The sequence below is a fragment of the Oncorhynchus mykiss genome, chromosome 7 (genome assembly GCF_013265735.2).
Source record: "Oncorhynchus mykiss isolate Arlee chromosome 7, USDA_OmykA_1.1, whole genome shotgun sequence".
Lineage (NCBI taxonomy): Eukaryota > Metazoa > Chordata > Actinopteri > Salmoniformes > Salmonidae > Oncorhynchus > Oncorhynchus mykiss.
This window is the reverse complement of record NC_048571.1, coordinates 40751061-40823149: the sequence shown is the minus strand read 5'-3', so window position 1 is coordinate 40823149 and position 72089 is coordinate 40751061. Positions and strand designations below refer to the sequence as shown.

Sequence of the window (72089 nt, the reverse complement as noted above, 5' to 3'; positions counted from 1 at the left end):
CCAGCCAGTGCCTCCATCATGATCTTCACCATGAGAAGCTCACGATTCCCCACATTGTAGTTCCTTTCCGTGGCATTGAGGCAATGGGAGAAGAAGGCTCAGGGATGTAGCTTGAGGTCGAAGGCAGAACGCTGGGACAGGACAGCCCCCACTCCAACAGCCGAAACATCAGCCTCCACCTCGAACTGACGAGATAGGTCAGGATGAACCAGGATGGGAGCTGTAGTGAAGCATTATTAGGTCCCGGGAACACCCGGTCAGCAGCTGGGGACCACGTGAACGGAACCTTGGGCGAGGTGAGTGCTGACAGTGGGGAAGCCAGGGCACTGTAACCCCGGATAAAGCGGCGATAGAAGTTGGCGAACCCCAGGAAACGTGGCAGCTGTACCCTGGACGTAGGCTGAGGCTAATCCATCACTGCTCTCACCTTCCCGGGTGACACTCCCACAGAGAAGATGTAACCCAGAAAGACGATGGTGGAGCGATGGAACTCACATTTCTCTACCTTTACAAACAGCTGATTCTCCAGATGGCGTTGAAGGACCTGTCGGACATGGAGCACGTGTTCTTGAGGGGAGCGGGAGAAGACGAGGATGTCATCAATATAGACGAAGACAAAGATGATCCAGTTCAACATGTCACGGAGGACATCAAAAGAGAGGCTGGGAAAAACCCAGAGCTGACAGGACAAACGCTGGTAAGCTTGACAAACAAGACAAACTGGCAACAGACAAACAGAAAACACGGGTCTAAGTCCCCAGGGGATAATGGGGAAGATGGGCGACACCTGGATGGGGGTAGAGACAAGCACAAGGACAGGTGAAACAGATCAGGGCGTGACAGGATGAATTTGAACGCCGACTGCGAGCCAGGCTTAATAGCCCAATATCAGTTCCCGACCTCACTAATGCTTGTTGCTGAACGGAAGCAAGTCCTCTAACAATGTTCCAAGATCCAACACCAACTGGAGAGTGGAGGCTGTTATAGCAGCAAAGGGTGGACCAACTCCATATTAATGCCCATGATTTGGTAATGAGATGTTCGACAAGCAGTAACTGTATATAGTATACAAGTCCCGCTTGTTGCATGGTTATTCATGAAATATCATTAAGTGTTATCATCTTTGCTCGGTAGCTGCACTACGGGTGGTCATGCTCCTGTCCAGGGACTGGAATGTTTAGCGAGAACTGTCACCGTGGTACAGACAGAGGCTTTTTAATCAACACTCTCTTTTATTCATTTCGTGCAGCAGCAGGATGGTGGAGTAAGTCAACTACCATGGTAATAACCCCAGAGCCTATTATCATGAAGCTTATCATTCTATAGGGAAACTTAGCAAATCCAGACCTGGGAAGTCAATGGCTAATTTTCACATAGCTGTGTTAATCAGATGTAATCCTACAGATAAAACCATGTGCACTATTGTTAGTGTTTGGTAGAGTGTCCTAATTCCTTCTCTCACACACATCAATTAGAGAGCCAGGTCTGGGCTAGGATGAATAGTCTGCATTTCAGGATGTCAAGTACTGACATTATGGAAAATAGGAATATTTAATAACACCCCTCTAAAGGTAGTGCACTTTAGAACATAAGAAGCATCCCTCTAAAATGTACAGTAAGCCCACTTAAATAATTATGGGGCCAATTAAAATGTAAAGTATTGTGGAAGATCGTGGATTGCGATCGAAAGTTGAAAAGTAATGCACTTCGTAAGTTAAGGAACACCCCTCTAAAGGTAATGAACTTCGCAACAAACACTCTAGAATCAAGTGGAAGGAACACCATTTAGTAAGGAACACCCCTAACAGTGTTTCCCAACCCTGGTCCTCCGGTACCTCCAACAGAACACATTTTCGTTGAAGCCCTGGACCAACACACCTCATTCAACTCATTGAGGGCTTGATGATCAGTTGACAAGTTGAATCAGGTGTTCTTGTCCAGTGCTACAATGAACACATGTACTGTTGGGGGTACTCGAGGACCAGGCTTGGGAAACACTGCCCTAGTAGACTAATGCACTTTTTAACATAAGGAACACCCCACTAAATGTGATCCGGAGGCTATATACATTCAATATATTCTCCAGTTTTACGGTGGAATTGGAAAGATACCCCTCATATAGGAACCTCCCAGTATATGTTTGTATATTTTGTATGAGTACTGCTTCTTTGTCATTAAGGGTTGTCTGTAAACCATTCCCCTTTATTGCTTCTTTGTCATTATGGGTTGTCTGTATACAAATCCCCTTTGCCAGATACTATTAGATACTGCCTGTTGTTGGAGATTAAAAAAAATACAGCCTTGATTACCGCAGCCAGGTGAAATTTAGTAGTCAACTTCTTTATTCGTATTAACTAATAATCACTCGGTGGGCTCCCGAGTATCGCAGCGGACTACGGCACTGTATCTCAGTGCTAGAGACGTCACTACAGACCTTGGTTCGATTCCAGGCTGTATCACAACTGGTCGTGAATGGGAGTCCCATAGGGCGGCGAGCAACTGGCCCAGGGTTATCCGTGTTAGGGTTTGGCTGGGGTAGGCCATCATTATAAATAAGAATTTGTTCTTAACTGACTTGCCTAGTTAAATAAAGATAAAATAAAAAAAATGATGAACTGCTTTGTCCAGGAAAAACACTACATAGCCAACAGACATCCAGTTACTGCATCTTGAACTGGGAAGGGATGATGTCATTGTCTCTGAGTGTAGATCCACCTTTGATTGGACAGTCAATGATTATAATGATTAGATTGGAGAGTTTTACACTCACATGTACTCTTTTAATCTCCACCCAGGCACGACCAGAAGAGGACTGGCCACCCCTCAGAGCCTGGTTCCTCTCTCGATTTCATCCTAGGTTCATGTCCTTCTAGGGAGTTTTTCCGAGCCACCGTGCTTCTACAGTACATTTGCATTGCTTGCTGCTTGGGGTTTTAGGATGGGTTTCTGTATGACCACTTTGTAACATCTGCTGATGTAAAAAGGGCTTAATAAATTCATGTGATTTGATGTGGTCAGTGGGAGCCGGTAGCTGACTACATCAAATCAAATCCAACTTTACTTGTCACATGCGCCGAATACAACAAGTGTAGACCTTACCATGAAATGCTTACTTTACAAGTCTTTAACCAACAGTGCAGTTCAAGAAGAGTTAAGAAAATATTGACCAAATAGACTAAAGTAAAATATAAGAATAACAAGTAACATAATAAGAATAACAGTAACGAGGCTATACACAGGGGGCACCGGTACCAAGTCAGTGTGCAGGGGTACAGGTTAGTGGTGGCTATTGTGAGTGTATGATTGGACTGATAAGCAGGGCCAACAAGGCATGGCTCATTGTGATCCACACTGCATGTACAACAGGTGCTGCATGCATGATAACAGCCTGAAACAATGTATCTTCTCAGAGAGCGAGCAAGAGGAGAGCACCCTGTGATGTTGTGGTGGTTTAATCTATTATACCACATTGGCAATGGTAAAATATTTATTTTCAAAAAGAGAGCAGAGCAGATAGGAAGAAATGGCCCTGACTGGAAGTGAAGAAAAAGATTATGGGAAGGATTAATTATGCAATCCGGTATTACCTGAATTACTTAGTAGAAAGAATTGCCCCAAAGCCATGATATGCAAAACTGTTCACTGAAATGTATAGGAGGACATCTTTTTTTGTGAACATGTCATATAGCTGATAACCTGGCTGGTAGTTGTGCAACTGTTGTGTAGTGGGTGGAGCAGACAGTCACATCCTCCATCCTCCCTATGAAATGCCTCAGAAGTCCTCATTAGATTCTAATGAGGGGAGGGACAACGAAATTAACCTAGGACTAAAGGTTGCTGTTCAATAGCAGTCAGTGCTATGATGTCACTTGGTGGTTTCCTACAAGCAATCAGTGCTGATTACAATACAGTAGTGCTCTGTGTTTGTTTAACCTCCTGCAGTGCTCGGAGATGTTTCCTTTCCCAGGCCCTGAGCATAGAAAACAAAATAACACCTGAGGGAGTTGGACTAAGGCCTCGCCTACAGCTAATCTCTGAAGTGATCAGAAGGATTTCTGACATTATTTTCTGAGGCCAGAAGTGAGCAAAACAAGTTGCTTGTGAGGGAGAAAGTTGTCTGACTGCTCTGACTCTCGATATCCTATATATTAATTTTTATTTAACCTTCAATTTAACAGGGAAGACGTATATAGGCCTAGGTTTCTTTTCCAAATATGCCCTGTATAATACAATATAAGTTATATATATAAACTTAGCATAAAAAGAAACGGCCCTTTTTCAGGACCCTGTCTTCCAAAGGTAATTCGTAAAAATCCAAATAACTTCACAGATCTTCATTGTAAAGTGTTTAAACACTGTTTCCCATGCTTCAATGAACCATAAACAATTAATGAACATGCTCCTGTTGAACGGTCATTAAGACACTAACAGCTTACAGGCGGTAGGCAATTAAGGTCGCAGTTATGAAAACTTAGGACACTAAAGAGACCCCCCCATTTGTTCAGGGACACATTATTCAATTTCTGTTAGTCAAATGTCTGTGGAATTTGTTTATGTCTCTTGTTATGTCCGTTTATGTCTCAGTTGTTGAATCTTTCTATGTTCATACAAATATATACACAGGTTAAGTTTGCTGAATATAAATGCAGTTGACAGTGAGAGGATTATTCTTTTTTTGCTGAGTTTTATATATATATATATATATATATATATATAGATATATATAGATATATATAGATATATATTTATATATATTTATATTTATATATATATATAAACCGCCATAAAAAAAGTCAGACTACGGTTTGCAACTGCACATGGGGACAAAGATCGTAACTTTTGGAGAAATGTCCTCTGGTCCGATGAAACAAAAATACAAATGTTTGGCCATAATGACCATCATTATGTTTGGAGGACAAAGGGGGAGCTTGCAAGCAGAAGAACGCCATCCCAACCATGAAGCACAAGGGTGGCAGCATCATGTTGTGGGGGTGCTTTGCTGCAGGAGGGACTGGTGCACTTCACAAAATAGATGGCATCATGATGGAGAAAAATGATGTGGATATATTGAGCTTTAGAAGCTTCTGATAGGCTAAGTGACATCATTTGAGTCAATTAGATGTGTACCTGCGGATGTATTTCAAGGCCTACCTTCAAACTCAGTGCCTCTTTGCTTAACATCATGAGAAATTTAAAATAAATCAGCCAGGACCTTGTGAAGATGCTGGAGGAAACAGGCACCAAAGTATCTGTAGCCACAGAAAAACTAGTCCTATGTCGACATAACCTGAAAGGCCGCTCAGCAAGGAAGAAGCCACTGCTCCGAAACCACAATAAAAAGCCAGACTATGGTTTCCAACTGCACATGGGGACAAAGATCGTACTTTTTGGAGAAATGTCCTCTTGTCTGATGAAACAAAAATAGAACTGTTTGGCCATAATGACCATCGTTATGTTTGGTGGAAAAAGGGGGAGGCTTGCAAGCTGAAGAACACCATCCCAACCATGAAGCACATGTTGTGGGGGTGCTTTGCTGAAGGAGGGACAGGTGCACTTCACAAACTATATGGCATCATGAGGGAGGAAATTTACGTGGATATATTGAAGCAACATCTCAAGACATCAGTCAGGAAGTTAGAGCTTGGGTCTTTCAAATGGACAATGACCCCAAGCATACTTCCAAAGTTGTGGCAAAATGGCTTAAGAAAAACAAAGTTAAGGTAGTGGAGTGGTCATCACAAAGCCCTGACCTCAATCATATAGAAGATTTGTGGGCAGAACTGAAAAAGTGTGTGTGAGCAAGGAGGCCTACAAACCTGACTCAGTTTTTTTTACCTTTATTTAACTAGGCAAGTCAGTTAAGAACAAATTCTTATTTTCAATGATGGCCTAGGAACAGTGGGTTAACTGCCTGTTCAGGGTCAGAATGACAGATTTGTACCTTGTCAGCTCAGGGGTTTGAACTTATAACCTTCTGGTTGCTAGGCCAACGCGCTAACCACTAGGCTACATACACCAGCTCAACCATGAGGAATAGGCCAACATTCACCCAACTTGTTGTGGGAAGCTTGTGGAAGGCTACCCAAAACGTTTGACCCAAGTTAAATAATTTAAAGCAACGCTACCAAATACGAATTGAGTGTATGTAAACTTCTGACCCACTGGGAACGTGATGAAAGAAATAAAAGCTGAAATTAATCATTCTCTCAATTATTATTCTGACATTTCACATTCTTAAAATAAAGTGGTCATCCTAAGTGACCTAAGTCAGGGAATTTTTACTAGGATTGATGTCAGAAATTGTGTATGTACTGTGTAATGTATTTAGCTAAGGTGTATGTACAGATTCTATTCTATTCTACTGTATTTAGTTCATGCCTATCCGACATTGGTCATCCTAATATTTATACATTTCTTAATTCCATTCTTTTACTTTTAGATTTGTGTGTATTGTTGTGAATTGTTAGAAACTGCTGCACGGTTGGAGCTAGGAACACAAGCATTTTGCCACAACTGCAATAACATCTGTTTAAATATGTGTATGTGACCAATACATTTAATTAGATCTTTAAGCCCAGACTTTAGTGTGTATCCCACTGTTAGATGTCTCCTGTAGGGTCAGTACTACAGTTAGTGTGGGCTGGAGTGGAGACACATGACAAGGAGGAGGGGAAAACATTTCAGGGGCACGGCTCTAATCTTCAAACAACCAATAAGAGGCTGGCTGGACTGACCTCACCAGTTCGCACTCTAGTGCCTTGGCCGGCCCAGCTGTTTGATCTGGCCACTGAATGAACCAAACTTTTGTCCACTTCCCTTCCACTTCACAGACTAGCCCTTATGCTGACTCTGAAGTATTAATTATAGTTTGGGACTGTCTCTCAGACTTTCTGGACCAGACTTCTGCAGAGGTCTCTGCTTCTTCCACAGATCCACTTAGGATATAGTACAGTATGCAGTCTGTCCTGCGCTGAAGTGCCTCGGTGAGAGCTCCCCATCTCAGCCTGCAGAGCTCATCTGGATTTAGAAAGATCTGCTGGCAAGGTAAGACGCAACCCATACATCCATCTGCATTAGCTCTGAGATGTCGATTTGTCGACATGGGAAAAGAAAGGGGCATCTCACTTGTACGTTTGATGTGACACATACAGTATGTCAGGTTGTTATGTGAGTGACGGGTGCGGGAAAAAAAACATGGCAATTTCTTTCATTGTTCATGCCGTGAAAAGCATTGACAGATGGTCATGATCACGATGGCACACTTTGGGGTCGTTATAGTATTGAGGAGGGTGTTTGAGGCATGGCTGCAATGGAAATCAATGGGGATCGCCTACTACAAAACCATAGGCCAGGACCTGAACTCTCCAACTCATTCCTACCAAGCGTTCAAGCCTAAATCCCACTGCTTGTATCGTAGGCTTTAGAAGAGCATACTGAAATAACCTAATATTGGTCCAGCAACCCAACTTTTGTCCTGACCTGATCCACATTAGTTTCTGTTAGTCACACATCCATTTGGGGGGCCATGTTCGCTTAAAGTCCTGGGGCTTCTGATCCCCGGGCTTGTGCGCCTCTCTGAAGTGACAAGATGTCTGCTAGGGATTGAACCTTGTATAAGATAAGACATAGACCTTGTTGTGGCACAGCTAATACCCTGTAGCGCCGAGCACATGTGCCGCTGGCACGTTTGAAGCAGCATATTCCATCTCAAGTGGCACTCTCAGGCCTCCCACTTTGGCTGCTTATTACAGAACTTAAGCCAATGAGGGGGCCATTCTCCATTCGCCCTGTTCCCCTGACTCATGTTTCATCCTCCATGCATGCTGTCTGCACATGGTAAACCTAGAAAGCAGGATCAAATTGAGTTTTCAACTCAAGAGTCTGCAAAGTTTTCAGTATTCTTGAGTGGAGGAAATTGCCGCCCTTGTTTATTTCATTATTCATAACCTTGATGGGTTTATAAATCGTTAATATACGTTATTGTCTTTGTCCTGATTTTCTCCTCCATTCATGAATTTAAACAGAATATTATTACACGGTGTTGTTTGTGTGGGACTCAACAAACTTCCTGACCCTATGCACAGAATGTACAAAATGTACACGGCGTGTGTGCCCTGTGCTCTAGCACAAACATGTAAGTGTGGAGAGACTGCCTGTTGAAAGTGTAAAGACTATTTTCAGATAGAGACATGTCTTTTTTGCTGACCTTTGTTCCCAGGGCAGGAAGTGACGGCTGTAAGAGTACACCCCGTACATTGCATTCTCACACCTATTAAACAGTGCAGTCCACTCCTGATAAGTGCACTTTGGATATGTACAAACTCCTGTGCAATATAACTGCATGGGCTGAATTAGTTGAAGTTAATAGGGAAACACCGTCTTATTTTTCCTTTCTCTCTCTACAGCCGCTAACAAAGGAACATTGTAAACCAGCATGGCACGGTGAATGACTTTAAGAGACTCCAATGGGAGCCTTTTCAGTTGAACGCATTCAGTTGTACAACTGACTAGGTGCCCCCCTTAACCTTCCCTATATCTAGGTTAAATTCCCATGCTGCAAATTGTAAAATATATATTTTTTAAAACAGGCAGCTCTTTGATCGATATTATCAACAGCTGCTCTCCTTTTTGTTTACCTGGAAATTCCTGTTACACTGTGCAACATGCAATATGTCGTCGCCGACATTAACGGGTTTCTGTATAAGACGTAGTCCCACCCTGGAAAAATGTTTGTGTTCAAACGAGACACTCAGAGGCTGCCATACATAAAGCCCACTGTCGGTCATTGACTCGTTATATTACCTTTGCATCAAAGCTCTGTCTGGACAGTGTTAGGAGGAATGGGCTTTTGAAAAACAAAACAAAAAACGCCCCACTTTCCTCCAGACTTCAGCATTCAATCAGTGCAATCCTATCACCCCCCCCCCCCCCCCCCCCCCCCCCCAGCTCAACTCTCAGCTTGGCGTCACAGTTTCTCAAAACTCTGGAAAGATACGGTCCATGCCGAGGCACCGCTGCACCGTACACCAAACTGCTAATCCCATGTTGTTTTCACCACCACAAAGGGCCGTAAACTTTGTTTAGATCAAGAGTCCTCTCCGCCGAACATGCAGAAGCTCTAAATCATCAGCCTCTTTATGAAAGCCTTAGCTTTTGGAGGAAGCTAAATATAACACATGTTCACGGTTTGATCCATTTGCACTGCGGATGGGCTCCCCAGTGTAAACAATACAATAAGCCATGTGACTCTGGAGATGGGCCTGTATTCAGCAGCTCAGAAGTGAGGAGTCGTGGGAGTATAATGGACGGCTGGAATTACAGAAGGTGTAAAAAAGCAGCTCCAGAAATGCCACCCACACAGTCAATATTGGGCTTTTTAGGATGCGTCTTTTTGGCAAATCAAATTCATCCATTTACTTGTGAAATCCCGGAGGATGAAGTTATGGATTCTGCGTTTCATACACTGGTAAGAAATAATCATGCAAATGGCCTAAAGTTGAAACTATCGAAAGTTGGCAACCAGCAGGTAAACCAATAACAAAGCGTACTCCCCAACCCCTGTTTTGGCAAGAAGCCGAGGGGTGGGGCTGGAGAAATGTCACCTCTATCAAATTCATAGACGGAACTATGGATGCAAGGACTGAGCATCCATGATTTCAAAATGATAGTTTTAACGATGTTTTGAGGCTTCTTACCAAAATGTAAACAAACAGCCAGTGGAGCCTGTTCATTTAGATTGACTTTGTTTACAAACGTTGAAGTAAAACAAGCTTATATTTCTGGCTCTGATGGGGTACGACAGTTGAACTAAGCTCATGAAGCGTTTATGCGTTAATAAGCGACTACTGATTGCCCGATTAAGTCAACATTTAAATGATCAAGCCATTGATGTTAACAGGACATTTTCATGCGTGCCTTACCCCTCTCGCTGTTTGATATTTAGTTATTGTTGCAATAACATTGATTCACTGAAGCAAATTACCATGACACACCTGTGATATCTACCAAAGATAGCCGCGCGAAAGTAGGGGTGCTGACGATGCTGCAGGAAATATTGTTCCCAATAGTAGTGCACTGGGCCTTTAATAGTATTATTAAAGTAGTTGTATAATTAAGAACAGTATCTTTCAGGATTCAATAGTTGTAATTGTAAGAGTTGTTACCCTGTCCCATTCTCTGTGATTGTCATTCTAATGGAATCCAGAAGGAACAAGTCCCTGTCCTCAAACATGTACATCAAAAAGGTGCAAAGTTACGGGCAACAACCACTTTTTGTGCAGTATTAGATTACCATCCTTACAAACCACGTAATGTAAATGTGCACTACTGTATTGTATATTGATTGGTCATCTAGGTTTGTACCTGTAGACTTTTCATAACCATGAACAAAAACACAATACAGTAATTGAGACATCAAGTGGTTTGTAATGCTGTGAGGTGAGGATGTGGCTCACTTGGTAGAGCATTCTGCTTGCAATGCTATGGTTGTGGGTGCAATTCCCATGGGGGACCAGTACAGAAAAGTATGAAAATGTAAGCAGTCACTATGGGAAGTTGCTCTTAATAAAAGCATCTATGGAAAATAAATGAATAGACCATTTCAGTTAGACCAAGCAAGAATTTTTTATATTCCACAATTATTATCAGATGTACTGTTTTGTACAAATAATTATCAGACTCACGTTACAAATGCTGGTAAACACTTTCGTTTTTTTTTTTATCACAAAAGTATTGGACTGTGCCTTTACTAGTCCTGAATTAGTGGACCGATATAGATGTCATCAGCACGGCAACAAAAAAAATTGCCACGTGTTTAATGAACTTTTCTATTATTTCTCTATATTATTTCTCTGTGCATTGTTGAGAAGGGCCCGTAAGTAAGCATTTCACCTTTAGTCTGCACCTGTTCTTTCCGAAGCATGTGACAAATGAAGTTATATTTTAATTGATCTGACCTTAACAGTAAAGAACAAGTCTTCCTTGAACATACATATTTACTTTTGTGATTAATGTTCATGTTCACTTTGTGAAACATTGTTTAATAACATAGTTTGATTCATAAAAAATAAATAATAAAACATACAGTTCTAGCTTTGTTTAAACGATGACATGTTTCTGAAAACTTTATTCATCTTTCTCCAACAGGTGCCCATTGCTGTGTAGGGTCCTGTGCAGAGGAGCTTGGTGAGCAGCAGCCATGCCGCCTGCCACTGGAGGACCCCAGGGGTACACCCCTCCAGAGGGGGGCTGGGGCTGGGCGGTGGTGGTGGGAGCCTTCATCTCCATCGGCTTCTCCTTTGCCTTTCCCAAGTCCATCACTGTCTTCTTCAAGGAGATCGAGGTCATCTTCGACTGCTCCAGCAGCCAGGTGTCCTGGATCTCCTCCATCATGCTGGCAGTCATGTACGCAGGAGGTGAGCTGGAAGATGGAATAGTACACCACTCCCAGAAATGTACATGTTAATTAAAAACGTTTTGGATATACAGTAATAACACAATAACGTTTTTTTCACACAAATTAAATTCTAACATGTTAAATGTGTACTCCAGCCATCTTTGCTTTCACAAACGCCTGAAAAGCAAGAATGGGGTGCATTTTTTTTGTTCCTAAATACATTACACATTTTACATGCCATGGAACATATTAGAATTGCAAACGGAATGTGTTAATTTCCCAGTAGGAAGAGCTAGTGTGATGAGATAGTGTGTGGCAGAAGTGAGCTGTAAGATGCTCAGCCAGAGTGAGTAGTGGAGCATTGTGTAACAGACCTGGGTTCAAAGGGTATTTGCTTTCTTTCCAATACATTGAGCTTTTGATTGAGCCTTGGCAGGGAACGGACCAAGCGACCATTTAATTGGTTCCATTGCGCCAGGCGTAACTCAATCAAGCAGAGCTAAAATATTTTATAGAAAACAAACGCTACTTCAACCCAGGCCTGTTGTTGGCAGCATGTAACCGCTGCCTAAGAGCACATTAGCTACATTGATATTGTCATCAGTAATAACAGCTGCTGAACACCCCAATAGTGTCCTACTAAAGCTTGGGAATCCCATGAAGGGAATGGTGATGATCATTTTTAAGTGCTACTGACACCTTTTAGCTACTGTAGCTCATTAAGCATGTGTCCCAAATCGTGTCGCACCATATCCTCCTACAAGCTCTCAAGATGACGTTTGAGACTTTGGAAACTTCAACTTGGCTTTCTTTTAGATATTTAATTTGATGCAAAAAAAATGTGAATGATAGATACGACAACAACTTAGAAAATGTCTACCATCGTCCTTCATGCTCTGACTGCTCCTTGTAACATGAATGTAATCTGGAAGCCTATGTTAGGCCTCTCTGTATTCTCTGTATACCTTTCAGTGCGAATGCGATTGAAAAATACACACTACCCTTTGCTCAGTAGACCGTTCATGCACCTTCTTTTCTTCAGTCACACAGAGCTCCCATAGTTTCCCACCCATTGACTATGTGGCGTGAGGTCACTGGGCATCACATCAAGATGAAGTGTATTGTCCAAAACGAGACGGCGAGGCCTGAATCAAACCACTGTCTTTGAAATTAAACGAAATGGGAATGCTTTTACTCTTCAGAAGCATCGTCTTTAATAGTGCAACGGTAGCTGTCTCCTGATTCTCTGTGGATGTGGTTCCTCTCTTTCCAGTGTGCTTGTTAATGCTCTGATCACGTCAATGTTGTCCCAGGTGACATCTGAGGCTGAGGAGATGAAATGGCCAACATGAAAGTCAGGCAGACCACTGTGAGTGTGTCGGTTGGTCTGGCTTCCTGTACCAGCGGGGACTGGGGTGAATCAAATGCTGGGTGATGTTAAACAGGTCTGCCCCGTGAACCGGTGACACGCCTCTTTTCATCTGCATGACATTCAACACACACACACAGAACAGCAATCAGAGGGACTCTCCTTCTCATGCTCCTTGTCCGAGGTCTGGCGTCAGATAACAAAGCGTTGTCGGCATTGTCTGTTTTCTCTCCAGGAGGGGAGATAAACTGGCGTGGTGTTGTCTCATCAAAGTTACTAAACATTGTTATTAACTGCACAAATTGCCAGCGTTTTCAGCCGGCTTAGTAGTAGTGCCTGTTTAGAATAACGTGTAAGATAAACAACTGTACGAGTAATTACCAAAACATTGAACTCATGAGAGGATTAGTGCCGATATGTTTCACGTGTAGTAGTACAAACTACATACAGAGTATAGTAGTTCAAGCTTCAGTAATAGCAGCACTTTATGAATTCTTGAATGATCTCGGAACCATAATCCTAATTTAGTATATAAGCGACCGGCATCATGTGTGTAAGTATAGTCCACTCAGACAGATAAGCAGTCAATAACCTACTGAAGTACAAAGCTGCCGTGGCTGGCCCCCACCAGATCAGTGAATCACTGCTATTTATTGTTCAGCAGTACATTCCTTCAAAAGATAACACCTAGCTCAGGCACACATTCAGGAGCTGCATGGGTGAAAGCCAGGTCACCGGGTCATGCAGTAAGATTGTCTCAGATGGTTCCCAGTAGATTCCAGTTCTCCCTCTCTGAGCTCTGAGTAGGTTTCCTGTTAGCTAGGTTCTGGACACATCACTGCCTGTGCATGATGAGGAACATGTTACTGTGTGGGCTTACCTCTAACCCCTGTACAGGACCAGAATACACAGGCCCTGTCAAAATCAGACCCTAATGACGTCTACGACCCAGTCCTGGCAAGCCTTAAAGTGGGGGTGATGTCCAACGGCACACAATATTTTTTTTATTTTTTTTATTTTTACCTTTATTTAACCAGGCAAGTCAGTTAAGAACAAATTCTTATTTTCAATGACGGCCTGGGAACAGTGGGTTAACTGCCTGTTCAGGGGCAGAACGACAGATTTGTACCTTGTCAGCTCGGGGGTTTGAACTCACAACCTTCCGGTTACTAGTCCAACGCTCTAACCACTAGGCTACCCTGTGTTCTTCTAGATTGTAGTTCAATGAGTCAGTGAGTCATTGAATCAATTGTCTTTAGAAAAACCTTTTTTTACAGTTGTCTTGAAGTACTTAACAGTAACCTGCCTAGACTCGCAAATACCAAGCAGCACCACAGTGGCAATCCATACATGTAACATTTTTGATAGGTAGGCTATTCTTGCACAACAGAAAATGGCTTGTGTTGCTTGCCTTATTTAACTGTAAGTCGCCATAACAGTTTATTGAATAGTATTTGTGTGTCATCCATGAATGCTATGAAAAAAAGATTGTTATGGAAAATTAATACATTCACTGGGACACTGGGACATAGTCCTCTTGTCCCCTCTTGAATTTCTTACCTATCCTTCTCACAATGTCTGACATGGTCAGGTTTGGTCATAGGCTACCTCCTCAGACCCCCCCACCCCCTCACCAGCTCATCTTTGAAAAGGGCGGGGACAGGCTCTTTGTTGGAGTTTAGCCCAGCCTGCATTAGAATCTAAGAAGCCTTTGTCGTGTTCCGAGCTGGCAAATGAGTCTGGACAACCTCTAAATAAAAACCGTCACATTCTATTTAGGTTCCTTCAGTGGTGCCGAGATTTGGCAGGGAGGCTGAAGCATCTTCCACGTCGATCTTCGCTCCCATTTAGGCCCTGTTGTTGTAAGCCAGACAGAGGGTGGGCATGCAGACAGAGAGTAGGCATATGTTCACATAGTGTAGTGAGCTAGCTGTGGTTAGGCTCAGTTTATAATCCGTAGTTACCTTGAATTGGTGTTGCCAAAACCTCAGATTCAGCCACACCTTAATGGAATGAATATGTTGCAGTCTAAGACAATAACAAAATTATGATATTGTGAACAGCCTCCAATGTTTCCAGTAGGGAAGATAATAGGGCATGTGCTGTAGTAGTAGACTGTGGGGTGAACCTGAGGCCATCATTGATTAGAAAAATGTGGAGTATGTTTATCAAGTCACATCAACAGACAATGAACTGTATATTCAGACATTGGTGGTACAATGGGTGGGACAAAGTAATTTCCCTTTCAATGTATTGTACCCATCTTTCAAAATGAAGGGATAGTATTTACTATTACATGGGACTTATGGTAGGATACCCATAGGGAATGAGTCTGCCTAAAGGAGTCACCGTGCTTCAGTGCTGATGTCGGCTAGGTGAAACGAAAAGTGTGCTTGCATACTCCCTTAAAAGACCTTTGCTTGAAAAAAATGAAGAAATCGGCAAGAGTACTGTTTGTCCACTTTGAGACGCGATAGCCAGTCCTCAAAATAGTCACAATTAATTGAAGATAACTCAAGAAATCTGTCACACATTTTTAATTTTTTTTGCCAAGGAGATCTTGCGCAATTGTACATCTAATTAAGATGTAGGTAGAGCATAGCTCTTGCAACATCAGGGTTGTTGGTTTGATTCCCACTTGGGAACAGTACGAAAAAGTATGATAAATGTATGCACTCATTAGTACTACTGTAATTCGCTCTGGATAAGAGCGTCTGCTAAATGACTAACATGATGTTTGATGCAGTATTTTTCATGAAAAATGCAGTATTTTCTCGTTGAATGACAAAGACTTTATTGAAGAATCCCTAATGTTGACCAGTCACCGACGAAGTGGTGTAGACTCCCGAACTTCGACTGGCCTTGAGAAAAAATGTTGTGTTCCCAAACAGCCAACAAAACCCTTACCAAAGTCCAAAACGAACGAAAACGTCACCAAATGTCATCATAATGTATGCACAAACTGTTTTGTCTGGGAAGCATGTGGACGCATTAAGTGTAGCCTACTCTGCTGTTTTTATGTTGTGCTAAGTATGCTGCTTGGAGACAGTGGACATAAAATGCAATGTACTTTATGGTTTCAGTCCTAATTGTATCCTGTGTTCAAGTACTTTCAACTTTTTTTTATCTATACAAAACCTCTCTCTTACACACACACACACACATCATCCTGCACACACACGATCACCCACAGAGCAGAATGAAGCAGGATTTTACAGTAGCCTTGTTCTGAAGGGCTCTTTAGAGACATCTTCTTTTGTCATTCTCAGCACCTACGTTAGGAGCACACAAGCCGCGGCGACACCTCACAATTTCATTGTGATTGTCTTGTTTTGTGTGAGATTGCATTGCGAACAGTCGCCAGACCAGAGAAATTGCTGCAGTGCTGCAGTGAGAGAAATCATTGAACAAGTTGTGTTGAATCTCTGGCTGCGCCGGTGTTTCTCAGAACTGTGGCTTTGGGGACCTCTAGTGGTCAAATATAACATCTCTCTGAAGTTATCTGGCTTTTCTTATCATACATTTTCCCTTTATCACATTTTGAATAAAGAAAGGAATCTTCTCTATGAACATATTTAAAACCACGTGAATACATAACAATAAAGAGAAAGGAATGCCACCCTATAAAGGTCATCAACATTTGATTTCAATAGTCATAATGGTAAAGTCAGTTTTGCTTGGGCATGGTTGCCTAATGTGACTTTTCCCTACACGTGAACCATCTTGACTGTTTGGTATTGCATTTGTCATTTGTGACGTGTGTGTGTGTGTGTTTGTCTCAGGTCCTATCAGCAGTATCCTGGTTAATAAGTATGGGAGTCGTCCAGTCATGATGTGTGGAGGATTACTGTCTGGGTGTGGACTGATATCTGCCTCCTTCTGTAACTCAGTGGAAGGACTGTACTTCTGTGTGGGAGTGGTCGGAGGTCAGTGATCTAAAGTAACTAAGTCAAAAATACTTTGAAGTACAACTTAGGCAGATTTGTGGGGTATCTGTACTTTACTATTTATATTTTTTGACAACTACATTCCTAAAGACAATATGTACTTTTTACTCCCATACATTTTCCCTCACGCCCAAAAATACTTGCTCCGGCAGGACAACAATATGGTCCAATTCACACAATTATCAATATAACGCGTTGTCATCCCTACTGCTTCTGATCTGGCAGACTCGGTAAACATAAATACTTTTTTATGTCTGAGTGTTGGAGTGTGCCACTGGCTGTCCGTAAATAAAAGAAAGGGAAAAAAGAAAGAAAGAATGGTGCTTTCTAGTTTGCGTAACATAAGGAACTTGATGTACTTGATGCATTTCCACAAACTTCAATGTGTTTTCTTTCAAATTGTATCGAGACTATCCATGTCCTGAGCTACAGGCAGTTAGATTTGGGTATGTCATTTTAGGCGAAAATTGAAAAAATGGGTCAGATCCGAGGTTAAGTTATCTTTACTTTTACTTAAGTATGGGTACTGTTTCAACCTTTGTCAGAGGTAGGCCTCTTTCATTTATGATCACATTTTTCTTTTTTTTGTTAAGGACCTTTATCGCCCTCTAGGGAACTCTTTAGGAACTCTATCACCACTCTAGTATCCTGAGTCTAGACTAAAACCAATGGGAAATCACTAAACATAAATATGTTTTGAACTGTTATAAATGTATTTCAACAGGCTTGGGACTGGCATTCAATCTGAACCCAGCCCTTACTATGATTGGGAAGTACTTCTACCATAAGCGGCCCATCGCCAATGGAATCGCCATGGCAGGCAGCCCGGTGTTCCTGTCCACCCTGGCCCCTCTCAACAGTTGGTTATTTGACCAGTTTGGCTGGAGGGGCAGCTTCCTGATCCTGGGAGGCCTGCTGTTCAACTGCTGCGTGGCTGGCTCTCTCATGAGACCCATCGAAACCAAACCACAGTCTTCCTTGAAAAGTGAAGATGTTGCCAAAGAGAGTATGACATGTGGGCAGAAGTGCAACACTTTTATTGACCTCTCGCTGTTCAAACACCGGGGCTTCGTGCTCTACCTCATGGGTAACGTCATCATGTTCTTTGGTCTCTTCTCCCCACTGGTGTTCCTTAGTAACTTCGCCAAGAGCAGGGACATCCCCAAAGAGAAGGCAGCCTTCCTGCTGTCTATTCTGGCCTTTGTGGACATGGTGGCCCGGCCCTCCATGGGCATTGTGGCCAATACCAAGTGGATACGACCCAGGGTGCAGTACTTCTTTGCCTGCTCTGTGCTATTGAATGGCGTGTGCCACATCCTGGCCCCCATCTCCGTGGACTACACAGGCTTTGTTATCTACGCCATCATCTTTGGCTTTGCCTTCGGCTGGCTGAGTGCGGTGCTGTTTGAGACGCTCATGGACCTGGTGGGAACGCAGCGCTTCTCCAGTGCAGTGGGACTGGTCACCATCGTGGAGTGTGGGCCTGTCTTGTTAGGACCCCCTTTACTAGGTGAGTATGTGCACACGGACATGTATTTGCAGTTTAGTTAAGCACCGTGTTTCTATATAAAGACACACAATCATCTAACTGGTTATTTTTTATGAAAAGTAAAGACTATTAACTTATGATACAATTTAGAATTAATCTTTTGTTTTTCCACAGGTAAATTCAAAGACATTTACAACGACTACCAATACACCTACCAGAGCTGTGGGGTGATCCTTATTATTGCCAGTGTGTTCCTGTTCGTGGGGATGGGTATCAACTACCGGTTGTTGCACAAAGAGAAAAAGGAGGAGGAAAGGAAGGCTAATCCGGAGGGAAAAGAAGAAGAGTCCAACAAGGACAATGCTGCCAAAGAAGCCAGCAACGACAGGTTGAGAGCATTTGATGAGGCAAAAACTGCGGAAGACACAGTCTAACTCTCATTACCGTGTGAATGTGTGAATTTGATGTCGTCGCAATACAGTCAATTAAGATAATGTAGACATCAAATTCATTCAGTTCAAGTCCTTGCCATCTAGCAGATTTCATGTAAAGATAATTCTCAGCCCCATTTCCACTTCTGTCATTGAATAATGTATTATTAGTATAATATGACAGGAGCAAGATACACTTGTGTATGATATAGGCATGCAATCTCTACTGACATGTACTGCCACCCTGCAAAAATATACTCTATGTTATCAATCTGGACTCCAGATGGTCCATTTTCTGCATAAGTGTTGTGATATATTTTTGAATATTATTAGATACAGGTCATTTGTTTATACTGTGTTTGGAATTTCATAAATGCACTTTCTATAACTGCAATTTATTATTCTGTGAAAAAAAATGGAACTGCTATAACTTTTAGAACCTTTAATAAATCACTGTAACATTTTGTTCACACTGTCATGTCAGGTTTCTTTCCCTCTGAAAGCATTTCTAGAAACATTTTCTTAAAGTAACACTGTTAGTGAGTAAAATGAATAGTCAGGTGTCGTCTCTTGATGTGACATGTATTCCCAATTTTATTCAATACAACTTAACAACAATTACTCCTGTCTTAACAAATTATTTCTACAATTCATGTCCAAACGTATCTCATTCCAAAATCATGGGCATTAATATGAATTTGGTTCCCCCCTTTGCTGCCATAACAGCCTGCACTATTATGGGAAGGCTTTGCTCTAGATGTTGGAACATTGCTGTGGGGACTTGCTTCCATTCAATCACAAGAGCATTAGTGAGATTGGACACTGCTGTTGGGCGACTAAGGCCTGACTCGCAGTTGAGTGTTCCAATTCATCCCAAAGGTGTTCGATGCAGTTGAGGTCAGGGCTTTGTGCAGGACAGTCAAGTTCTTCCACGCCAATCTCAAAAAAACGTTTCTGTATGGACCTCGCTTTGTGCACTGGGGCATTGTCATGCTGAAATATGAAAGGGCCTTCCCCAAACTGTTGCCACAAAGTTAGAAGCACAGAATCATCTAGAATGTCATTGTATGCTAAAGCGTTAAGATTTCCCTTCACTGTATCTAAGGGACCTAGCCCGAACCATGAAAAACAGCCCCAGACCATTATACCTCCACCATCGAAATTTACAGTTGGCACGATGCATTGGGGCAGGTAGCGTTCTCCTGGCATCCTCCAAACCCAGATTTGTCGGTCAGAGTGCCAGATGGTGAAGTGTGAATCATCACTCCAGAGAGTGCGTTTCCACTGCTCCAGAGTCAAATGGCAGTGAGCTTTACACCACTCCAGCCGACACTTGGCATTGCGCATGGTGATCTTGTGTACGGCTGCTCAGCCATGGAAACCTATTTCATGAAGCTCCCTTGACGAACAGTTCCTGTGCTGACGTTACTTCGAGGCAGTTTGGAACTCAGTAGTGAGTGTTGCAACCGAGGAGAGATTATTTTTATGGCCATTCTACTGCCAATGTTTGTCTATGGAGATTGCATAGCTGTGTGCTCAATTTTATACAGCTGTCAGCAACGGTGTGGCTGAAATAGCCGAATTCACAAATTTAAAGGTGTGTTCACATACTTTGTATATATAGTGTATGTTCAAGAGATGACTGATAGAGGGTGCTGTGTTGAAGCCACCGTGCCTCCATCTTGGCACTCACCCACCGTTGTAAAAAATATTTTGGAAGCTATAGAAATGCATGTATTAATGTCGACATTCATTTTTGCCTCCTTAATGCATACTTTGAAATTAGATTTGTGAGCTATGCAAAACAATACCTAAATATATGTAATTTCATCCTTGAAACACTGTAGAATTCCATTCAATCCTATGGAGGACTGCTCCTACTGGGGAGTGACAATATGGCCGACCTGTGGCTTCAAAGCCTCACAATGGCCAATACATAGCATCCTCAATCCAGGGTTTATTTACAAGTCAATTTAATACATTCGTCTTAACCCATTATCTATTTCTTTCCACTAGGTGTCAGTATTTACTGTTACATTAATGACAGTTAAAGGTGCTACATGTCAATCTGCAGTCTGCATTGGCCTTTACAGTGATACGGACTCTGCAGAAGTCCGGGCATTCATATGTTTTGAGCTTCGTGGAGCAGCGCAGAGCTGTTGAGCAGAGCTGGTGTGAAGGAAGTTGTCAAGGAAGTAAGTTTGTGTTTGTACAGGACTTCCCGCCCCCCAATTACCGTCAACCAATCATGTCTATGCAGAGCCCTCCGCAATGTTACAAAATTTGGGAGGTACAGGGCTCAATTAGGCCTCTGCATGCCTCCGGATGCCCCGCTATTTCCTCACACCCTCCTTACAGAGTCTCCGACTGCATTGCATATACAGCATCAATTGGTTCTTAAGTCCTGAAGGTTTATCCTTATCCTGGAAGAAATTGCACGTTATATTGCAAAATGACATAGTATATCTCATACTGCTAGATTTTGACTTATTTTTCAAGTCATTTAAAAAACCTGAGATCAAAGACGTGTCATTGTTAACGCAGGAATCAATTGTTCGATCCAATGAAAATTGATATGAATTATTTGTTGTCCTGTGACGGTACCCTGATCCATGAGGGAGCAGACAATACGTTTTAGTCATCATCCTCATTTTCATATGCTCAAGGGACTTGGAAGGAGGCATTTTGACATAATTACACAAAGACACACTTTCAATCATGCGTTTCATACATGGATGATGGCCATGATGTGAATGGTTTTGTAACACTTTTATGTTGTTGTTCCCCCCCCCCCCCCCCCCCCCCCAAAAAAATAAAAAAAAAACGATACGGGACATTGTGTTCATATAGCAAGGAGAGATATTATGATATAATTAAATAGATGTATTCAGGAGAAAGAAAATCCAGTAACTGAACACAAGCTGTCATTTTATCTGGATCAGGTCTGTATTTATTTATTGCAGCCTAATTATAAAATAAAGTATCCCCATACACAGCTATAGGATTATTTGAATGAATTGGCTAACATAGGCTACAATGTTTCCATCAATTAGTATAATGCCTAACCATAAATTAAGAAAATAAATATTCAACTATGGTATGATTTAACTTTCAATTTCTCCGTTAATATGTGGACCCTTCAAATTAGTGGATTCTGTTATATCAGCCACACCCGTTGCTAACAGTTTTATAGAATCGAGCACACAGCCATGCAATCTCCACAGACAATAGAATGTACCATACTGAAGTGCTCAGTAACTTTCTGCATAAGTGTTGTGATATATTTTTGAATATTATTAGATACAGGTCATTTGTTTATACTGTGTTTGGAATTTCATAAATGCACTTTCTATAACTGCAATTTATTATTCTGTGAAAAAAAATGGAACTGCTATAACTTTTAGAACCTTTAATAAATCACTGTAACATTTTGTAACACTAGAGAATAAACTGGATGAGCTCCGTTCGAGACTATCCTATCAACGGGACATTCAAAACTGTAATATCCTATGTTTCACAGAGTCGTGACAGAACAAGGACATGGATAATATACAGTTAGCTGGGTTTTCAGGATATCGGCAAGACAGAAAAGCAGCTTACGGTAAGATCGGGGGGGGGTGGTGTGTGTCTCTTTGTGAACAACAGCTGGTGCGCAATCTCTAATATTAAGGAGGTATCTAGGTTTTGCTCGCCTGAGTTAGAGTACCTATTGATTGTAGATCACACTATTTACCAAGAAAGTTTTAATCCATATTCTTCTTAGCTGTCTATTTACCACCACAAACTAAGATCGCACTGAACGAGCTATATGAGGCCCTAAGCAAACTGGAAAATGTTCATCCAGAGGCAGCACCCCGAGTGGCCGGGGACTTTATTTCAGGAAAACTGAAATCCATTTTACCTCATTTCTACCAGCACATGCAACAAGAGAGAACAATCACAAACATGTACCGTACAAAGCTTTCCCTCGCCCTCCATTTGGCAAATCGGACCACAACTCTATACTCCTGATTCCTGCTTAAAAGCAAAAACTCAAACAGGAAGTATCAGTGATGCACTGAAACAGATGCTAAGCCACAGGACTGTTTCGCTAGTACAGACTGGAATATGTTCCCCTTATTCATCCAATGGCAATGAGGAGTATAACACATTAGTCACCAGCTTAATTAATAAATGCATTGACAACGTCGCCCCCACTGTGACCAGTACATATCCCAACCAGAAATTATGGTTTACAGGCAACATCCGCATGGAGCTAAAGGCTGAAGCGTTCAGTAGCTGGACACTTCTAATAAATCCCACTACGACCTCCAACAAACCATCAAACTGTCATGTATTGTCATGTTGTGTGTTTCTGTCCTTTCCCTTCACCCTGTCTCCCTCTGCTGGTCGTTGTTAGGTTACCTTTTCTCCCCCTCTTTCCCCCAGCTGTGCCTTGTCTCCTCCTAACTACCCATTCACCCCGTTTCCCACCTGTTCCCTTTTTCCCTCTGATTAGGTCCCTATATCTCTCTCTGTTTTTGTTCCTGTCCTTGTCGGATTCTTGTTTGTTGTGTTTCATGCCTGAGCCAGACTATCGTCATGTTTGCTGTAACCTTGTCCTGTCCTGTCGGAATCTGCCGGTCTATCTGAGCCTACCTATGTTTGGTTATTAAAGAAGCTCTGTTTAAGTTAGTTCGCTTTTGGGTCCTCATTCACTCACCGTAACACAAACAGGCAAAACGTCAATACAGGACTAAGATCGAATCCTATTACACTGGCTCTGATGCTCGTCAGATGTGGCAGAGCTTGCAAACGATCATGGATTGCAAAGGGAAACCCAGTTGTGAGATGCTCAGTGAAGCAAGCTTACCAGATGAGCTAAATGTCTTCTATGCTCGCTTTGAAGCAAGCAACACTGTAGCCATGAAATGCTTTGAAAGGCTGGTCATGGCACACATCAACACCATCATCCCAGAAACCTTAGACTGACTCTAATTCGCATACCTCCCCAAAATATCCACAGATGACGCAATCTCTATTGCACTTCACACTGCCCTTTCCCACCTGGACAAAAGGAACACACACCTATGTGAGAATGCTGTTCACTGACTACAGCTCAGTGTTCAACACCGTAGTGCCCTCCAAGCTCATCATGAAGCTAATGTCCCTGAGACTGAACACCTCCCTCTAAAACTGGATCCTGGTTATCCTGAAAGAATGCCCCTAGGTGGTGAGCGTAGGCAACAGCATATCTGCCACACTGACCCATAACACAAGGGCCCCTCAAAGGTGCGTGCTTAGTCCCCTCCTGTGCTCCCTGTTCACCCACGATTGCATGGCCATGCACAACGCCAACACCGGCATTAAGTTTGCCGACGACACGATGGTGGTCTTGCTGATCACCGACGATGATGAGAAAGTCTACAGGGAGGAGGTCAGAGATCTGGCAGTGTGGTGCCAGGTCAACAATGTGAGCAAGATAAAGGAGCTGATCGTGGGCTACAGGAAAAGGAGTGCCGTGCACGCCTCTATTCAGATCAACCGAGCTATAGTGGAGCAGGTTGAGAGCTTCAATTTCCTTGGTGTCCACATCACTAAGGGCCTATCATGGTCCAAACACACGAAGACAGTCGTGAAGAGGGCACAACAACACCTATTCACTCTCAGGAGGTTGAAAAGTTTTGGCCCTGATCCTCAAAAAGATCTACAGTTGCACCATTGAGAGCATCCTGATTGGTTTTATTAACACTTGGTATGGCAACTTCTCAGCATCCATCCAGCTCCCTGCCATCAAGAACCTCTATGCCAGGCGGTCAGAAGATGGCCCTAAAAATTGTCAAAGACTCCAGCCACCCAAGTCATAGACTGTTCTCTCCGGTATCGCATGGCAAGCGGTACCGGAGAGTCAAGACTGGGACCAAAAGCTCCTTAGCAGCGTCTACCCCCAAGCTATAAGACTGCTGAACAGTTAATCAAGTGGCTAACCGGACTATTTGCACTGAACCCCTTATTTTATTCTTATTTTTTGCACTAACACTTGCACAAGATCGATGTACACTCACTGGACCCTAACCACACACTCACACATACTAGACTGACACTCCAACACACACACACGCACACACGCACACTCACACAGACACACATGCATATTGACTACACACACACACACACACACACACACACACACACACACACACACACACACACACACACACACACACACACACACAAACACACTTTTACACTCTTCACATACGCTGCTGCTGCTATTCTCTGTTTAATGTCTATGCCTAGTCACTTTACCCCTACCTACATGTACATACATGTATTTCTTCAATTACCTCGACGAACCCATACCCCTGCACATTGGCTCAGTACCGGTACCCCTTGTTATTGTTATTTTATTGTGTTACAATTTTTCCTTTTTTTTATTTAGCACATTTTTCTTACTTACCTTTTTAAAGCTCTGCATTGTTGGTGAAGATCAGTGTCCCGTCCACGGGACGATTGAGCTAACATAGGCTAATGCGATTAGCATGAGGTTGTAAGAAAGAAGAACATTTCCCAGGACATAGACATATCTGATATTGGTAGAAGTCTTAAATTCTTGTTAATCTAACTGCACTGTACAATTTACGGTAACTATTACAGTGAAAGAATACCATGCTATTGTTTGAGGAGAGTGCACAATTTTGTACATGAAAAGTTATTAATAAACAAAATAGGCACGTTTGGGCAGTCTTGATACAACATTTTGAACAGATATTCAATCAAATCAAATCAAATCAAATGTATTTGTCACATACACATGGTTAGCAGATGTTAATGCGAGTGTAGTGAAATGCTTGTGCTTCTAGTTCCGACAATGCAGTAATAACCAATGAGTAATCTAACCTAACAATTCCAAAACTACTAAATATACACACAAGTGTAAAGGGATAAAGAATATGTACAGAAAGATATATGAATGAGTGATGGTACAGAACGGCATAGGCAAGATGCAGTAGATGGTATCGAGTACAGTATATACATATGAGATGAGTAATGTAGGGTATGTAAACAAAGTGGCATAGTTTAAAGTGGCTAGTGATACATGTATTACATAAAGATGCAGTAGATGATAGAGTACAGTATATACATATACATATGAGATGAATAATGTAGGGTATGTAAACATTATATTAAGTAGCATTGTTTAAAGTGGCTAGTGATATATTTTCCATCAATTTCCATCAATTCCATCAATTCATTGATTCATTGGATCAGTCTAAAACTTTGCACATCTCATATGTATACGTATATACTGTACTCTATATCATCTACTGCATCCTTATGTAATACATGTATCACTAGCCACTTTGTTTACATACTCATCTCATATGTATATACTGTACTCGATACCATCTACTGTATCTTGCCTATGCTGCTCTGTACCATCACTCATTCATATATCTTTATGTACATATTCTTTATCCCCTTACACTGTGTATAAGACAGTAGTTTTGGAATTGTTAGTTAGATTACTTGTTGGTTATTACTGCATTGTCGGAACTAGAAGCACAAGCATTTCGCTACACTCGCATTAACATCTGCTAACCATGTGTATGTGACAAATAAAATTTGATTTGATTTGATTTGATTATATCATCTGTAATGTTTATTTCTCGATCAGAATCAATGCAACAAGGAACTCATGTAATATACTGAAGGATATGTTTAAAAGATCAGAAGGGAAAATCCATCCATGTGAGTAAAACATGCAGCCTACTCAGGCTAAGTGTACATGCCAGTACCTGAATGCGAAATTCTGACATTTTGTGGTCTATTTTGTCCTCAAACCAACATATGTTCTCTTAGTTGACTTTGAAAGAGAGGAAGCCCATCACTTGTTTGTAATTCAAATAATGATTTATTTGTTGACGTCATGAGTAAAGAATGCTTGGAGTCAGTTACATCATGTCATTGTTATAGAAGATGAATGCTGCCTTTGAGAGTCTACGTCTTCAAGCAGAAACTGACTGCCATGAAATGCTGACAGGTATGAATACTTGAAATATGTAATCATCAATGCACTTATATTGTATTGTTGTGAACATAACACTAGGCACTGTACACAGATATATGAAAAGAGATCAATAACTCATCTGATGTGAACACCTTAAACAGTCAAAGGGGGCTTTCAAGAATTTGAGAAAAGAAAGAAAGAAAGTTTGAGAAAAAAGGAGAAGTTTGAGAAAGAATTCGGCATGGAACAAGAAGAGCTCGTTCAATAGCTGCACTCAATCAACATAAGTAGATTGATGGGAACCCTCTCTATCCCAAAACACACATATTTGGAAACCTCTTGTTGTCACAAACAACATGAACAGTATTTTACTTTGCATATGTTATATGAAAATATATCTTACAGGATGTGATACTTTAGATGAAAATGAAGGGCAAAGAAAAATAACTTCAGGAAATCCTGCTCAAGCTCTATGAAACCAAAGAGGGTTGAAATACGGTTAACATCACAAGAGGCAGCAAGTAAGATTGGCACCTGAAGAAAATTACATTTAATTGATTTTCTTCATTGATTAGACCTAGGTCTTAAGCAGTCATGTCTAAATGGAATGCAGCTTTCTTCAGCTTTCTTCTTCTTCTTGGGGTTTTAGGCTGGGTTTCTGTACAGCACTTTGAGATATCAGCTGATGTACGAAGGGCTATATAAAATAAATTTGATTGAAATTTGATTCAAACTGATGTGAAAAGTTGCATTTTTTGTCATTTTAGCTAATCCTAAACTTTTTCCCCACCTTAACCTAATTCTCCTAACCTACTACGTTAATTATCCTTAACCTTGCGCCAACTTCTTTTTGGGGGAACAAAAGCTGTATCCCTTATAGAAAAAAAAGTCTTACCCCCAGAGGGGGTTCGGTTTACACAGTATACTGTATAATGTATTGTCATAAATAATTTAACTCTAAAGGCAAATAAGGCTGGTGGAACCATTCATAGATTGTTCCAGGAATAACACTTATATGATAAAATGCTTCTTGTTAAATCCCTTCATAGAGGGTTCTAGGTAGAACCATATAAAGGGGGTTCTGTGAGGAACCCTACATAGAGGGTTTTAGGGTTCACCTATGGGGACAAACCAAATAAACCTGTATGGTTCTAAATAGCACCTTTCTTTCTAAGAGTCTACTGTTTGTGGAGGCTTTTATTCCAGTCCCCCTCTAACAAACCACATTTTACAAATGAGCTGCTCAACCAGACCTTGATAAACTGACTCTGATCTGCTTGAGCAGGGCTGGGTCAAAAGCCTACACACCCAGTAGCTCTCCAGACTGAAGGTTTTATGCAGTTTCCTAACAGGTATTCTACTTTGGTGGGGGGGTTGAGTTCCTTGTAAAACGACAGCGATCAGAGACGAGCCTCCCAGTTTCGATACTTTTTTATACGTGCATAGAGACGCCGGCAATTGTTGTTAATGAAAATTTGGGAAAGTAATGTATGAACCCTGTACTAGAGACGTTGGTTATGCAATTATTATCCCAGCATGTGCGTTATTTCAGAGGACAATTTGCACAGGATTAGTTTATTCTACAATTATTATTTTTTCATTCAATTGACGGTTTTTATATGAGGCTTGAAGATATTTCAACGTCATGTATGACAATAATACACAAAAAAATTATGGGCTAAAAACAACCCAATTTGGGTTATTTGGTAACCCAGCGCTGGTTATATAATGGACAAAACACATGAATGATTATTTTGACCCGGCCAGGTGGGTTGCGTGAATAACCCAACAAATTGGGTTGTTGGGATTACCTAAACATGGGATAATTTAACCATCAGTTGTGTATTTTTTACTCTCATGCTGGGTTGACCTAGCACCTGGGTATTTTTAATGTAATCCTTTAGATTAATTTCAGGAGACGTTGCTTATTAGGGGCATGGCGTTCAGCTAGTTCTTATAGAAAGGAATAGTAATGGCGTCTTTTTGGACAAACCATCTGGGAAAAATAATGTTTTTTGGGGATAAACACCGAAAATAAGGTTTGTTCTAAACACATGTTTAGGAGATCTTATATGTTTTGTTCTTTGAGATAATCTTCATCAGCTAATGTCATTTTTCGTGAATTTTGAAGCATTTATGTAATTTTTTAAAAAGTACATTAATCACATAAAGGCTTCATAATTCATAAAAGTAATGTTAACTGACTGGTATTATCTCATAGAACAAAATGTGTAAGATCTACTAAGCCTGTGTTAACCTCATACCTTATTGTTGGTGTTCATCACAAAACCCTCATTTTCCCCATAGGGATGGCTGAACGAACCAGAGGTAACTAATTTCCGGGTTTTTGACTACAAGCTGGTGAGCTATATTGGCCACGTATGAGAGTAAATGTAATTTCTGTTCATACTGCAAACACACATTTGTATATTTTTTTCTCGTTTATTTATTACATATTATAATAGGGTATACCAACTTTTATTTTATTTATTTTTATTTAACCTTTATATAACTAACCTTATTGCATGCCAACAATGGAAATGACATACACTGCCTTCGGAAAGTATTCAGACCCCTTGACTTTTTCCACATTTTGTTAGGTTATAGCCTTATTCTAAAATTGATTTTTTTTAAATGCCCCTCATCAATCTACATATAATACCCCATAACGACAAAGCAAAAACAGGTTTTTACAAAAACTGAAATATCACATTTACATAAGTATTCAGATTAAAGCCTTGATTCTTCTTGGGTACTACAAGATTAGCACATCTGTATTTGGGGAGTTTCTCCCATTCTTCTCTGCAAATCCTCAGAAGCTCTGGAAGGAGAGCATTGCTGCACAGCTATTTTCAGGTTTCTTCAGAGATTTTTGATCGGGTTCAAGTCCGGGCTCTGGCAGGGGCAACTCAAGGACATTCAGAGACTTGTCAAAGCCACTCCTGTGTTGTCTTGGCTGTGTGCTTAGGGTCGTTGTCCTGTTCGAAGGTTGAACATTCACCCTAGTCTGAGGTCCTGAGTGCTCTGGAGCAGGTTTTCATCAAGGATCTCTCTGTACTTTGCTCCGTTCATCTTTGCCTCGATCCTGACTAGTCTCCCAGTCCCTGCTGCTGAAACATTTCCCCACAGTATGAAGCTGCCACAACCATGCTTCACCGTAGGGATGGTGCCATATTTCCTCCAGATGTGATGCTTGGCATTCAGGCCAAAGAGTTCAATCTTGGTTTCATCATACCAGAAAATCTTGTTTCTCATGGTCTCAGAGTCTTAAGGTGCCTTTTGGCAAAACTCCAATCAGGCTGTCATGTTCCTTTTGCTGAGGAGTGGCTTCCGTCTGGCCACTCTACCATAAAGGCCTGATTGGTGGAGTGCTGCAGAGATTGTTATGCTTCTGGAAGGTTCTCCCATCTCAATAGAGGAAGTCTAGAGCTCTGTCAGAGTGACCATCAGGTTCTTGGTCACATCCCTGATCAAGGCCCTTCTCCCCCGATTGCTCAGTTTGGCCAGGCGGCCAGCTCTAGGAAGAGTCTTGGATGTTCCAAACTTCTTCCATTTAAGAATTATGGAGGCCACTGTGTTCTTGGGGACATTCAATGCTGCAGAAATGTTTTGGTACACTTCCCAGATCTGTGCCTCGGCACAATCCTGTCTCAGAGCTCTACGGACAATTCCTTTGACCTCATGGCTTGGTTTTTGCTCTGAAATGCACTTTCAACTGTGGGACCTTTTATAGACAGGTGTGTGCCTTTCCAAATCATGTCCAGTTGAATTACCACAGGTAGACTCCAATCAAGTTGTAGAAGCATCTCAAGAATGATCAATGGAAAAAAGATGCACGTAAACTCAATTTCGAGTCTCATAGCAAAGGGTCTGAATACTAAGGTATTTCTGTTTTGGCTTTGTCATTATGGGGTATTATGTGTTGATTGCGGAGGAATGTTTTTTATTTAATCCATTTAAGAATAAGGCTGTAACGTAACAACATGTGGAAAGGTCAAGGGTTCTGAATACTTTCCGAAGGCACTGTAGGCTTTGACGAACCTTACACACTTCTGTAAATTTCATTAATACTACAACATGTCAATGTTCAACCTTATCATGCGATATCTATGCAACAGAACAGATGAACAGGAATGACATCTACTCTAATGAGTGGCTAAAAAGAACTAGCTGAATGCCACAACCTTACTAAACTACGCCACCAGTCTTCTGATCTGACCCGCTGGATTCATATCTTAATAACCCAACATCAATAACCCAGCAGTTTTTAAAGAAAAGAAAACAACCCAACTAAGTGGGAAAACAACCCAATGCCTGCAACCAAGCAGGAGGATCAAACAGCATTTTTTTAGAGTGTAGGCTACACTGTTAACTTGTGCTTGGTAGCCAAATGTATAGGTGTCCCCTTAATATTTAAATTGAGGAAGTGTGAACATAATAATTTATTTAGCTATCCACCGTTGACGTCCCTTCTAATAAAAATGCCCACATCCCGCTGATTTGAGCTGCTGAACAGCAAGCTTATTTACACTTGAGATGAGTTTGGAAGAGAAAGTGTATTTGCCATTTCCCCAAAAAAATTGCTCAGTGGGGAATCAGGGATGCCCCGATTTGCAATCTAGAAATCTTTTGCCTACTACATCAACAGACAGAGTTTCATTAAATAAGTCTATAGCCACAATACTTTTTTATTGCACATTTGGCGATGTTCAACTTTAATTCACTGGCACAAAACCTATAAACAAAATACTCAATATAAAAGTTGATAAATGCAGGCCATTCATATAAAAGAATGTACAGCACTGTGTTTTAAACATCAATTGATCAAATCAGTTCTATCTTGTCAAACTGTCAAACTCTGTAATGTCATGGAAAACACAGGGATGTCAATTGAGACTAGTAGTGTCAGCGGACCTTGGCGTGTGCAGAGAAACAGTCGGTTATTCTGGCTGGAAGTGTTGCTCTCCTGCCATGTAAACATTATTGCCATGTCAGATTCACACGGGACTAAAATTATGGATGTGGTGTATCGTTCTCATGCACATACTTACATTACCCAGTAAAACTAATCCCATAGGTCTTAGTGCATTTTACTGGAAGTGAAACTTTAAGCATGGAAGCTGCATCATACTGTCACTGCCTCACTCCTGTATAAAATTAGGATTTATGACAACAGAGTCGTATTTATTTTGACAGAGCAACATCAGGAAGCCCTTTGATGTTTCAAACAAGAACAAGAATCCCTGTTAGAACGTCTGCAGAACAGCGCAGAACAGCTCAATCAAGACTGCAAGGTTAGTACGTTGTTTATTACACCAATATGCTGATGAAGAGAATATTCCAAACACAGGTTATGTAATTCATCATGCCTATTCCAATGGGGCATATGTTGGTCATTTTACATTCTATAATGTTATTTAGCTTTATGTGGCTGCGTAATGAGACAATGGAAAACATGCATTGTTACTTTCAATATCTCTTTAGGAAAGCAGAAAAGCTATTGTGATGGCATTGGAGCTCAACAAATAGGAGAATGCAAAGGGCATTGCCAAGAAAGACTCAGTCTTGGAAGAACTGGAACAAAATAAAAGATCAACAAGCAAACAAGCATGTAGAGATTCAGGCCACAGAACAGGAATTTCAAACATTTACAGTTGAGATACATAGGTGGGACATTTAGGAAGTTCCTATTTTCATGTTTGGTGAACCCAAATAGTCAGATTGGTAATACACATTCTTATATTACCTTTCATTTTTACTTGCTTACCATGGCAAAATACATTGAACTGATGCTTACTTCAGTCACAGAGGAGCTTGACAAAAGAAACATTGAATTAGGGAAACTATTGCTCGCCTTCTTCACCTTGTACCTACGACAGCAGCACAGCCGTGAAAAAAAAGAAGGTAACCACGCCCTCTTGTGTACAATTGCTTTATTTTTCAAACATTGACATTTGTTTTTATCTTGTATGCAGCCAGAGATTACATATCAGTTTTGTTTTCTGAGAGAGATCAAAGAACAGAAAGAAAATGAAGACAGCCAGCTACAAATCCTTGAAGATGAACTGGCAAAGATGATATGTAAAGATTATATAAAAAAAAATATTAAAAAATGCTGAATGTGAAAAAGAATCTCACGACAGACATTGCCCAGCATGAGTGAGTCCTTTGATGTTCAAACATCACTTATCCAATAACCCGAGGGTTTTCCTCCATGTCTCCGTTTAAATAATGCTGAATGTGAATTCTTCCCTAGGGTGAGTTATGAGGAGCTATCAGAAAGTTTCAATCAGCTGCAACTGGAGAAGACTATTCTGGAGTAGATGCAGAATGAATCCTCAGAGGCAACTATTCTTGTAGCACAACTTCAGGTCTGTGTGAATTGAACATGCATTGCTGTATGTATAGAATAATTAAGCAATACGGCCCGAGGGGGGTTGCGGTATATGGTAAATGTATGGTGGGTGGAAAAAGTACCCAATTGTCATAATTAAACAAAAGCAAAGAACCCTTAATAGAAAATGACTCAAGTCAAAGTGAAAGTCACCCACTAAAATCCCACTTTTAAAAATAAATCCCACTTTAAAAATATATATATATATTGGGTTTTATATATACTGTACTTAAGAATCAAAAGTAAATGTAATTGCTAAAATATACATAAGTATCAAAAGTAAAAGTATAAATCATTTCAAATTCCTGGGGTGACAGGTAGGCTAGTGGTTAGAGTGTTGGGCCAGTAACTGAAAGGTTGCTAGATCAAATCCCCAAGGTAAAAAATCTGTTGTTCTGCCCATGAACAAGGCAGTATACCACTCTTCCTAGGCCATCATTGTAAATGAGAATTTGTTGTTAACTGACTTGCCTAGTTAAATCAAATAAATTAAGCAAACCAGATGGCAACATTTTGATTTAGCTTTATCTGGATAGCCAGGGGGGACACTCCAACACTCAGACATAATTTACAAACGAAGCATGTGTTTAGTGAGTTCACCAGATCAGAGGCAGTAGGGATGACCAGGGATGTTCTCTTGATAAGTGTGTGATTTAGACCCTTTTCATGTCCTGCTAAGCATTCCAAATGTACTTTTGGGTGTCAGGGAAAATGTATAAAGTAAAAAGTACATACTTTTTTTAGTAATGTAATGAAGTAAAAGTAGTCAAAAATATGAATAGTAAAGTACAGATACCCCCCAAAAACGACTTAAGTAGAACTTTGAAGTATCTTTACTTTACACCACTGTCAATATACCAAGGCTAAGGGCTGTTCTTATGCACGACACAATGAGGTGTGCCTGGATACAGCCCATTGCCATATACCACAAACCCCTGAGGTGCCAATTTATTTAAAAAATGTAGGCGGTAGATCAACTTTAATATTGCAGATAGATTGTGGCTTCCATCAATGTAATTGTCTACATCATTTCCAATCCCCCACATATATTTTTTGTTATTATACACTCTACCAGTCAAAAGTTTGGACATACCTACTCATTCAAGTGTTTTTCTTAATTTGTACTATTTTCTAAGTTGTAGAATAACATTGAAGACATCAACACTGAAATAACACATATGGAATCATGTAGTAACCAAAAAAGTGTTAAACAAATCAAAATATATTTTATATTTGAGATTGTTCGAAGTAGCCACCCTTTGCCTTGATGACAGCTTTGCGCATTTTTGGCATTCTCTCAACCAGCTTCTTGAGGAATGCTTTTCCAACAGTCTTGAAGGAGTTACCACATATGCTGAGCACTTGTTTTCTGCTTTTCTTTCATTCTGTGGTCCAACTCATCCCAAACCATCTCAATTGGGTTGAGGTCGGGTGATTGTGGAGGCCATCATTCGTTTGTTCATCTTTCCATCGAACCTGACTAGTCTCCATGCAGCTCAAAAATATCCCCACAGCATGATGCTGCCACCACCATGCTTCACCGTAGGGATAGTATTGGCCAGGTGATGAGCGGTGCCTAGTTTCTTCCAGACATGACGCTTGCATTCAGGCCTAAGAGTTCAATCTTGGTTTCATCTGACCAGATAATCTTGTTTCTCATGGTCTGAGAGTCCTTTAGGTGCCTTTTGGCAAACTCAAAGCATGCTGTCATGTGCCTTTTAGTGAGGACTAGCTTCCGTCTGGCCAATGATTGACCTGATTGGTGAAGTGCTGCATAGATGGTTGTCCTTCTAGGCCCTTCTCCCCCGATTTCTCAGTTTGGCCAGGCGGCCAGCTCTAGGAAGAGCCTTGGTGGTTCCAAACGTCTTCCATTTAAAAATGATGGAGGCCACTGTGTTCTTGGGCACCTTCAATGCTGCAGATCTGTGCCTGGACACGATCCTGTCTCGGAGCTCGACGGACAATTCCTTTCGACATCATGGCTTGGTTTTTGGTCTGGCATGCACTGTCAACTGTGGGACCTAAAATAGACAGGTTTGTGCCTTTCCAAATCAATCAATTTAACATACCACAGGTGGACGCACCTGAGCGCAATTGAGTCTCATAGCAAAGAGGCTGAATACTTATGTAAATAAGGTATTTCTGTTTTTTATTTTGAATACATTTACAAACATTTCTAAAAACCTTTTTTCACTTTGTCATTATGGGGTATGGTGTATAGATTGATGAGGAAAAAAACATATTTAATCAAATGTAGTATACGGCTGTAACGTAACAAAATGTGTAAAAAGTGAAGGGGTCTGAATACTTTCCGAATGCACTGTATATACACTGAGTGTAGAAAACATAAGGAACACCTTCATAATATCGAGTTTCAACCCCTTTTGTCCTAAGAACAGTCTCAATTCGTCGGGCATGGACTCTACAAGTAGGTCGAAAGCATTCCATAGGGATGCTGGCCCATGTTTACTCAATGCTTCCAACAGTTGTGTCAACTTGGATAGATGTCCTTTGGGTTGTGGACCATTCTTGTTACACACGGGAAACTGTGGAACATGAAAAACCCAGCAGCGTTGCAGTTCTTGACACACTCAAACTAGTTTGCCTGGCACCTACTACCATAACCCGTTCAAAGGAATTTAAATATTTTGTCTTGCCCATTCACCCTCTAAATGTCACACATACACAATCCATGTCTCAAGTCTTAACAATCCTTCTTTAACCTGTGCCCTCCCGTTTATCTACACTGATTGAAGTGGATTTAACAGGTGACATTAATAAGGGATCATAACTTTAACCTGGATTCACCTGGTCAGACTGTCAAGGAGAAAGCAAATGTTCCTCATGTTTTGTACACTTAGTGTAAAATCTGTTTCAAGTATCCTCCTTTTTACAGAGTTGGCTACGATTTCAATTCCATCCTCCAGAAAAGGAAGATCTAATTTACAGGAAATAATAGAATAATAATAGAATAATATTAACTCCAATTTACTGATACAGAAAAATCATGAACAAAAATTGTAAACTTATGTCACACAGGCATACTAACAACAGTGTATGGAGGTATATGCTCAATCCAAAATTATAACCAACTCATTGCAGCACTGCCACAAAATGGGAAGAGACCATTACTTTTTGAAGAAATTAAAGAATGAATCTGTCTGCCACCCATTCAAAATCATAAATGGTTTAAAATGAGTAGTGTAAATCGAAAAATGTATCAGTCAAAGTGTTTGACAGCAATACCGTATAAAATTCAAGTCATATGAGAACAGGCTTTTGATGGCTCAATACCTTGGCATCGGGTCTATGAATTGATATATAAAACAACAATTGACACATCAATCAATTCTTTTAAATTTAAGCTATAGTATAAAATACTTGCTACAAAATGAATGCTCAATATATTGCCTTGTGCAGACTGTCATGAGGACACAGAATCTATAGAACATATTTTATGGTACAGTCTATTGGTGGCTCGAATTTGGAGTCAGGCCCAGGAATGGTTGTTCAGTCTTAATGTCTGTGTTCAGCAGGACCTGCAACCTGCATTGTTAAGGGATCTGAAAAACCACAATCAGTCAATGCAAAATATCATTATGCTCCTAGGTAAAGTATACATTTTTAGGGCAATATCGGTAGAAATCTTAAATTAGGGAAGTTCAGGACCCTCGTAAGACATCATAGTAAAATGAAGGGATGTATTGTAAAAGAAAATAGAAAAAATGGCATTATACTGGGAAAAATGGGTTAATATGTGGACATCGGAGGGTTGGAGTTAAGATCAGAATGAATAATGGATTGGCCGCTGTGGGTGAAAATCCAACACTTGAAGAAAGAGGAAGTTAGGAATATATACAGTGCCTTGCGAAAGTATTCGGCCACCTTGAACTTTGCGACCTTTTGCCACATTTCAGGCTTCAAACATAAAGATATAAAACTGTATTTTTTTGTGAAGAATCAACAACAAGTGGGACACAATCATGAAGTGGAACGACATTTATTGGATATTTCAAACTTTTTTAACAAATCAAAAACTGAAAAATTATTCAGCCCCCTTAAGTTAATACTTTGTAGCGCCACCTTTTGCTGCGATTACAGCTGTAAGTCGCTTGGGGTATGTCTCTATCAGTTTTGCACATCAAAGAGACTGAAATTTTTTCCCATTCCTCCTTGCAAAACAGCTCGAGCTCAGTGAGGTTGGATGGAGAGCATTTGTGAACAGCAGTTTTCAGTTCTTTCCACAGATTCTCGATTGGATTCAGGTCTGGACTTTGACTTGGCCATTATAACACCTGGATATGTTTATTTTTGAACCATTCCATTGTAGATTTTGCTTTATGTTTTGGATCATTGTCTTGTTGGAAGACAAATCTCCGTCCCAGTCTCAGGTCTTTTGCAGACTCCATCAGGTTCTTCCAGAATGGTCCTGTATTTGGCTCCATCCATCTTCCCATCAATTTTAACCATCTTCCCTGTCCCTGCTGAAGAAAAGTAGGCCCAAACCATGATGCTGCCACCACCATGTTTGACAGTGGGGATGGTGTGTTCAGCTGTGTTGCTTTTACACCAAACATAACATTTTGCATTGTTGCCAAAAAGTTCAATTTTGGTTTCATCTGACCAGAGCACCCTCTTCCACATGTTTGGTGTGTCTCCCAGGTGGCTTCTGGCAAACTTTAAACAACACTTTTTATGGATATCTTTAAGAAATGGCTTTCTTCTTGCCACTCTTCCATAAAGGCCAGATTTGTGCAATATACGACTGATTGTTGTCCTATGGACAGAGTCTCCCACCTCAGCTGTAGATCTCTGCAGTTCATCCAGAGTGATCATGGGCCTCTTGGCTGCATCTCTGATCAGTCTTCTCCTTGTATGAGCTGAAAGTTTAGCGGGACGGCCAGGTCTTGGTAGATTTGCAGTGGTCTGATACTCCTTCCATTTCAATATTATCGCTTGCACAGTGCTCCTTGGGATGTTTAAAGCTTGGGAAATCTTTTTGTATCCAAATCCGGATTTAAACTTCTTCACAACAGTATCTCGGACCTTCCTGGTGTGTTCATTGTTCTTCATGATGCTCTCTGCGCTTTTAACGGACCTCTGAGACTATCACAATGCAGGTGCATTTATACGGAGACTTGATTACACACAGGTGGATTGTATTTATCATCATTAGTCATTTAGGTCAACATTGGATCATTCAGAGAACCTCACTGAACTTCTGGAGAGAGTTTGCTGCACTGAAAGTAAAGGGGCTGAATAATTTTGCACGCCCAATTTTTCAGTTTTTGATTTGTTAAAAAAGTTTGAAATATCCAATAAATGTCGTTCCACTTCATGATTGTGTCCCACTTGTTGTTGATTCTTCACAAAAAAATACAGTTTCATATCTTTATGTTTGAAGCCTGAAATGTGGCAAAAGGTCGCAAAGTTCAAGGGGGCCGAATACTTTTGCAAGGCACTGTATATATCATTATTTAACTACAGGTATCATAGAGCGAAATAACTGCAAGTAGCGGTATAAGTATTGTTGTCCATTAGCTGAATCCAATTAGGCTAGGGATGGAATGGTAGAGTGAAAAAAGTACTAAGAAGAAAAAATACAAATAATATACATACAAAAAATGTATACAGTTGAAGTATGAAGTTTACATGCACAAATACATTTAACCTCAGTTTTTCACAATTCCTGACATTTAATCCTATTAAATATTTCCTGTTTTAGGTCACTTAGGACCACCACTTTATTTTAATAATGCGAAATGTCAGAATAATAGTAGAGAGAACATTTTTCAGATTGTATTTCTTTCATCACATTCCCAGTGGGTCAGAAGTTTACATACACTCAATTAGTATTTGGTAGCATTGCCTTTAAATGGTTTAGCTTGGCTCAAACGTTTTGGGTAGCCTTCCACAAGCTTCCCACAATAAGTTGGGTGAATGTTGGCCCATTTCTCCTGATAGAGCTAGTGTAACCGAGTCAGGTTTGTAGGCCTCCTTGCTCGCACACACTTTTCCAGTTCTGCCCACAGATTTTATATATAATTGAGGTCAGGGCTTTGTGATAGCCACTCCAATACCTTGACTTTGTTGTCCTTAAGCCATTTTGCCACAACTTTGGAAGTATGCTTGGGGTCATTGTCCATTTGGAAGACCCATTTGTGACCAAGCTTTAACTTCCTGACTGATGTCTTGAGATGTTGCTTCAATATATCCACGTAAATGTCCTCCCTCATGATGCCATATCTTTTGTGAAGTGCACCTGTCCCTCCTGCAGCAAAGCACCCCCACAACATGTGCTTATTGGTTGGGATGGTGTTCTTCAGCTTGCAAGCCTCCCCCTTTTTCCACCAAACATAATGATGGTCATTATGGCCAAACAGTTCAATTTTTGTTTCATCAGACAAGAGGACATTTCTCCAAAAAGTACGATCTTTGTCCCCATGTGCAGTTGCAAACCATAGTCTGGCTTTTTATTGCGGTTTCGGGGGAGTGGCTTCTTCCTTGCTGAGCGGCCTTTCAGGTTATGTTTTACTCGTTTTACTGTGGCTATAGATACTTTTGTGTCTGTTTCCTCCAGCATCTTCACAAGGTCCTGGCTGATTTCTTCATGATGTTAAGCAAAGAGGCACTGAGTTTGAAGGTAGGCCTTGAAATACCTCTGCAGGTACACCTCCAATTGACTCAAATGATGTCAATTAGCCTATCAGAAGCTTCTAAAGCCATGACATAATTTTCTGGAATTTTCCAAGCTGTTTAAAGGCACAGTCAAATTAGTGTATGTAAACTTCTGACGCACTGGAATTGTGATACAGTGAATTATAAGTGAAATAATCTGTCTGTAAACAATTGTTGGAAAAATTACTCGTGTCATGCACAAAGTACATGTTCTAACCAACTTGTTAAGTTCGTTAACAAGAAATTTGTGGAGTGGTTGAAAAGGTTTTAATGACTCCAACCTAAGTGTATGTAAACTTCCGACTTCAACAGTATAAACAATGCAATTGTTAAAGTGATGTTAAAAAAAAGCCTATTGGCTAGTTTGGACATCATTTACAAACTGGAGTTAAAAAAAACAAAAATAAGCTAGATTTGACATTAAAAATCATCATCAATTGGCTGAAAAGTATGAAAGGTAGAGGCCTCATAGCCTGGGGAGTTCTCTCGTTCTTCAGTTAAGAACTCCAGGCGGAACTGTGATCGCTGGGACACATGTAGACGGTTATCAAAATTGAACTCATCCTCCGTCATATCAGTAGTTGTCATAGTAGGATTATAGATTTGTGAACCATCGTAGAGTCCTCCTGAAATTACAAGTGTGTCGTCTGCTGCTAGGGATCCACCCACTGAAAATGAATTGAGTAGAGCTGTAAGAACCAATGTAACATTCACTACAGTAGCACAAATGTGTCAGCTGTAATAAAACATATATTAATGTACTACACAAGAATGAAACTCATGTATTATTCAATTGGAGCCTGCATGCACTGTCAATGTGTCTACATCTTAGTGAGAATGACAAAATGCATTTGAGGTATGGGAGAAAGATCTAATGAGAACATGATGTATGAATTCTCTTACCTTCGGCCTCAGAGTTGTTATAGAGAGGTCGGTGTGAGTATTGCCTCATCTGGTTCCATCTATTCAACATGTACATAAATATTCCCAAAACAAACACCCCAAGCACAACACTGAAGAAAACCGTCATGCCTTTTTCTGAATTGTCTAGTCCAAAACCTGTTGAATAAACCAGGAAAGATGTGAATAATTGAAATTCACTTACATTTGTGTTGCATAATAACTAATCATCTTTAAAAGACAGACATATCAACCAGCAGCAGTTACCTTGTGTCACATTATGTGTTGCGGTTGTCATCGAAATGGCAGCATTTGTGGTTTGAGGAAGATTCTTAGTGGATTGTTGTGGTGGGATATTTGATGTACTGTTTTGGTTTTCAGTGGTCTTGGCTGCTTGGGTGGTTGGTGCAGTGGAGGGGACAATACCTGGGACTGTAATGGCTGCAGATGTAGCATTAGCTGTAGGGGCCAAAGCTGATGGTGTTGACTCAGTGGTTGTGTTTGAGCTCTCAGCCAGTGCTGTTGTGGTTGTTGAGTTGTCCTGCACAGCATTGTGAGTTGTTGCTCCAGTGCTGTTCTGACTTGAGTTATGGTAACTTGTAGTAGAGAGAGCACCGTCAACAGTGACATTTGAAGGAGTTGACATGGCTGTGGTGTAGGTCTGGTTTGGCGCCATTGTCTCTGTGATTGCAGTAACCAAACGGATATTTGCGACAGTGGCATTATTTCCTCTCTCAGAAGAGCTTGTCAGGGTTGTAGTTGTAGTCAAGGAAATGGCCATAATAAAACTTGCCAGGGGTAGAGAAAGTCTGTGATCAATGGCCCTCATGTTCTCTTTGGTCCTATAGTGAACAACATAATAAAGTATTATAAGGATCCAAAAAAACACAAAAAAAACAGCTGTGTATAGTGTTGACCAACCATATCTTAAAGTCCCTCAGGCTGTGTGTTCTAATATAGAAACAACACAAGCCTGTACTTGTTCTATTTTTCACAGTCCCAAAGGACACCATACATATGAGTCACAACCAATGTTCTCTTAAAATGTTTTAGGCAATGAGTACATTTCTGGTCTGCTGAGCTCGAACGTTGTGAAAATTCTGTGCAACTTCCAGCGCGCGTTTACTGTGACCACTGAGGCTGTACCCGCTTTAAGTTACAGTATTAACAGTGGCCAAGTAGGCTACTGTGGCTATTTGATCATAATGTAGGCCTACCAGAGTGGCCTACCATCAAAAACAATGGACAAAATGCATCCCATAACATTTTAACATGTAAACAGCTGTTCTATCATTCAGCCCACAGTAGCAGCCAATGTGTGGTTTTCAATGTAGGCCTACATGAGACTTTTGAAGAAAAAAATTAGGCAGGGCTCGACATTAACCTGTTTATCCACTTGTCCTTCAGACAAGGAGGTGACTGAAAATTACGTTGTTTGATGCAAGAAACCACTTTACAAAATAAAATGTGTTACTATTCCCATACCATTATTACAGAGAATCAGACAAATTATGCTAACCTCTGCCTACTGGCTACTTAGCTTATTCAAGCCTGTCTCAAAATACAACACTGCCCCTTTAACACATAAAAAAAGCTCTTTACCTGACTCACTTTTCAAAAATGTCTAGAAAAGGTACACATGTTGGGCTCTTGTAGGAAAAAAATCACTCCCCTGCTGCTGACTACACATTATCTATAACTGGGCTAATAACAAACTAGCAAAGGATATGAACAAAAATGTGCACAGGTGGCCACATGCAGCTCTTGCTTTAATCGCAAAATTAGCACATCTACTCACGACCCCAGCTGTAAAGTCCAGATCAAAGCAAATGGCATGGATCCATATATGGCAATGGTCTATTTGCATATAGGCTTACTGCAGCTCTGATTGGTTATGCCGCACCGGTCTGCGTACTTTACGGGATGAGACCATGCCTGTCAATGCAATAGAAACCTACTCTGTTGCGTTCTGCCTACAATGCAATATCTTGCATTGTTCGTTTTGTTTCGGTATGTTGCATTGAAAGTGGCTAATATTGCGTTGATTCGACCACAATTTCCACAGTAACGCAAACGCGGATAGTGTTAACTAACATGGAAAACTCTAGAAAGTTGAGCGAAATTCAATCTCGTTCTTCTCTCAGTGGATTTATAGGAGTATTTATTCTGCGCAGTAGTCCCAGGGGAGCTGCGCAGCAGTCACGGGTTACTGTACGCGGGTAGTTTGGAGGAAACGTTGGTCACGACCCATGTTTTGTCATTGTGTTCAGGTAGTCCTGCTGTGTATGGTAGCCTTTGTATTAGCAAAATGTTACAGCACATGTGTATTTGACCGAGGTAGGCAGAATCGCACCTCGTTCAGCCCACTAAAGAATTAGCATCATAATAACTAAACGAGAGCCTACAGTATAAAAAAAAAACTACCATCTAGAAGACGGAGCCAGTACAGGTGCATCAAAGCTGGGACATAAAGACTAAAAGAACAGCTTCTATCACCACTAGCTGGTCTCCGCGCAGTACCCAGCCCTGAACTTAGTCACTTACTAGCCGGCTACCACCAACCCTTCACCTTAGAGACTGTTGCCCTACGTACATAGTCATTGAACACTGGGTACTTTAATAATGTCTATATACCGTTTTACCTACTTCATATGTATATACTGTATTCCAGTCAAGGCTCATCCTATATACTTACTGATGCACACACCTTTCCTATTCATGTACTGCCCATACACACCATTATATACATACGGTATCTCTGGGATGCTGGCCTTCTAGGCAGAGATGCAAAGAAAAATACATATCTCAGATAAGACAATTAAAAAAAAGATTAAAATGGGCAAAATAACACAGACACTGGACAGAGATATGGCTTTTTCTTTGCAACTCTGCCTAGAAGGCCAGCATCCTGGAATTGTCTCTTCACTGTTGACATTGAGACTGGTGTTTTGCGGGAACTATTTAATGAAGCTGCCAGTTGAGGTCTGTCATTGGAACACAGGAGTGATGGTTGCTGATAATGGGCCTCTGTGCCTATGTAGATATTTATACATTTTATGTTATTTTAATGGACAAAAAAAATAGCTTTTTAAAGAAAAAAAAGGACATTTTAAGTCACTTAGAAATGTCCTTGTTTTTTAAAGAAAAGCAAAAAAAATTGGCCATTAAAATGACATAAAATTGATCAGAAATACAGTATAGACATTGTTAATGTTGTAAATGACTATTGTAGCTGGAAACTACAGATTTTTTTTATGGAATATCTACGTAGGCGTACAGAGGCCCATTATCAGCAACCATCACTCCTCCATCACCCTACCATTTTTTACTACTGTTTATAATATATATACCCTACTGTTCAAAAGTTATATATATATTCCGGTCTCTGACATTGCTCGTTCTGATATTTCTTCATTTAAATTAGTGTTATGTATACTGCACTGACGAAGCTAGAAACATAAGCATTTCACTGCACCTGCGACAACATCTGCAAAATGCAGTATGCGTGCACGACAATAAAGTGTGGTCGGAACCGGAACAATACCAATGCACCTGCCTTCTGAAACTAAGTAGAGGGCAACTGAAATATTAAGCACATATGGTGTTTCATTAATACGCTATCTTTCGACTGTGTTTTTGACCTTCCCTATACCCTACCATTTTATTTTCACAGTTAACATTTAGAAAATAGTTTTAGCTCACCTTACACAGCCAGCACCCGTGAGAGTGAAACCAGGAACTTGGTTTATTGCTTTGTTCTCCACTCCCTACAGACCACAGACAGCAGAAGGCTTGCTTTCATGGCCCAGTGAAATGTGAAGTGGGCGGTCCCCTTCTGTGTTCACTTCCTCTATTGTCTGCTGGTTGGCAAGGAGACCTGGTCATTAGTCAGAAGAACTCTTTACATGTAGGCTTACAGTCAACAAATCAGAACTTTTTGCAGATACGTTATCTTTTAACTTCTTATTAAAAACAGTGTTCCCGGAGAGGTAAGAAAGGAAGAAAATGTTTTCTCTACCTTTTTTGGGATGTTTGTGTATGGTAGGCTGCACAAATCGCTTTGTCTACTGCATGTTAACTGTATGTGACCCTGGGTATTTGCCCCAGGAAAACAAATTGAGTATTATGTAGTATGTTAGTAGCGTACAGTTGTTTGTGGTTAATGAATATGGTCACCTTGGTAAAGATGCATGTGATGTATACAAGATACAGTATAACTGTTGCACTCCAAACCTGTTTAGAAATAAGCATGCATTTGTGTCTAGCTCATTGCCCTTTACCAAGCATGTTTATGAAAACAACTTGACAATGAAAGAAATCCCAAAAAGAACAATCACAGCAAGCTAACTCAGTATACATTTCAGCACAATCTTTATAGCCACAAAATGAATATACAGTCAAATGTATTGTATCAGCCTAAAGGGCTGTAAAATACAAAATAAACATGATCACATATCAACTGCATATGCTCATATTAGTCCATTATTTGTAGTGACAAGTAGGTTAGATGTACATTTTAATTTATGTATTTTTAATTAAACCTATTTTATCTATAATCTTAACACAATGTTGAAAAGTCATAAACCACCACCTCACAACCCATCGACCCCAAACTGTTCACACCCCTCTTGTAGGCAATTTTTTTTGTTGTTGTTGTTGTTACAGTTTTAAAGCTAATTTCCTTCAATTATAGACATTTTGCCATGTCATATGTGTGTTCACATGATACTTTAGTTACTCAACAAAAACAAAGGAGGCCGCTTTGGGGTTGAGGTCCCTGATCAATTAATCTGGCCATGATAACTACAACTATAAGATAGCTGGTTAGCCTAACATACCTACCTAGCTACCATAGGCTACCTAGTTGATCAACTGGACATTTTGAACAGGTTATAAATAGCTCTTTAAAGTCTGTCAGTGAGTGACATAGCAAGAGGAAAACTGCCCATACACAAACACATTTTGAATTGGTGCCTTGTGCATTCTTTACTATTACAACTCTCGACAGCAAGAAATTGAAAGCCCAGCTGAGTTAAAATAAATACATAAAAATAACATGACTGTTTTGTCAAACCCACGGTTCATATTGACCCTGATGAATATGGGGTTAGTAATGCTAGTCCTTTGTTCTTGTTCTTCACACACATTTGCTGATTAGGGACTTCATCTGCGTAATTACACACATGGGCTTCCTTTCTTAGCAACGAATTTCATTACAATAAAACTAGAATGGAAATGTGAGAGGACAAATCGTTCTCTTGGAGCACTCCAGTTGACAGAGTGTATTTAGCTTGGTGGCAGCATCACATTTTAGTGACCTTTTCCACATCCTTATCCACAATGTTAAACTGAGAGTCTTTGAATCCAGCGTTGTTTGATCCATTCTTCAGCTCCGATCCAGCCTTTTCATTTATCTCAGAGTCTAATGCCTGTGGAAGACACACAAAGACCACACCAGGAGACAGTTAACACAGAGACAGATAGACACAGCCACAGAACATTCAATACAGATGTAGGCCTACAGTATGAGAGAGAGAGAGAGAGAGAGAGAGAGAGAGATGGGGGAAGAGAGAGAGAGAGAGAGATGGGGAGAGAGGGGGAAGAGAGAGAGAGAGAGATGGAGGAAGAGAGAGAGAGAGGGTTGGAGGAAGAGGCTTTACCTCTGAGTCCTTGCCACAGCCAGCGCAGAATAGATCACGTCTCCTTACAAAGAGATCCAAGCGTAGATTCTCCTGCTTGCAACCACCTGGAAAGACACGACACAAGGAGATGTCTGGCTTAAATAAATGCATCCAGTATCAATTTTAATGAGCCTAAGTCATTATACTTAGGGCTAGGAGTTTTTCCGAAACCAAACTCCTCGTCGGGTCATGATGTCAAAACATAACTCATAACATGCACTATGCTGTTAGGGTTAGCGCTAAAGGAGGTGTCCTCACCTGTGATAGCGCTTACCACCAGGCCCACAATCACAGTCACCAGACTGCCCAGGAGACAGAAGTACAAGTAGGACAGGGAGTACCATGAGTCTGCCAGAGCTGGCCGGTCACTGTAACAACAAAAGAGAGAGAGAGAGTCATACCTGAGCAACTTTATCTCAGCCCCCCTAACACATTAGCCTCGTGAAATCAGATTCCTTTCGGTGACACAGGATGTAAACTAGCAAGATCAGGCTGGTTTAACAAGGCTGCTAACCCATAGCTATAAGCACCATCGGACTGGTCAAAGGTAGTGCACTATATGGGGAATAGGGGACTTTGGAGACAGTGGTTATAAAGTGACTGTGAGTAACTCACTCAGGCAGAGGGGTCGGTGTTACTGCCCCGGTCCATGGGGCCAGGGTGGTGTAGTTCAGGTCCTGTGTGCGGTTACAGCCTGCCACACTGATTGGCAGGGGGTTGGTCTTATCAGCTAGGGGTGGGTATATCTGCGCTCCAATCCCTACCCACAGGGTAATAACAAGGCCCACAATCAGTCCTGTGAGTCCCCCCTGCAAGGCATAAGGAAGCAGTCTCAGTACTGTCTTACCTAGAGATACCGCACATACATTTTTATATTGCCTAACCTTTGACGTTGTTGTATTTAACAACACAACATTGATTTTTATGTCAGGACTTTTATAGTGTTTACAGATGTTCATTTCTCTTTGAGTAATGAGTTAATCAGTCTTTGAGTATGAATGATGATTGATATGAAAGAAATCGGGGGATGCCTACTGTTGAGTTTGCTGTGCGCCAGAACATGCCTAGTACGTAAAGTCCAAGAAGAGGTCCACTTATCATTCCAAATATGGACAGTGCTGCCTGAAAAGAGACAACTGTTAGACATAAAGTGGAGGGGATGACTACCAGACAGCAGGTGGTGCTACAGAGCCACATCTGATTGTTTTTCCTACCTGCAAAATGCTTCCCATCAGTGAAGCTATTGCAGCCATCCCAATGCACAAAAACCCGAAGAAAATACCTGGAATATGTCCAAAGATAATTAAATATCCCATAAACGTATGATGAACATATGATGATTAAGACTATATTTACATGTAAAGTAACAACATATAATGAAATATAATGTACATACTAAAGAAAAATTCTAACTGACCTTCTATATTTGTATCACAGTATTATTTGAATGAACCCACATGTCATTTTGTTACTCTTACATAGGGCTGTGGCGGTCATGACATTTTTTCAGATTGTTATTGTTTTGTGTGAAACTCACTGAGGCCCATGTTGATCCAGGACACCTGTTTCTCTGTCAGGTTTTTCCACACTGGCCTGACAAAGTCCTCCACAGTGACAGCCACCAGCGCATTGATGCTGGAGGACACAGTACTGAAACAGACACAATGGCAATAGATGAGGGGAAGAGAAAGAATGTCCTTTGTCTGCAGGGTATTCATAATTAAACACATTCACTGATAGGTTAGTAGTGGAATACCGCTTGTGTTTGGACCCAGGACGGGGTAGAGGGGCGTGAGATTGGGTTTTCTTACTATGCCAATCAATTTAAATATCCATCTAGACCTTTTCCACCTAGAACATTTGTGTGACCAAACCTTCTCTATTTGGGTTCCCCTTGGGAGTATTCTCACCTTAGGGTGCCACTGTATGCTGCAGACACAAACAATCCAGGGACTCCAGGATAGGCTGCCAGAATGTCCATCACCAGGTAAGGAAGCAGCTTGTTTACACAAACACACACACACGCACGCACGCACGCACGCACGCGCACACACACACACACACACACACACACACACACACACACACACACACACACACACACACACACACACACACACACACATGCACACACTGGTCAGTTTCAACATTTGATAACACTGCCATAGACAAATCAAATTCAAATCTAATCACATTTTATTTGTCACATGCTTTGTAGACAGCAGGTGTAGACTAACAATGAAATGTTTACTTATTGGTCCTTTTTCAACAATGCAGAGTTAAAGAGAAGAAGAAAAAAATAGTGACACAGTGAATAACATGGCTATATATAGGGAGTAGAAAATAACATGGCTATATATAGGGAGTAGAAAATAACATGGCTATATATAGGGAGTAGAAAATAACATGGCTATATATAGAGAGTAGAAAATAACATGGCATTATATGGGAAGTAGAAAATAACATGGCTATATATAGGGAGTAGAAAATAATGTACCCGCCTGCCTGACCATTCTGCCTGCCTTGACAACAAGCCTGTCTGCCACTCTGTACCTCCTGGACCCTGATCTGGTCTTGACCTTTTTGCCTGTCCACGACTATTCTCTTGCCTACCCCTTTGGATCATTAAACATTGTAAGACTCCAACCATTTGCCTTCTGTGTCTGCATTATGGTCTCGCCTTGTGTCTTGATAGTACGAACTGTCCATGACAGACCCAGCAGGGAGCCACCATTAGGAGACATGAGGAGTTGGTACAGGGCCTTTTGGAAGGGCTGCCTCCTGTGTCTGCATCTGGGTCTCACCTTGTGCCTTGATAAATGCAGCCAGTCAAGATGCTCTCGATGGTGCAGCCATTTAACTTTTTGAGGATCTGAGGGCCCATGCCAAATCTTTTCAGCCTCCCGACGCGGGAAGAGGCATTGCCATGCCCTCTTCAAGATTGCGTTGGTGTGCTTGGACCATGATAGATCCTTAGTGATGTGGAGACTGAGGAACTTGAAGCTCTGACATGCTCCACAACAGGCCCGTAGATGTGAATGGGGGCGTGCTCGGGCCCTCCTTTCCCTGTATCTTTTTTGTCTCGCTGACAGCTTTTTTGTCTTGCTGACGTTGAGGGAGAGGTTGTTGTCCTAGCACCACACTGCCACGTCTCTAACATCATCCCTATAGGCTGTCTCCTCATCATTGGCTATCAGGCCCACCACTGTTGTGTCGTCGGCAAACTTAATGTTGGTGTTACAGTCATGCAAAGCCACGCAGTCGTGGGTGAACAGGGAGTACAGAAGGGGACTAAGCACACACTCCTGAGGGGCCCCCGTGTTGAAGGTCAGCGTGGTAGATATGTCTGGAAACATGTAGGTACTACAAACTGGGTCAGGGAGAGGTTGAAAATGTCAGTGAAGACACTTCACAACTGGTCAGTGCATGCTCTGAGTACATGTCCTGGTAATCCGTCTGGCCCTGCCATATTTTGAATGTTAATCTGTTAAAGGTTTTATTCACATCGGCTTCGGAGAGAGTGATCTCACAGTCTTCCGAAACAACAGGTGCTCTCACACATTGTTCAGTGTTGTTTGCCTCGAAGCGAGCATAGAAGGCATTTCCCTCATTTGGTAGGCCCATGTCACTTTGCAGCTCGTGGCTATGTTTCCCTTTATAATCCATGATAATTTGCAAGCCCTGCCACATCCGACGAGCATCAGAGCCGGTGTAGTAGGATTTGGTCTTAGTCCTGTATTGACGCTTTGCCTGTTGGATGGTTCCTTGGAGGGCGTAGCAGGATTTCTTATAAGCGTCCGAGTTAGTGTCCCGCTCCTTTCAAGCGGCAGCTCTAGCCTTTATGTCAGTGCGGATATTGCCTTTAGTCCATGGCTTCTGGTTGGGATATGTATGTACGGTCACTGTGGGGAAGACGTTGTCGATGCACTTAGTAATGAAGCCAGTGACTAATGTGGTAAACTCCTCAATGCCATCGGATGAATCCCGGAACATATTCCAGTCTGTGCTAGCAAAGCAGTCCTGTAATTTAACATCTGCTTAATCTGACCACTTCTGAATTAAGCATGTCACTGGTACTTCCTGTTTGAGTCTTTGCATGTAAGCAAGAATCTGGAGGACAGAGTCATCGTCAGATTTGCCAAATGGGGGGCGAAGGAGAGCTTTGTATGCATGTCTGTGTGAGTAAAGATCATCTAGAGTTTTTTTTCTCCCTTTAGTCGCACAGTTGATATGCTGGTAGAAATGATGTAAAACGGATTTCAGTTTTCCTGCATTGAAATCACCAGCCACTAGGAGCTCTGCCTCTGGAAGAGCATTTTCTTGTTGGCTTATGGCCTTACAGCTTGTTGAGTACAGTCTAAGTGCCAGCATCGGTTTGTGGTGGTAAATAGACTGCTACAAAAAATATAGATGTAGACTCTCTTGGTAAAAAGTATGGTCTACAATTTATCATGAGATATTCTAACTCAGGCGAGCAGAACCTCGAGACTTCCTTAATATTAGTGCAGCAATTTATATGCCGTCCATGCCTATATTAACCATAGCTGTCTTACACTTACTTACCTGATCAACTGCCCCTACATCACCGTTAGTGAATGGATCACAGTCTTTGTAAATGGAGTACATGGTGAGGCCGGAGAACACTGCTAAGCTCACAGTCAACCAGAGACCAATTATATTCCCATACAGTGACCTAAGGGGTTTAAAGAAAGCAAACATGGAAAAAACACTCATATTGCTATTCTTCTTTCACAGCTTTTCCTGTATGATTGTTCTAAATTGTGGAAAGTAGGAGTGCACCTTACAGTTTGGCTTGGGTTAGGGTTTTGCAAGAGATGTAACGCTGCACCTGTGACTGGTTGATGGAGTAAATGGACACCCACATTACACTGCCACCAACCACGATCGTCCAGAACGTGTGACGCTTCAAAGGGTCTGGATCAAAACTGCATTAGAAGGTATTAAATTGAAAACGCTCAGGAAACTATGCGGGGTCATACTGTGCTGGTAATGCATTTTTATCATTGTAGCTATTCAATCCCTGCATGACATTTGTGGACATTATACTTACTCAAACGCGCTGAGCCTGCCTCCCTGGTAGCAGTCGTCCCAGATCTTCCCCAGGCCCCCCTGGATGACAGCCCCCCTTGCGATGACAGCCACGAAACCTGCTAACATGATCACCATCTGAAACACGTCTGTCCATATCACCGCTTTCAGACCTCCCTGAGAACCACAAAACAACATGGAGTCAGGGGAAGGAATGTAGACTAACATGCCGTAACCTCATGTACACAAAAGAGGTATGTTCATGTGTAGGTTCTGTTGTGTTTCCTGGACCCTAGTAATTGCCCATAACTGGGTTACAGTTTTCCCTGCACGGTCATGTCATGGGAAAAACTCCTGGCCTTGGTCATGTGTATTGTCACAGCAGGAAGGTGTTGATTGCTGATTGGGAGTGTGTGAGATGAGCCACTGACCAGGGTACAGTAGAGGATGCACACCACCCCAGTGGCCACCAGCACTCCCCAGAGGTTCATTCCTGTGACTGAAACACACAGAAGTTCAGCCATGTGACTGAAACACCTAGAGGTACAGACCTCTTTACATGACTTGTCCAAATAGTACTCTTCAACTGTTTCCTTGAGATTAAACTATATACATATGAATCATGTATGATATCACTTAACCTAACAATATCTGCATGTTCTCTTTTGAGCTGCTGATAGCATCAATTCATGAACAATTAGACAACACAATCATCAGATCATAGACCAATTGAATTAGCTAAAGATGTATAATCAGTCAGACCCTCGATCAACGCACATATAATATTATTGTGGTTTGGATAAGGGACATTACAGAGGTACTTTGCATATGACTTACTTTGATTGAGTGCGAGAGCTGGCGCATATATGACCATACCAGTGTACAGGGCCTGAAAGAAACACAGCAATTAGTTGATTGATGTAAACATATACTTGATGCACATTCATAAAGGTGGAATGTTTACCTGAGATGGCCAGATGGCTTCAGAAAAACAGGCAATGGAAAAAAGGGACATTTTTTGTCGTTAAAGTATTACAGATATTATTGTTTCCACCAAATCCTTGGGGAAGTATTGCCTATCTTTTCATCCCATCTTCATGATGTTAACTGAATATTTACCGTTTGTGTGATGTACATGGATGTCCCGATCACCCGAATCAACTTATTAAAGCGCATCTCCAGATACTGCAGAGAAAATAAACATTTTTAGTCAAACCTGCCTGATTTCATTGGCTTTTTACACTTGTAAATATTTGTTTCTACCCAGCTAACAACAACATGTTCCCAAATTGTTTGAGAACGTTCCCGTAAGTGTCTCATTAGGTCACGAACCCTCAGAAAACTGAACACGTTAATTTTCTTGTAACGTCCCATGAAATGGTTCTAGAACATTAATATTGTATATTCTGAGAACATGGTAACCATGTTCTGAGTATGTTCTGTTTCAAATTAAGGGACTAACTCTGACATCAAAATCTGCTAAAAGGGTTCTCAGAAGGTCTTTGTTAACACAGATTGTTCCCCTAACTAATGGAAAACTGAACACTCGAACATTAGGGGTACATTACGGGTAACATTACAAAAAATGTTATTTCTCCCTAGAATTGTTATCTGGGTAATCAGGAAGTGATGATAATGAAGGATGCATAGACTTTTCATAAGTACATCCTGGTTCACACCTACCCACAACTCTGGACCCAAGTATCTCTTGTACCTCATTCTACCCTCCTGCCCCACATGCACCCCTCGCTCCTCCAGGTCTGTCTACCTTCAGCACCCCAGCAGCAGACTAAAAACTATGGGTGACAGGGCTTTCAGAAACTATTAGGGCTGCAGAGTCTCGTTCCTACTTTAAGGCATAGCTCAAAACTGTGCTGTTCAGAAAAGCTTACAAGGACCTCAGCTAATTCTGTTATTTTGTCCTCTGGATCTGGCGACACCTGTATATAGCTTTGATTGTTGTCTGTGTTCTATGTTCTGGATTGTTTTTATTATTATTACTATTTATTGCAAAATGTTTGCACCTTGGGTCTGAGAAAAGCACTTCACAAATTAGAATCATCATCATTATTATCTGCAAGCCTAAAGCCTCAACATTATTTTTGATTAAGTCATCAATGGTTTATTTTTCAAAACAAAGGAAATAATTGTATGGACTTTTAATGCAGTTAGTCACACATTTAGTCCTCATAGATGCTGAATGTGACAGATGTAACAGATAGACACCCCTCCTGGATTAGATTGCTTTCGTGGATCAGTGATAAATCATTAGTTAAATTACAACGGATAGACATGTTAGAGCACTACCCTCTCATCAACACCTCTCCCTACTGATTCATCTTAATTCCTACCCCTAACCTCTTACCCAAGTTCCCCTATTGCTCTTCACTTTATCTCCATCCACGTTGATTGCACTTGCTGTTTGACCGGTACAATAGACCCAGTGGAATGGTCACAAAAGTACAATGTATTTGACCCAAGTGGGTCTGACACTGTCTGGTATATCTCCTTACCTCATAGGTGCTGGTGATGCCCAGGCGGTAGAAGAGAGGGACAAATATCTCGGCGGTGATGATGGACATGATGGCATAGGAGATGGCAAAGATCCAGTAGTCCGCCCCAAACCGATAGGCTTCGGCTGGTGTGCCTATCACGGTGATGCCAGACATGAAGCTGGCAGTGAGGGACATGGCAACGGGCACCGCTGTCATCTGACGGCCCCCCAGCAGGAACTCACCGCTGTTGTTGTTCTTGCGGCCCCGGATGGCTTGGAACAGGCCAATGCCAGCTGCCCCCAGGACTGTGCCCACAAATACCACATAGTCCCACACAGAGAACGAGGCCACGGGGCCCCCTGTGCCCATCGTCATGGTTAATGAGCCCAGAAGAGATCTCTCAGGCAGGGACCGACAATTATCTTACCTTTACTATCTAAACACCTTCACCCACTGCTCATAACTTAGATCTTACAGTTTGATTGTTAGGCAATGTTGCTAATATTTAATTTCCTTTCTTTCCAACGCACACAATTTTTCCCATTTAAAACTCGATCAAATGAATGTTATATGAATTACAGAATTATTTAACTTTCACAAAGTTAAATCAAGAATGTCAAAATAAAACACTTTTACTAAAATTGAGGCCAACCGTTTTTCAGTCTTCCAAGAGAACAAACCAATAGCACATAAATTCTCAGTCAACTAGATATGCACCTCAGGAATGCTAGTATCAATACAGATTAAGTGTTGAAATTATTGCAGTTATTTAACACTTACAATAGACATCCATAATGGAAAGAAATGTCCTTCTACAAACATCCTAGAATCCCAAGAACTAATGTCCAATATTCCTATGTCTTCCTTACTTGTTGATGTTGAACAACGCTGAAAACTACTAGCAAAGCATCCTCCCGTTTAGCAAGACTTCCTTGTGTGCTCCCCTTGTCCTGACAAAAGCATGGAAGAACACACTATTGGTGCTGGTTAACCATAAATACCACTTTAATGAATCATCACCCAAGGACAACAGATACAGAATTCACCGTACCGCCTTCCAAGATTGTAAAACAGAACGATCTTCATATCTGACTTCATAAAGTGTGTTTGGCCCTGCCGGCTGCTCTACCATTCAATAGAAATATACTGTTGGTTTTATTATTGAGGTAAAACGCCATGCATTGTCAGCCTGACACTGTTGTAACTGTCGAAGCATGGGATCCGCATCAAGAACTCCTGCAATATTTATGGACTCTAAGACCAAACTTTTCTATTATATTTTGTATCATTTGTGTGTGTTTTTGTTCTACCTTATGTTATTTTTAGTACCACAATTATATTGATTACTGTATCGTTGGGTTTAGAGCTTGCAAGAAAGGCAGTTACAATGCAGTTACAACCCAGTGCTAGTGAACATGACATTAAAACTTGACTGATTAGACTTTCCAGACAAGCTAAGTCAGCTGTGAGATAGAACAACCCATGCAGTCATTGATCAGCCATTGATGAGTCATTCCATCCCATTGCATGAGTCAGTATATTGTAAAAATAATTTTAGATGCGAGCACTTTTTGAAATAGAAGACAATGCCCAGTTTTGGGGGAAATTAAGGATACTGAATCACTCAAGGACTCAGTTACAACCTTACATAAACATGAGATACAGTACATTTTTTTTTATTTCACCTTTATTTAACCAGGTAGGCTATTTGATAACAAGTTCTCATTTGCAACTGCGACCTGGCCAAGATAAAGCATAGCAATTTGACACATACAACAACACAGAGTTGCAAATGGAATAAACAAAACATACAGTAGAACAAAGAAAACAAAAAGTATATATACAGTGAGTACAAATGAAGCAAGATAAGGGAGTTAAGGCAATAAATAGGCAATGGTGGCGAAGTAATTACAATATAGCAATTAAACACTGGAATGGTAGATGTGCAGAAGATGAATGTGCAAGTAGAGATACTGGGGTGCAAAGGAGCAAGATAAATAAATAAATACAGTATGGGGATGAGGTAGGTAGATAGATGGGCTGTTCACAGATGGGCTATGTACAGGTGCAGTGATCTGTGAGCTGCTCTGACAGCTGGTGCTTAAAGTTAGTGAGGGAGATATGAGTCTCCAGCTTCAGAGATTTTTGCAGTTCGTTCCAGTCATTGGCAGCAGAGAACTGGAAGGAAAGGCGACCAAAGGAGGAATTGGCTTTGGGGGTGACCAGTGAGATATACCTGCTGGAGCCACGGAGGCCACGGGAGGAGAGTTGTATGGCATTGAAGCTTGTCTGGAGGTTAGTTAACACTGTGTCCAAAGAGGGGCCAGAAGTATGCAGAATGGTGTCATCTGCGTAGAGGTGTATCAGAGAATCACCAGCAGCAAAAGCAACATCATTGATGTATACAGAGAAGAGAGTCGGCCCAAGAATTGAACCCTGTGGCACCCTCATAGAGACTGCCAGAGGTCCGGACAACAGGCCCTCAGGTTTGACACACTGAACTCTATCAGAGAAGTATTTGGTAAACCAGGCGAGGCAATCATTTGAGAATCCAAGGCTGTCGAGTCTGCATATAGAATGTGGTGATTGACAGTCGTCGAAAGCCTTGGCCAGGTCGATGAATACGGCTGCACAGTAATGTCTCTTATCGATGGCGGTTATGATGTCGTTTAGGACCTTGAGCGTGGCTGAGGTGCACCCATGACCAGCTCTGAAACCAGATTGCATAGCGGAGAAGGTACAGTGGGATTCGAAATGGTCTGTAATCTGTTTGTTAACTTGGCTTTTGAAGACCTTAGAAAGACAGGGTAGGATATATATAGGTCTGTAGTAGATTGGGTCTAGAGTGTCACCCCCTTTGAAGAGGGGGATGACCGTGGCAGCTTTCCAATCTTTGGGAATCTCAGATGATACTAAAGAGAGGTTGAACAGGCTAGTAATAGGGGTTGCAACAATTTTGCAGATAATTTTAGAGAGGGTCCAGATTGTCTAGCCCGGCTGATTTGTAGGGGTCCAGATTTTGAAGATCTTTCAGAACATCAGCTATCTGGATTTGGGTGAAGGAGAAATGGTGGGGGCTTTGGCGGGGTTGCTGTGGAGGATGCCGGGCAGTTGACCGGGGTAGGGGTAGCCAGGTGGAAAGCATGGCCAGCCGTAGAGAAATGCTTATTGAAATTCTCAATTATAGTGGATTTATTGGTGGTGAAAGTGTTTCCGAGCCTCAGAACAGTGTGCAGCTGGGAGGAGGTGCTCTTATTCTCCATGGACTTTACAGTGTCCCAGAACTTTTTTGAGCTAGTACTACAGGATGCAATTTTCCGTTTGAAAAAGCTAGCCTTAGCTTTCCTAACTGCCTGTGTATATTTGCTCCTAACTTCCCTGAAAAGTTGCATATCACGGGGGCTATTCGATGCTAATGCAGAATGCCACAGGATGTTTTTCTGCTGGTCAAGGGCAGACAGGTCTGGAGTGAACTAAGGACTATATCTATTCCTAGTTTGAATGGGGCATGCTTATTTAAGATAGTGAGGAAGGCACTTTTAAAAAATAGCCAGGCATCATCTACTGACGGGATGAGGTCAATGTCATTCCTGGATACCCCGGCCAGGTCGATTAGAAAGGCCTGCTCGCAGAAGTGTTTTAGGGAGCATTTGACAGTGATGAGGGGTGGTCGTTTGGTCGCAGACCCATTACGGATGCAGGCAGTGAGGCAGTGATCTTGATTGAAAATAGTAGAGGTGTATTTGGAGGGTGAGTTAGTTTAAATGACATCTATGAGGGTGCCCGTGTTTACAGATTTGGAGTTGTACCTGGTAGGTTCATTGATCATTTGTGTGAGATTGAGGGCATCAAGCTTAGATTGTAGGATGGCCACAGTGTTAAGCATGTCCCAGTTTAGGTCACCTAGTAGCAAGAGTTCAGAAGATAGATGGGGGGAAATCAATTCACATATGGTATCGAGGGCACAGCTGGGGGCAGAGGGAGGTCTATAGCAAGCGGCAACAGTGAGCGACTTGCTTCTGGAAAGGTGAATTTTTAGAAGTAGAAGCTCGAATTGTATGGGTACAGACTTGGATAGTAATACAGAACTCTGCAGGCTATCTTTGCAGTAGATTGCAACACCGCCCCCTTTGGCAGTTCTATCTTTGCGGAAAATGTTATAGTTAGGGATGAAAATTTCAGGGTTTTTGGTGGTTTTCCTGAGCCAGGATTCCGACACGGCTAAGACATCCGGGTTGGCAGAGTGTTCTAAAGCAGTGAGTAAAATACATTTAGGGAGTAGGCTTCTAACGTTAACATGCAGGAAACCAAGGCTTTTACGGTTACAGAAGCCAACAACTGAGAGCACCTGGGGAGTGGGAGTGGAGCTAGGCACTGCAGGTCCTGGATTTACCTCTACATCACCAGAGGAACAGAGGAGAAGTAGGATAAGGGTACGGCTAAATGCTATACGAACTGGCCATCTAGCACGTTCGGAACAGAGAGTAAAAGGAGCAGGTTTCTGGGCACGATAGCATAGATTCAAGGCATAGTGTACAGACAAAGGTAAGGTAGGATGTGAGTACATTGGAGGTAAACCTAGACATTGAGTAATGATGAGAGAGATATAGTCTCTAGAGACGTTTAAACCAGGGACGTTTAAAACATAGGTGTTGTTCCACCTATGTAGGAGGTGGAACAACATGGTTGGTTAAGGCATATTGAGCAGGGCTAGAGGCTCTACAGTGAAATAAGACAGTAATCACTAACCAGGACAGTAATGGACGAGGCATATTGATATTAGAGAGAGGCATGCATAGCCAAGTGAACATATGGGTCCAGTGAGTGGTTGGGCTGACTCGGGACACGGCGATTCAGACAGTTAGCAGGCCGATGCTAACAAGCTAACAGTTAGTAGGCTGGGGCTAAACAAGCTAGCAGTTAGCAGACCGGGGCTGGCAAGCTAGCAGTTAGCAGACCGGGTTAGCAAGCAAGCAGTTAGCAGGGGCTAGCAGGTAGCAGACCGGGGCAGGCAAGCTAGTAGTTAGCAGACTTAGGCAAGCAATCTAGCAGTTAGCAGATGAGGGTAAGTCTGGTTTTGCCTCTTCATGCGGTGACGCCGATAGACCAGTCGTGGAATTAGTAGGGTTCCAAGTAGCTCTAGGTAGCTAGCAGGCCTAGCAGGTTAGCAGAATGGGCCTTCAGCGGGTGTCGCGCCTGAGGGGCCTGTTGGAATCCTCGGGCAGATTATGTCGGTATTCCAGTCGTAGAGGATCGGCGGGGTTTCGTGCCCCGTACCGGCAGTAGAAGGGGTCCGGATATTGTAGCCCCGGAGTGGGCTTCGGTGGTAGCACAAGAGCCCTGGCCGGGCTAGCTTCAGGCTAATTGGTGCTTGCTCCGGGATGGAAACGCTAGCCAGGAGTGGTCACCCGGAATTGCGATTAGCTAGTTGCGAAGATCCAGATAAAAATGTTCAGAGTTTGCAGTAGGAATCCAGGGATATGGAGAGAAATAGGTCTGTTATGCTCTGGTTTGAGTCATGTTGTTCGAACTGGCGAGAGCTTTCCGAGCTAAAGGTTAGCTGATGACCGCTAGCAATGGTTTGCTGACTGATAGCTGGTAGGTTGTTAGCTGGCTAGCTTCAGTTGAGGGATTCCAGAGCCGAAGTAAATAGAAATACTTAAGAAAAAAGCAGATCCACGCCACATTGGGTGTTGCGGGTTGCAGGAGAGTATTTAGAAGTTGAGGTTTAGGAAAATATTTTAAAAGATATGCAAAGAAAAATATGTAAAAAGATATATACAAGGGACACGACAGGACAAAGACTTCTGACTGCTACGCCATAATCCTCTATACAATCATGAACATCAAATTAAAACACTTAAACTGTAATATGTAACTTTTTGGGCTACTCACAGGGAAAAGTGAGTTATAGATCTGTCCTTCTCAATGAAAGCAAGTCTAAGAAGCGGTTTGCTCTATGTGCGTTTTTTCTATGCTTCCCTGTTGTGTTCGTTTCATGTTAATTAATTTTGTGTTCCCGGTCCAAAATTACCCCCCCCCCCCCCCCCCCCCCCCCCATTATAGCTGATTATAAATCCATAATAATAAACATATTATCACCTAATGTCGTGTTAGATCTTTTTATCAACTTAAGTTATTGTGAACATTACAAGTTTTGAACTTCTATTTGCTATTTATGGCCTGTAGGCCTCATTGACCTGAGCTCAAACAACTTGTTTTTGAGTAAAAAAAGCATCATGTATGGATTATTTGGACTATAACAAATACTCAGGTTAAACATATTGTGCTATTTATCACAGACTATCTTGTGTCAAGGTTTAACAAGGACATTTGTTTTGAAATCGTTTCAAATGTTTAAATAGTAGGCCCAAAATAACATCTGTTGTGTTCCTGGTCAAAACAGATCGGTATGATTTTATTAGTAAAGAAAGGACATAGGCCCAAAACTAAACATGAAAACTTGACCATATTACAAAATGAATGTCTGAACATATTAAAGAACAACAGTAACAATAACAGTACTACTAACAATAACAAAAACATTCAAATAGAGTTGACTCCATATTGTTCACAAATTCAATGAGCATTTCCACAAACAACAACATCTTATGTTTATGGTGCAGATAAAACAATCTGGTAATAGAAAAAAAGGGAATGATACTTGAAAGATAAAGAAATAACATACCTTATCAAGGTTGTTAACTCCCCCTCTGTTGTAAATCCAGGACAGTGATGGGCTTCTTGTCCTCCCTGATACTCACAGCGGTGTGCAGAGTTGTCATTAGGAGCACATTCTTCTTTTCCTTCGGGCAGTAGGACACAAGAGTGTGTGTGTGTGTGTGTGTGTGTGTGTGTGTGTGTGTGTGTGTGTGTGTGTGTGTGTGTGTGTGTGTGTGTGTGTGTGTGTGTGTGTGTGTGTGTGTGTGTGTGTGTGTGTGTGTGGTGGGGGTGGGGGGGGCGGGGTGTAGTAGTGTGTCCAGCTGATGAATGGGCATGTGCCTGAACTCAATTTTATAGACTAATTGTAGTCAAACCCATTAATTTCTAAAGACGGATCATTTTTTAACAGAAACACCAGAGGTGTACAAAAGTTAAATAAAACACCCAAAATTGAATGAAAATCATCCAAATGTAATTTGTGTGTTCAGATGCCCTGTGAGGACTAAGCCATGGAACCTTATGACAATCAGATTAAATTAACTATATTTTTCAGAGAGAAAACTTGTAAATTGGTCCAATTCAACCGGAACACAACAGGATGGTTTAAGTTAAGTTTTTGCCATTTTTAGTGGTATTAACCATCTTCAAACAACTGAAAATACAATATTTTGGGATAGGGAAAATATATTTCACAGAAGTTTAGAGAGTACAATGATTATCTTGCTTATTTTGTCACATACACTGAAATTAGGCAAATTAGAATTTTAGAAACCAGGAAATGACTGAGCAATTTCTGCATTGTGCACCTTCCATTGGTTATCTGTTCCCAACAATGCAGTAGATTATTTCATTTCCTGGAAGGCAGTACCTCATAAACAAGGTGTATTGAGGGCTTACTATATGCCAATCAAGCACGTTGATTTTATAGTTGGGTTAAGTTTGTTTAAGATTGTGGGGTATAATATGAGATTTCAGATGAAAATAAACCTGCCATAGCCTGAAAGCTTTTAGATTTCAAGTCCCTGTTCTCAGTACTTAATGTTGACAAGAATATTTACTGTAACCAGGAACTGAACATTCATTGGCTTTGAGCCTACTGCTGAGGAACACTGAACAATTTGTTCTGTTATTTTTTCATTGCCACTAGTGTTTCAATTAGTTGAATGTCAGGTTGCCTTGGTTATCCGGTCAGGCCTGTGTCACAGAACAAGCTCTACACCAGACACACTCAATAGGCAGACCGTGGCCGAATCCGGACCCAGGACCGCGGGTCCTGTATTCATATTTTTTAAAGTATTATTATTACATGTTTTATTCAGTCAGGATTCGTATCCTGGTTTCATAAGACATGAAAATGTGTAAAATTGAGAGAAATGGGCATTAACGGCAAAATGTTTCCATTACTCCATGTACGGTGTCCAATCAAAACATCTTATTTTGACCAATGGGTAAAATAACATATATTTGAATTGTGTAGATACTACTCTAAGAAAACCAATGGTCCAAACCTCATGTCTCTTTCATAGTCCGTTCAAAAGTTATTGGAGTTTTCCCCCTTCTATTATAGACAGAATTAGTGTTACTAAATCTATCGAGGACAGAGAAAAAAAGTCTGTAGAGTCCATGCAAATAACTAAGAAATGAAGATGTATCAGAAAGAGCAATGTCAGAAGGCTTTCCAACAGATGTTGCAACATTGCTGTGGGGACTTCCATTCAGCCACAAGAGCATTAGTGAGGTCGGGCACTGATGTTGCGCATTTAGGCCTACCTCGCAGTGGGTGTTCCAATTCATCTCAAAGGTGATTGATGGCGTTGCGATCAGGGCTCTGTGCAAGACAGTCAAGTTCTTCTACACCGATCTTGACAAAACATTTCTGTATGGATCTGGCTTTGTGCACGGGGGCATTGTCATGCTGAAACAGGAAAGGGCCTTCCCCAAACTGTTGCACAGAATCGTCTAGAATATCATTGTATGCTGAAGCGTTAAGATTTCCCTTCACTGGAACTAAGGGGCCTAGCCCAAACCATTAAAAACAGCCCCAGACCATTATTCCACCACCAAGCTTTACAGTTGGCACGATGCGTTCGGGCAGGTAGCTTTCCCCTGGCATCCACCAAACCCAGATTTGTCCGTCGAACTGTCAGATTGTGAAGCGTGATTCATCACTCCAGCAAACGCTTGGCATTGAGCATGGTGATCTTAGGCTTGTGTGCGGCTGCTCGGGCATGGAAACCCATTTAACGACGCTCCCGATTAACAGTTATTGTGCTGAAGTTGCTTCCAGAGGCCGTTTGGAACTCGGTAGTGAATATTGCAAACGAGGACAGACGAGATTTTTACGCGTTACGTGCTTCAGTACTTGGCAGTCCCTTTTTGTGTGCTTGTATGGCCTACCACTTTGCGGTTGAGATGTTGTTGCTCCTAGACTTTCCACTTCACATGAACAGAAATTACAGTTATCCAGGGCAGCTCTAGCAGGGCAGAAATTTGACAAACTCACTTGTTGGAAAGGTGGCATCCTATGACGGTGCCATGTTGAAAGTTACTTAGCTCTTTAGTAAGACCATTCTACTGCCAATATTTGTCAATGGAGATTGGATGGCTGTGTGCTCAATTTTATACTTCTGTCAGCAATGAGTGTGGCTAAAATAGCAGAATCCACTCATTTTAAGGGGTGTCCACATACTTTTGTATATAAAGTGTATATTCAAATAATGGTGTGTATAGATAGTATGGACAGCATATGAATAGAAAACATGTTTACAGCAGTAGTTATATTGGATGAGCCATGACTACAATACACTATACATATATAAAGTGGGCATAAAACAGTATGTAAACATTATTACGTTGACCAGTGTTCAAGGACTCTATGTACAGTGCCTTCGTAAAGTATTCATACCCCTTGACTTAGTCCACATTTTGTTGCGTTACAGCCTGAATTCAAAATGGATCAAGAATATAGTCTACACAAAATAACCCTCATTGACAAAGTGAAAACATGTTTTTAGTCATTTTTGCAAATTGTTTGACAATGAAATACAGAAATATTCTATTCACTTAAGTATTCACACCCCTGAGTCAATACTTTATAGAAGCACCTTTGGAAGCGATTATAGCTGTGAGTCTTTCTGGGTAAGTCTCTAAGAGCTTTCCACACCTAGATTGTGCAACAGTTGCCCATTATTGTTTTAAAAATTCTTCAAGCTCTGTCAGATTGGGTAGTTGATCATTGCTGGAGAACCATTTTCAGGTATTGCCATAGATTTCCAAGTAGATTTAAATCTTGATCACTGTCTTCTTGGTAAGAAACTCCAGTGTAGATTTGGCCTTGTGTTTTAGGTTATTGTCCTGCTGAAAGGTGAATTAATCTCCCAGTGTCTGGTGGAAAGCAGACTGAACCAGGTTTTCTTCTAGGATTTAGCCTGTGCTTAGCTCCATTTTGTTTCCTTTTTATCCTGAAAAACTCCCCATTCCTGACTAAAAGCATACCCATTACATGACGCTGCCATCAATCATGCTTGTAAATATGGAGAGTGGTACTCAGTGATGTGTAGTATAATATAAGGGCAAAAGGCAAGACCCAAATGCAGACACAGGAGGCAGATGGTTGAGCTACAATATTTATTATGCCCAAAGGGCTAGGCAAAAGGCAGGTCAGGGACAGGCGAGAGTTTATAAACCAGGTCAGAGTCCAAACAGTACGAGGGGATAGGCAGGCTCGAGGTCAGGACAGGCAGAGGTTTAGTGAACAGGTCCGAGTCCAAACAGTTCAAGGGGATAGGCACGCTCGAGGTCAGAACAGGCAGAGTGGTCAGGCAGGCGGATTCGGCATCAGGACAGGCAAGGGTTAAAATGAGGAGGGCTAAGAAAAAACTGAGACTGGTGAAAAATAGGAGCTAGGCGAAACGCTGGTTGACTTGGCAAAACAAGACAAACTGGCACAGAAAGACAGGAAACAGAGGGATAAATACACCGGGGACTAATGGGGAAAACAGGAGACACCTGGAGGTGGGTGGAGACAATCACAAAGACAGGTGAAACAGATCAGGGCGTGACATTGTATTGGATTTTCCCCAAACATAACACTTTGTATTCAGGACAAAAAGTTAATTGCTTTGCCACATTTTTTGCAGTATTACTTTAGTGCTTTGTTGCAAACAGGAGGTATGTTTTGAAATATTTAAATTTTCTGTACAAGCTTCCTTCTTTTCACTCTGTCATTTATGTTAGTATTGTGCAATAACTACAATGTTGTTGATCCATCCTCAGTTTTATCCTATCACAGCCATTAAACTCAGTAATTGTTTTAAAGTCACCATTGGCCTCATGGTGAAATCCCTAAGCGGTTTCTTTCCTCTCCGGCAACTGAGTTAGGAAGGACTCCTATATCTTTGTAGTGACTAGGTGTATTGATACGCCAGCCAAAGTGTCATTAATAACTACACCATGTTAAAATATATATTTTTTACCCATCTACCAATAGGCGCTCTTCTTTGCAAAGCATTGGAAAATCTCCCTGGTCTTTGTGGTTGAATCTGTTTGAAATTCACTGCTCGACTGAGGGACCTTAGAGACAATTGTATGTGTGTGGTACAGCGATGATTCAAAAAATCATGTTCAATTATCTCAATTATCTCACACACAATAACATAAGTTATTGTGACTTGTTAAGCACATTTTTACTCCTGAACTTATTTGGCTTGTAAAATGTTCTAAGAACACAATTCCACTTTGACATTATGTGGCATCGTGTGTAGGCCAGTGACCAAAAAAATCTCATTTTAATCCATTTTAAATTCAGGTTGTAACACAACCAAATGTGGGGGGAAAAATCAAGGGGTGTGAATGCTTTCTTGAAGGCAGTGTACATTGGGCAGCAGTATCTAAGGTGCTGGGTAGAGTCCTGGTGGTAGCCGGCTAGACCAGTGACTAAGGTTCAGGGGTGGGTAATGGGCGAATGCCGGCTACGGGTGACTATTGAACAGTCTGATGGCCTGGAGATAAAAGCTGTTTACCAGTCTCTCGTTCCCAGCTTTGATGCACCTGTACTGTCTCCACCTTCTAGATGGCAGTGGGGTGAAAAGGCCATGGCTCTGGTGGCTGAAGGCCTTGATAAGCACATGGGTGGTGAGAGGAGCCTCACGCTCACTTCACTACAGCGACCTAAAGTGGAAGTATCAAATTCCTTACAAAACAAAAACAAAAAAACGTCTTATGTAACAGCAAATAGTTCAATTGGGTTGGTTGCAGTTATAGGCCTACATGGAATCCTGAATGACTTTGTTATAGAGCTCATCAGAGTTTAATAGACAAGGTATTTCAGGATGTTACACGTCTTTATGGCGTTGCATGAACTTTGACCATATTTCAGAACACATGATTGCTTGCAAAGCTTGATATTTTTAAGCTCACTTTCACATCTTTTTTTTCCAACCAATTGAAAGTGTAACAAAACAAGAAAAGTAGGCCTATGTCCAGAAATAACCTCTCACCCCTGACCCCTAGGCAAATGATGTATAGGAACATGTAGATCTGAAATAATTGGATATGTAAGCTTATGGTTGCATCTCCACTTTGCCCTGTGATTTTAACCATATTGTAGGCCAGGGATCATCAACTAGATTCAGCCGCGGGCAGATTTGTTCTTCAGTGATGGTCGGAGGGCCCGGAACATAATTACATATAATTTGTAGACTGCAAACTGACCACAAGAAGCCCAAACATATATAATATTTGACTAACATTATCATTTCAAATCTTGCTTTCATTTGTATATGATCACGTTTCTTTCTATTATGCGTGGAAATACTTGTGAACAGATTTCCCAAATTAAAAACACTTGGAGCTGATTTCCCGGTGTTTTTACGTTCAACAATGAAAATTTAACAAAAAAAACAAAAAACATTTTTTTTTTTTTTTTTGTCAGTAAATTTGGGGGGACAAATAAAACCACCCACGAGCCAAATTAGGCCCGCGGGCCGCCAGTTGGCGAACCTTGTTGTAGGCCCTATATGCTTAGCAGATCCTGTTCCTAGATTTGAAGAACATTTACATTTTTGTTATTTAGCATACACTTCTAGGAGTTGCTCGTCTAGGAGTTGGACACAGTGTTGTTACTGGACCGGACCAATCTTTGAATTTACCACTTAGTTTTCTATTGTGCCACCAAGTGGGAATGCCACACACTGCATTACATACTGCCAAAGAGCAGGGTTATTATGAGGTTATTACAGGTTAACCCCACACATTGCTGTACTGGTAATGGAAGTTTGTAGTTACAGAGGATGCCTTTTATTAATGCATGTCATCCTCATAATGGGCCAGGAGTTTCCTGTGTCCACACTGTCAGAGATGGGAGATAATGGTCCAGTAGGATCAAGGTGGATTAGGATGACTGTATAAAGACCATCAGGCTCCATCAGACAGCATCATCAGACCTGCAGGTGCCCAGCTCTACCAGGTGAGTGAGCAGAGCTGACCTGATGGGAACACTGGTACAGCTTCTTTGTCGTGCTATTGGTGCATGACTGAGTTGTGTTTCATTAAAATGGCTTCTCAAATGCGTCAACCTCAATTTTTTCATATTTCCAGCTAAAAAACTTTAGATTTGTTCAGATTTTATTCTTGCCATTTGCTCTACTTCTATGCAGGTTCTTGATTGTGTGACAGAACATCTTCGCTGTTTGCCAAATGGAATTGTCCGTGGCCATGTATGGTCTCCTTTGCCTGCTCTTCAGCCAAGCTGTGCCCATGTGTGTGCCCACGGATTACACTCTGTATGAGGAGAGACGTGAATGTGACTTCTGCGTGGCCATCAATACGACCATTTGCATGGGCTTCTGCTACTCAAGGGTAAGTAGCCTATAACCTCAACCAGACATTCTTAGTTCTTTAATGGATCTGTAAAATGCACTCACATAAACTTTTATCCCCCCATAAAATATATGATGTTTTACCTTTATTTTATCAGAGTAATCTCATCGAGATTTTGCATAATATTTTATAAGACCGACCTGGCCATGATAGCAGCAGACTAGTAGATACAGACAAGGTCAATATGCAAAATACAACGTATACATTATATATCCTGTCACACGTTTTGCATTGCAGAAGAGACGCTAAAATATAAGTATAACTTGAAACTATAACAAATTCCAATCGCAGGCCGACCGTGAGGCATATTTGACCTACATCGCATGTACAGTATGTAATGTACTGCATATACTGAGTGTACAAAACATTGAGAACACCTGCTCTTTCCATGAATCCAGGTGAAAGTTATGATCCCTTATTTATGTCACTTGGTAAATACACTTCAATCAGTGTAGATGATCGGGAGGAGATGGGTTAAAGAAGGACTTTTATGCCTTGAGACAATTGAAATTGTGTAAGTGTGCCATTCAGAGGGTGAATGGGCAAGACAAAAGATTTAAGTGCCTTAGAACGGGGTATGTTAGTAGGTGCCAGGCGCACCAGTTTGAGTGTGTCAAGAACTGCAACGCTGCTGGGTTTTTCACGCTCAACGGTGTGCATAAAGAATGGTCCGCCACCCAAAGGACATCCAGCCAACTTGACACAACTGTGGGAAGCATTGGAGTCAACATGGGCCAGCATCCCTGTGGAACAGTTTCAACACTTTGTAGAGTCCATGTCCCAATGAATTGTGGATGTTCTGAGGGCAAAAGGGGGTGCAACTCAATATGTTTGGTACACTTAGTGTATGTTAAGCATGTGTGTTTGTGTGCGTGTGATTACCAGGACAGTAACATGAAGGAGCTGGCCGGACCACGTTTCCTTATCCAGAGAGGCTGTACCTATGACCAGGTGGAGTACCGAACAGTCATACTACCTGGTTGCCCGCTCCATGCCAACCCTCTCTTCACCTACCCCGTGGCCCTCAGCTGCCACTGTGGCACCTGCAACACAGACAGTGATGAGTGTGCCCACAAGGCCAGCAGTGGAGACGGCGCCAGGTGTTCCAAGCCACTCAGACACATCTACCCATACCCTGGCCTGAACAGCTACATCCACCCCAACTGATAACGCTCTCCCTTCCCTGGATAGTTTGGCTGTAATGACCATAATGACCAATAAGGCAAGGAGAATGGTCCTTTCAAATCAAGTTTATGGTCAGTAGCCTAATCATTATGATAACAGAACAGCATTGTCGTACTCGTGTGTTTGTGGTGGATACAGTGAGCTACAGGGTGGTGTATCCTATTCATTGTGACATGTATTGTTGCTGTTGTGTTTGGTATGTGAATATGCCTTTTTGTTTGCCACTTTGCTTGCAATGGAGGCTGATCCTGCTATTTCTGTCTGCCTCATGTCTTTCCTGTCCATTGACTCACTGAGCTATTTTGTTTACGGTGAACCAATATCATGAATGGGACGTTATTAAAGCTGAAGTCTGTAAATAGTTGTAACTCATCTGAATGAATCACATTCTGTGTAGGAACACAGCATGCGGTCACACTCCACACACATCGCAAATCAATTGTTAATTGTTCATGCTTCGTAAAACAACACTTATAGACTAACAGTGTAATAACTACTTATGGGTCCTTTTCCAACAATGCAGAGTTACAGATAAAGATAAAACAAATATAAAATAAAAATATAAATAGTGACACGCAAAATAATTACAGTGAATAACAATAATGAGTATAAATTACAGGGCTATGTACAGGGAGTACCAGTATTGAGTCAATGTGCGGGAGTACGAGGTAATTGAGGTAGCTATGTACATACACTGTACATACAAAACTATGTGGACACCGCTTCAAATTAGTGGATTCGGCTATTACAGCAACACCGTTGTTGACAGTTGTATAAAATCGAGCACACTGCCATGCAATCTCCATAGACAAACACTGGAAGAAGAATGTCCTTACTGAAGAGCTCTATCTATTCTATATATACAGTGCATTCAGAAAGTATTCAGACTCTTTGACATTTGTTACATTACAGCCTTATTCTAAAACAGATTTTAAAAATCTACACACAATACCCCATAATGACAAAGTGAATACAGGTTTTTAGAAATGTTAGCAAATTGATAAAATATAAAAACAGAAATACCTGATTTGCATAAGTATTCAGACCCTTTCTTATGAGAATCGAAATTGAGCTCAGGTGCATCCTAATTCCATTGGTCATCCTTGAGATCTTTCTAAAACTTGATTGTCCACCTGTGGTAAATTCAATTGATTGGACATGATTTGGAAAGGCCCACACCTGTCTATGTAAGGTCGCACAGTTGACAGTGGATGTTAGAGCAAAAGCCAAGCCATGAGATCAAGGAATTGTCTGTAGATCTCCGAGACAGGATTGTGTCGAGGCACAGATCTGGGGAAGGGTACCAAAACATTTCTGCAGCATTGAAGGTCCCCAAGAACACAGTGGCCACCATCATTCATTTTCATATGGAAGAAGTTAGGAACCACGAAGACTCTTTCGAGAGCTGGCCAAATTGAGCAATAAGGGGAGAAGGGCTTGGTCAGGGACGAGACCAAAAACCTGATGGTCACTCTGACAGAGCTCCAGAGGTCCTCTGTGGAGATGGGAGAACCATACAGAAGGACAACCATCTCTGCAGCACTCCACCAATCAAGCCTTTATGATAGAGTGGCCAGACTGAAGGCACTCCTCAGTAAAAGGCACATGACAGCCGGCTTGGAGTTTGCCAAAAGGAACCTAAAGACTCTCAGACCATGAGAAACAAGGATCTCTGGTCTGATGAAACCAAGATTGAACTCTTTGGCCTAAATGCCAAGTGTCACGTCTGGAGAAAACCTGACACCGTCCGTACGGTGAAACATGGTCGTGATAGAATCATGGTGTGGGGATGCTTTTCAGCGACATGGACTGGGAGACTAGTCAGGATCGAGGGAAAGATGAACGGAGCAAAGTACAGAGGTCCTTGATGAAAACCTGCTTCAGAGCGCTCAGGAAGGTTCATCTTGCAACAGGACAGCAACCCTAAGCACACAACCAAGTCCATGCAGGAGTGACTTGGGGACAACTCTCTGAATGTTCTTGAGTGGTCCAGGCAGAACCCGGACATCAACCTAATCGAACATCTCTGGAAAGACCTGAAAGAAGCTGTACAGCGATGCTCCCCATCCAACCAACAGAGATTGAGAGGATCCGCAAAGACGAATGGGAGAAACTCCCCAAATACACATGTGCCAAGCTTATAGCGTCATACCCAAAAAGATTTAAGGCTGTAATCCCCGCCAAAGGTGCTTCAACAAAGTACTTATTTATTTTTATTAATTTGTTAAAATGTGACATGAAAATAATAGCTTGGCTGTAATAGCTGGTAGCTATGTTGGTTAAGTGTGCCTCAAAATCTAAATCAATCACAGACAGTGTCACTAGCATAACACCCCCACACCATCACACCATCTTCCTTCATGATCTGCTCATCATCATCTGCTCATCTATCACTCCAGTGTTAATCTGCTAAATTGTAATTACTTTGCTACTATGGCCTATTTATTGCCTTACCTCCTCACGGCATTTGCACACAATGTATATAGACTTTCTTTTTTTCTATTGTGTTATTGACTGTACGGTTGTTTATTCCATGTGTAACTCTGTGCTGTTGTTTGTGTCGCACTGCTTTGCTTTATCTTGGCCAGGTCGCAGTTGTAAACGAGAACTTGTTCTCAACTAGCTTACCTGGTTAAATAAAGGTTAAATATATATTTTTTAAAACAGTTGATGTTGAGATGTGTCTGTTACTTGAACTCTGCGAGGTAAAATCTTAGGTGCAGTTAATTGCCGATTTCTGAGGCTAGTAACTCTAATTAACTTATTCTCTGCAGCAGAGGTAACTCTGTGTATTCCTTTCCTGTGGCGGTCCTCATGAGAGCAAGTTTCATCATAGCGCTTGACGGCTTTTGCAAATGTAGTTGAAGGAATTTTCAAAGTTCTTGAAATTTCCTGGATTGACTGACCTTCATGTCTGAAAGTAATGATGGACTGTCATTTGTCTTTGCTTATTTGAGCTGTTCTTGCCATAATATGGACTTGGTATTTTACCAAATAGGGCTATCTTCTGTATACCACCCCTACCATGTCACAACACAACTGATTGGCTCAAATGCATTAAGAAGGAAAGAAATTCCACAAATGTACTTTTAACAAGAAACACCTGTTAATTGAAATGCATTCCAGGTGACTACCTCATGAAGCTGGTTGAGAGAATGCCAAGAGTGAGCAAAGCTGTCATCAAGGTAAAGGCTGGCAACTTTGAAGAATCTCAAATATAAAATGTTGATATGTTTAACACTTTTTTGGTTACTACATGATTCCATATGTGTTCTTTCATATTTGTGATGTCTTCCCTATTATTTTGCAATGTTAAAAATAGTTACAAAAATAACTGTTGAATGAGTAGGTGTGTCCAAACGTTTGACTGGTACTGAATGTCATTAAATGACATGTGCTTAACTATGTGGTTTTAATGTACATTAGCTGTGGTTCCTCTTATTTTGGGAGTATTATAACATTTTGTATCTATTTTCAATGCATGCAACCTAAGAGTTCATGCCTGCAAGACAGAGGCTTATGTTACAGTCAATCGGTCTGAGGG

General features: G+C 41.4%; 4 protein-coding genes across 9 annotated transcripts; 2 read left to right on the top strand and 2 right to left on the bottom strand.

Annotated features, from left to right (window-relative positions):
* Nucleotides 1–6701: 6701 nt before the first annotated feature.
* slc16a1a (solute carrier family 16 member 1a) lies at nucleotides 6702–19097 on the top strand. 2 transcript variants are annotated; one of them, XM_021609262.2, is made up of 5 exons: nucleotides 6702–7044; nucleotides 11146–11414; nucleotides 16547–16690; nucleotides 17436–18221; nucleotides 18375–19097. In XM_021609262.2, the coding sequence occupies exons 2-5, from the start codon at nucleotides 11198–11200 to the stop codon at nucleotides 18632–18634; spliced, it is 1407 nt and encodes a 468-aa protein (XP_021464937.2). In that variant the 5' UTR covers nucleotides 6702–7044; nucleotides 11146–11197; the 3' UTR covers nucleotides 18635–19097. The 2 variants fall into 2 exon arrangements, with proteins under 2 accessions (XP_021464937.2, XP_021464938.2); XM_021609263.2 differs by lacking the exon at nucleotides 16547–16690.
* A 20835-nt stretch (nucleotides 19098–39932) lies between these two features.
* On the bottom strand, nucleotides 39933–44408 carry si:ch211-105j21.9 (sialomucin core protein 24-like). Of its 5 annotated transcripts, none has more exons than XM_021609260.2 (4): nucleotides 44296–44408; nucleotides 40861–41435; nucleotides 40597–40752; nucleotides 39933–40361 (listed from the first exon to the last, which is right to left on the bottom strand). In XM_021609260.2, exons 2-4 carry the CDS (start codon nucleotides 41420–41422, stop codon nucleotides 40114–40116), a joined length of 966 nt encoding a protein of 321 aa, XP_021464935.2. In that variant the 5' UTR covers nucleotides 41423–41435; nucleotides 44296–44408; the 3' UTR covers nucleotides 39933–40113. The 5 variants fall into 5 exon arrangements, with proteins under 5 accessions (XP_021464935.2, XP_036839146.1, XP_036839145.1 ...); XM_036983251.1 differs by lacking the exon at nucleotides 44296–44408 and adding an exon at nucleotides 42392–42701 and having other exon boundaries at nucleotides 41020–41435; XM_036983250.1 differs by lacking the exon at nucleotides 44296–44408 and adding an exon at nucleotides 42392–42686.
* Nucleotides 44409–45078: 670 nt separating this feature from the next.
* LOC110527761 (sodium-coupled monocarboxylate transporter 1-like) lies at nucleotides 45079–54871 on the bottom strand. Its single transcript, XM_021609258.2, has 15 exons — nucleotides 53837–54871; nucleotides 52443–52508; nucleotides 52161–52212; nucleotides 51755–51822; nucleotides 51346–51500; nucleotides 51080–51220; nucleotides 50838–50967; nucleotides 48185–48273; nucleotides 47812–47924; nucleotides 47489–47556; nucleotides 47310–47396; nucleotides 46890–47083; nucleotides 46533–46642; nucleotides 46254–46339; nucleotides 45079–46022 (listed from the first exon to the last, which is right to left on the bottom strand). Exons 1-15 carry the CDS (start codon nucleotides 54191–54193, stop codon nucleotides 45897–45899), a joined length of 1842 nt encoding a protein of 613 aa, XP_021464933.2. The 5' UTR covers nucleotides 54194–54871; the 3' UTR covers nucleotides 45079–45896.
* A 12059-nt stretch (nucleotides 54872–66930) lies between these two features.
* tshba (thyroid stimulating hormone subunit beta a) lies at nucleotides 66931–68901 on the top strand. Its single transcript, NM_001124543.1, is given in 3 exon segments — nucleotides 66931–66947; nucleotides 67138–67339; nucleotides 68246–68901. Coding segments are annotated over 2 exon segments (444 nt in total). The 5' UTR covers nucleotides 66931–66947; nucleotides 67138–67177; the 3' UTR covers nucleotides 68528–68901.
* Nucleotides 68902–72089: the final 3188 nt, after the last annotated feature.

Bases quoted from the DNA above. Each gene is read 5' to 3' on its own strand.
- LOC110527761 (XM_021609258.2), bottom strand. From the start codon at position 54,193: ATGACGATGGGCACAGGGGGCCCCGTGGCCTCGTTCTCTGTGTGGGAC. The intron at 47,397-47,488 runs GTAGGAAAAACA...GTCTCTTTTCAG, and splicing joins TGATGGGAAGCATTTTGCAG to GCAGCACTGTCCATATTTGG. The intron at 47,084-47,309 runs GTAGGCATCCCC...TATGCCTTGCAG, and splicing joins GGCGCACAGCAAACTCAACA to GGGGGACTCACAGGACTGAT.
- slc16a1a (XM_021609262.2), top strand. From the start codon at position 11,198: ATGCCGCCTGCCACTGGAGGACCCCAGGGGTACACCCCTCCAGAGGGG. The intron at 11,415-16,546 runs GTGAGCTGGAAG...TGTTTGTCTCAG, and splicing joins GGCAGTCATGTACGCAGGAG to GTCCTATCAGCAGTATCCTG. The intron at 16,691-17,435 runs GTCAGTGATCTA...GTATTTCAACAG, and splicing joins CTGTGTGGGAGTGGTCGGAG to GCTTGGGACTGGCATTCAAT.
- si:ch211-105j21.9 (XM_036983250.1), bottom strand. From the start codon at position 42,429: ATGCCATTTGCTTTGATCTGGACTTTACAGCTGGGGTC. The intron at 41,436-42,391 runs GTGAGTAGATGT...TGTTCACTATAG, and splicing joins TGGACTTTACAGCTGGGGTC to GACCAAAGAGAACATGAGGG. The intron at 40,753-40,860 runs GTAACTGCTGCT...TTTATTCAACAG, and splicing joins AACACATAATGTGACACAAG to GTTTTGGACTAGACAATTCA.